At 39.3% G+C, this 63,908-nt stretch overlaps 1 protein-coding gene across 8 annotated transcripts; it reads left to right on the top strand.

Moving 5' to 3' along the window:
* Positions 1-3,611: 3,611 nt before the first annotated feature.
* ppip5k2 (diphosphoinositol pentakisphosphate kinase 2) lies at positions 3,612-61,050 on the top strand. 8 transcript variants are annotated; one of them, XM_056265534.1, is made up of 33 exons: positions 3,612-3,744; positions 7,975-8,035; positions 11,409-11,655; positions 13,606-13,801; positions 15,298-15,388; positions 29,504-29,589; positions 30,807-30,961; positions 32,694-32,795; positions 33,507-33,668; positions 34,202-34,323; positions 34,610-34,711; positions 35,670-35,756; positions 35,896-35,971; positions 36,063-36,172; positions 36,702-36,787; positions 37,530-37,655; positions 37,754-37,875; positions 38,410-38,592; positions 38,963-39,104; positions 39,591-39,814; positions 39,898-40,025; positions 40,659-40,773; positions 40,894-41,001; positions 41,777-41,893; positions 42,113-42,283; positions 45,377-45,550; positions 48,428-48,497; positions 51,657-51,776; positions 55,835-55,897; positions 56,657-56,677; positions 57,895-58,038; positions 58,126-58,239; positions 60,759-61,050. In XM_056265534.1, exons 3-33 carry the CDS (start codon positions 11,491-11,493, stop codon positions 61,013-61,015), a joined length of 3,939 nt encoding a protein of 1,312 aa, XP_056121509.1. In that variant the 5' UTR covers positions 3,612-3,744; positions 7,975-8,035; positions 11,409-11,490; the 3' UTR covers positions 61,016-61,050. The 8 variants fall into 8 exon arrangements, with proteins under 8 accessions (XP_056121509.1, XP_056121510.1, XP_056121505.1 ...); XM_056265535.1 differs by lacking the exons at positions 56,657-56,677; positions 60,759-61,050 and having other exon boundaries at positions 58,126-58,319; XM_056265530.1 differs by lacking the exons at positions 51,657-51,776; positions 56,657-56,677; positions 60,759-61,050 and adding an exon at positions 45,209-45,250 and having other exon boundaries at positions 58,126-58,319.
* Positions 61,051-63,908: the final 2,858 nt, after the last annotated feature.

Below are 63,908 nucleotides of genomic sequence, written 5' to 3'. Positions count from 1 at the left end.
ATTTTAAAATAGTAATTGATTATATGTTGTTTATGGTCACCTCTGGATGGTTAGTGGTACACAGGTTTTTTGATTGGTCTCCCCCCCCAACAGTCCTTAAATATGTGGATTGGGAGCAATTAACATCTCAATTCACCCTAATGATTACCCTATTCAAGTGATTACAAAAGCGTTAACACCTATATAACAGATTGTTAGACAAGGTTTAGAATAGTGCTGTTAAACACTGAAGACACATTCCTCCTGTTAGTTACATCAATGGCCTTCCCTCTAAACACTAATTACCATAGGAGAGTGATGATGTGTGTTTTTCCAACAAGAGATCATGAAAATCTGACATTAATATAATGCATAACATTGGTGGTAAAGAGAAAGACACATGATGAGTAAAGTTCATCTCAACTAGCTTTTCCACAAGCTGACTATAGCTGAGATAAATATTTGGATGACACAAATATAAAACACCATAATGGTAACACATATGAAACTAAAATAATGCAATAAACATTAGTTTATCAACATAAGATGTAAGATAAAATCATAATGTACAACACATAACCAAAAGAAGAAGAAAAACTAAGAAGCATAAAATTAAAAACCATCAAATGTGAAGTGTCAAGTCACCTTTATAGCGTGTCACACTGGGAATGTCATTTTATGGCTTTTCACTATAAATTATACGATTTTTTTGTTGTTTTTACTTCCAAAAATGGTGCATTTAACAGTATATCAGTAAAAACATAAGGTGAAACTTTATGCTGTGGATCCTGGAGAATATTTTACACTCTTTTCCGAAAGGCTGGCATTAATTGTATGTTTAGAGAGATTAATGATTGTGAAGACATATCACAACTTGTTGTTTCAGTGGAGAGATTTTTGAGCTCTTGATGTAATTTTGTCATGTATGGTTTAGATAGTGTTACACACAATGCGGTGTTGACCTGATTGTGCAGTGCTCAGGTGAAGAACAGGTGTACAGAGGCCAGCACGTAATGCTGCTCACTCACTGCAACCCTTATAAACCCACCTGAACATGTGCTCATTCACTCACCGTGACTCAAGAATCTGTTCCTCTTTACTGCTACACACTCGGTACACACTAATCACCTGATTATTCAGCAGGTGGTGTTGCCGTTCTTGCTGAACACCATGCACCTGCTGAATAATCCAGTCTGTCTGTTCACCAGCAGCATACATGGGTTTTGCACACTGGGACCAGTTTAGGATGCTGGTTTGCAAGTGCTGTTTTGGAGTGTGGTTGTGGACTTGTGGTGATTCTTTTTTATTAGAAGGAAATTCAGCCAAGAGCTGCATATGTAAATATTATGTGTACTTACCATTTTTCTTTTGGTTTTCCATTTACCTTGTTTCTTTTTTTTGTTGTTAATGTGTGGACTTTTGGGACTGTTACGGACACTGTAAATAAACATTCTTGCACTGAGGTGCTATTGTGGCCGTCATTACTGTCTCCAGTACTTCACCAGCACGCCTCATCGTCAGATACAGTCCCATATACAAAGAGTAAAGTAACACTGAAGCAGTGTTGCAGTTAATGAAATCAATTCGTGATATTTGACCATTAGTGACGACCACTGCGCCTTAGATTATATCTCTTCATATTTTACCAGAGTATTCTTAAACAACTCTAAAAACTATTAGACTCTAAACTATCATTTATTAGAAACCTTGGCTTTAAAAGTTGGTTGAAAATAACCATTTGTCAGAGTCCTTGATTAGCGTTCCCTTAACTGGACACTTGGCCCTTGACTTTTCTTAAATTAATTCAGCAGTTATAGAAAGTGCACAATTTTGTCTACAATTTATGTTCCTGACTGTAATGACACACTTGTTACTGTGTGCATTTTTTTGAGTCTGACTTTTATTATCAAGTTGTTTATAGGAGTGAAAGAGCCGTTGTAATAATTCCTGTTATTGTACAAACTGCTAATGGATATGCCCTCCCCCCCTTTGTTTTCATATCTCCAAATGTTTTTGTTTTGCAAAGCACACACACTTTTGATATGTGTACAGATCCACATTTTGATGAATGTGGATGTAAAATGTATCACGGTACATTATTCACCATGATCTGTGAAGATAAGAAAATGTTTTGAACCACAGTTATTTTGTCTCTTGAATTAAGGAGAAGAGGATCTGGATGCATCTTTTTTCTTATTAATAAGAATCAAAAAGATAATAGTCCAAAGGAGAAAACAAACAAAACAGCTTTACATCCAAACGTAAAGACAATACTCAACAATGAACTTAAGTAACTGAGGGCATTAAATACAAAAAAATAAACAAGGAACTAAACAACACACAGACGATAATCATTTAAACAAGCTAGTAATTATGGGAACAAAGGAAACCGGGACTAAACAGCAAATAGGAACATACAAACTGAAAGAACTAAAACCCACATAGAACGTGACATAAATAAACTATGATTCACATTTTACCCATTTGAATGTTTTTTTTTCTTTTGCTATTCAAAACTTCAAATCACATCGATTAAGAAAAAAAAACTTAACAATAACATAATCAGAACCGTCAGTTGTATTTTCAACAGAAGGGGCAAAAGAAATGACAAATTGATCATGTTATATGGTTTAAAATCATTTATTGTTCCTTTAAGTGCTAAATTTAGAACTACACAAGCCAAAACCATGCTTGTCCCACAACACTGCTTACTGACCACTGGCCTACAGTCAAGCAAGCAGGACAGTGCTGGTCAACCACCCATCAGAACAAACAGTGCTTATGAAACAGCTTCACTGTATTTGTTTAGCTTGAAAACAGCACTTTTCATGGTCCACCAGACCAGCACTATCAGGAAGTACTGGCAGTACTTTTCCATTGCCTTGCTTTAGTATATAAACCTGTTGAATTTGAAGGTAAGGTAATTTATTTATAAAGCACAATTAAAAACAACGAGTAGTTGACCAATGTGCAGTACAATTTTTGAAAACATGCCAAGGGCAAATGTACAGAACATTTATACAAATTTGAAAGACTATTTCAATAAACTCTGCTAATTTTAACCACCACTTTGTCTCCTGCTCTTCCTCTGCCTGCACCTCTTGGATTTGGATATTAGACAAAACTCAGTGTTGACCGATTTTATGTTGGATATTGATGACAAGAAGTGTGCAACTGCAGTACAAAAGAATACGTGTTTATTACAGACAGTCTGGATGTCCTAACGGCTGAATTCGCTGGGTGTCCCAACTCCAAACCATTAAGTTATCTTTTTGGCTTTCATAAAGCATAAGTCGCACATAAACGATTTCATATCTGTTTGTCGGAATGGGGAAGTAGTAACTCGGGGAGGTAAACTAAAAACAATTCAGGTCAAGCGGTTAATAAACGGCCGTTAGAGTTTGAACGCGGCCGTTGATTGGACAACGTCACCATAGCTCCTCCTCCTTTACCTGACGTCACGACTGACGCCTCCCCTCCTCGACTGGCGTTTTTACTTTTAAAGCTTAAGCTGGAGTACATTCAGACAACATTTACACAGATGATTGTAATACATCGTTAATGGAGAATCTTAGAGGCCCGCAACATGCCAGAATGAGCTAATTCCTGTGTGCCCGTTAGCTGAAGGATGATGATGTTTGCTGCTGGTGCTTTTAGCATGTATGCTAATGTTAGCTCTCCTCATTCAGTGTTTCTATGTGTGTGATAGATAGCTAACATAGCAGCTCACAGCCTCCGATTTCACTTCGATCTCTTTTAGAGCAGGTAAGAATATAACTTCCTTGCTGTTCATCACCTCTAACACCATGCATGTGTTGTGTCTGACACAACATGTCTGCAGGAGGAGTCATTAACTGTTAACGTTAGCTGGTGGAAGAAGTGAGACGTCAAACTGCACATGACTTTTACTGCCATACTAATGCATTATCACACCGTTTGTCATGTTAGGACAGATATATGCTGTCAGTCACATGACACTGGCTTTAAAACTGTTGATTTGACTTTGATCCATCAGATATCTAATTTAACTAAGTTTAATATCTTCTATCTTTTATAATGAATTAACACCGAATCCGTTATGGTGCTTATCTGACTGTAGCGCTGGTGTGTGTGACACTTGTTTGTTTTGTGGTGAATTGAATTGCCCCTGCTGTGTGTGTGAGGTCTGTCCAGTCTGCTGCTGAGTTGTGTGTGTCATGTGGTGTTGTGTATGTTGTGTGTGTCATGTGGTGTTGTGTGTGTTGTCAGACAGGTGGTGTCAGTGACAGATGTCCCAGGATTATGGCAGTTCTCTCTGTTTATGTCTCGGATCACTGCAGGGTTTTCAGCATTTCTTTTGGTTAGTTTAGTTTATTTACTTTTATAGCACAATAATAATACTGTCGCTGACCATTGTGCTGTACAAAAATTGTAAAACACAACACCAATCAAATCAAAGACTTTCTAAAACAAGTTGAGAAAGACTCATATTATAAGCCTTCTCTAAAAGGATAGTTGACAAATAATGTGGACGTTATTAATGAATGATTTAAAAAATATATATTATTATTATTCAACATCATGGCTATTAGGGGTGTAACGGTTCAATCAAATTGTTCACTGTTTGGTTTTTATCACAATTTTAGGGTCAGTTCGGTAAGTGCAATGTTCAGGGAAAAACGACTTCTAAGAACAAGTAATCAAACTACAAGCAACAGCACAAATAAACACAATAGTGCAAAGATTCAAATAAAATAAACAGTGCTTCAGGTAGCTCTAACATTAGTTTTCAAGTACAGAGATTGAATAAAGTAATCAAGTGTAAAATAACATTGCATATTTGACTGTTTAAATTAAAGATTAATCCTTATTAAAGTTACAAACGCTATTCAGTCAAGAGCAGTGAGTGATTTCCTTATCTTTTGTTGTTTGATTAACATTAAAACACCGCAGGGATATTAGGCTGCTGTCTATTTAAGGCATAATGCACTGATACTGTGTGTGAGTACTGTGTGTGACTCATCTGAGTACACACACACATTTCCACAGCGCATGCAATTTCTCATTTACACACACACATTTCACACACACACATTTCTCACGTCTTCTTGTGCTCAAATGTGTAAACTGGCAAGGCTAAAATGAGTTGAACACATGCAGATAGCAACGTGTGGTACCAAGGAACACAGAATGGCTGTGACACTTTAATTCGAGCAGATTTTCACAATGCACATCGCTAAACTTTAACATACATGTATGTGTTTTCAGTTCATCTGCGCTTTTTTGCAGCCCGAGGTGCGCATGGTTGCCATGTTGGGAAGATTATGTAAAACACTGGACAGAAAACTTATATTTTTAAGAGAAAAGCTCTGTTTGGGGGATTTAATTTAACATTTGGAAACCCTAAACAGGAAAGATAGAGGAGGCTTGTTACCAATGCTCTTCCATGCGTTATATTTTAGATATTAGTTAAATAAGACATAAGTTTTTCTTTTATGTAAATGTAAACATGCATCTTTTATTGATTTTATTATTGTATTTCATTTCATTATGAATGTATGTATGATCTTGTCTGTGAATTTCTCTTCTGTAAAGCACTTTGTAAACACTGTTTTTAAAAGTGCTGTATAAATAAAGCTTTACTTGCTTACTAATGCAATAAATGACTAATTTTACAAACCACTTTCAGGACAAATAACCAGCGGGCCAATATCGCGACAATTAGTTTTCAATTAACCAGGAGAAGCTGAAATCGTTATCTTAATGAAATCTTAACAAAGTCATTATTTTTAATAGCTATTAAAATGCAATGAATCATGCAGCCCTAGAGGATCTGGGCTCAGGATGGCCTGAACTAAACACCCATGATCTATAGCAGAAGAATTAACACTTCTAGGCAAAGTGTCTTTGTGTAGGGAAATGTGTCATTTACTCACCCTCGTCATAATACCGCTCCAAACCTGTGTGCTTTCCTCTCTTCTGTGGACCACAACAGAAGATATTTTGAAGAATGTTGAAAACCACAGTTTTAGACCTGGTTGACAAGCATAAAGCTCTCGTATGTCAATCATAAACATAATTACTGTAAAATACTGTTCATGTTTACGCTTATATTACTGTAACAGCGAATCTCAAACGCACAACTACAGTAGAACGAGGACTTGTAAAAATGGCACTTTCTTTCCCCCATTAAAAAGAAATCTGTGTGAGCACTACTGCTTATGTAGACTTAAACCCTTCCTATTATCATTTATGACTCTAAAAGTGGAACTTTGAATGACATTGATCATTACATTTCATCTTAAACTCAAAGTATAATGTGCAATGTTATACATGTACACACATGTATTTACAGTATATACTTATATATGTACATGTAGCTTGAAATACTGGCATAACCTGATCAGTGAGTTAAATATTCTTCAAAATATTCCTTAAACATTGACACTTTTGCCCACACAATTTATACTGCTTTCTATTTGTTTCTAATCCGTTCTTATTTACATCTACCGGAAGCAGTCGAATTTTTGCCACAGTTAAACATTTACATCTCTCATTTAGTATTATTTTCCTTTATAAAATAAGTGTGATCAATTTAAGATAAGAAATTTAAAATAAGAAAACACTCTGTAAGAGTAGAATTGTGAAAGTTTTTACTGTTTTCAGCGCACCTGAAAGATTTAGTTTAGCTCAAGTTCATTCGTATAACGCTTCTCACAATACATATTGTTCCAAAACAGCTTTACAGAAAATGCTCGTTTCCAAGTTTCCTGTTATTAGTCAGAAATGAGTGTGTCAAAGTAATGCACAGCGAATAAAACATGTTTTATGTGCTCAGTTAACATCATGTATTCAGGTAAGCTGACGCAGTGAAAGTGTTCATCAGCAGTTACAAAATGTGCTTGTAATGATTACAATATAAGGATAATATTACAATATTAGGAAAGTGTGTGACAGTTTTGCGTGTTGATCGAAAGTTGTGTGTCGTGAAATCTTTGAATCCCGAAAGCAGACTGGGTCTGGCGTCTGGTTTGTGCTTGTGTTGTGCCGCCCTGATCCAGCTTTTCCTTCAGACAGGGGCGTAGAATTTAGTAGGGACGCTAGGGACGTGTCCCTACCAATATCCAGTGACACTGATATATCCCTAGCAATAATTTCGATCAAAACTTAAAATATATTTATATATTGATGTCCCCGTCCCCACCAATGTCAAAATCAAACCTACGCCACTGCCTTCAGATGAATGTGAAAGGGCCGTTCAATCGTCTTTGCTTTTCGTCTGTCGTGAAACATCCTTTAAACTGACTTCACCTTGATTATTAGTTGTGGGATTTGTTGGGGTGCAGTGAAGAAGGTCAAATATGTGTCTTGTATAAGTGCATGATATGCGTCAGCATAAAACATTCTGCTCATAATCATCAGCGTGTCTCTTTAGAGAAGTGTCAGCACTGTTGAAAATATGAGCAGATTGTGTGAAATAATCCAGTTTTGTCTGCAGCGGTTTTACCTGGTTTCACAAACCTTGTGTATTTAAACCCAGATGTTGAAAGAAGCCCCTAAAAGCTGAAGTATATTTAGCTTTCACACATAAGTCAGTAACGTACAGTATGTGTAGAGTACATCAACAGCAGGGAACGAGAGCACTGTGGGAGTGAGTCTTTCAACGGTGTGTGTAATCTACAAGCTCAGTTCACACACATGAAAAATTGAGAAAATTCTCTGATGATTCGCTCACACAGGCCTCCTCCTGGATGTGTATGACTCTTTCTTCTGCAGATCAGCAAACGTTTTAGAAAATAGTATCACATAGGCAGAGTAAAAGTAAACCAGATTACTTCCAAGCATCAAAGTTTTGGTCGCCATTCACTTACTGAAATCACTTAAAAAAAATCTTTGTTTGTATTCTGTATAAGAAATAACACCATACACAGAAGGGGGAGAGTTAATTTTCTTTTTTCTTTTAATAACTTTTAATTAGTTGAGAAACAATTAACTAAAATTGTATTTCTTTTGCAGGATAATAGACACTAACTGTGAGCCTGTGGTCGTCTGGGGATTGTTCTGACACATCTGAGAGGTGAGGCAATGCTTTCTGGGTCGATCACATTCAAAACCAGACTCAGGAAGAGCTTTATTGCACACACAGGGGATTTACCTCGGTACTGAAGCTTCCAGTACACACACACACACACACACACACACAATAATCCTCTCCGCAGTCCTGACCGTCCGGTGTAGTCTCCAGGTGTGTGAAGCGGACAGGTATAGATGAACACAGCACAGCCTCAGCTGAGGAGAGCTGTGGCAGGGTGACGAGTGTGTCTCACTCAGGTCCTGTGGCAGGGTGACGGGGTGTCTCACTCGGGTCCTGTGGCAGGGTGACGGGGTGTCTCACTCGGGTCCTGTGGCAGGGTGACGGGGTGTCTCACTCAGGTCCTGTGGCAGGGTGACGGGGTGTCTCACTCGGGTCCTGTGGCAGGGTGACGGGGTGTCTCACTCGGGTCCTGTGGCAGGGTGACGGGGTGTCTCACTCGGGTCCTGTGGCAGGGTGACGGGGTGTCTCACTCAGGTCCTGTGGCAGGGTGACGGGGTGTCTCACTCAGGTCCTGGAGGTGCTGGAGCGCAGGAACCTGAATGGCTCACGATGGTGAGTGGGCTGTTCCTCCTGAAGTCCACCATCAGCTCCTGGAGATGAACAATAATATTCAAATAATACTTTAAAAGTGCAATTAATTCATACTACAACTTAAAATGAAACGTGTCTGTGATAAACACGGCTGCATGGCTGTGTCAAGGTCAATAAAAAAGACAATAGTGATACTTTTTTTTAGATAATTTGACTTTTATGACAAGGTAATGGTATTTTAGGTTGTAGAGTGTCACATGGTCTGACTCCCTAAACATGTAAGAATATTTTTGAATTAATTCTAATATTTGTGAAAACGCTTTTTACCTTAAAAAATATACCGGTATGTTGGAAAAAAAAATTTGGTTTGTGGAAATGAATAATGTGTGTACACTTATATAATTTTCTAAAATTAGATTTTGTTTGTACACATTTTAAACTATATAAAACATATATTTTCTACATGGTGGATACTAGACACTAAATTTTTCATTGACGCTTGTATTTTAATAACCAAATAGAGTACATAGCCAAAAGTATGAGCAATGTTAAAATTAAACTTTTCCATCCCAAACATAAATTTCATTTAAAAATATATTCATACAGAAATAAGTTATTTTGAATTGTAAGCATTTCACAATATTTAACTGTATTTTTAATCAATTAAATGCAGCCATGCTGAGCACAAGAGGCTTCTTGGACACATACATACTGCAACTAAATTTGGTTGTCAATTTAAAGGTGCTATATGTATTTTTTAGTGGCCTCTATCGGTGATGTTTCAGATTGCAACCAATTTTTACAAGAGCGCTCGTGCTCGAACACAAGAGCGATCACTCATGGTACCGGCCACACTGAGACTTTCAACACACCGGAGAAAGCATCACACAACATGCTGGAAACTCATGTAAACTCCCACTGCAACGTTACAATAATAGGCTACTTTTATCAGCTTGACGTTGAACTAATGCTCCATGCTCGTACCATGATAACGTTACATTGACTGCATTTAGCCGACATGTGGTGTTAGCATAAGGCGTTTCACTAACTATTCGTGTATCTTTCACAATCAGCAATGTCAACACAGGTGAATGTATAATATGATAACGAAAACGGTGAACTAGACTGAACAATGTCAGTGTAACAGTAAGACAGTAGGAAGTAACATTACTGTACTGAACGTGTCGGAAATGTGTATTATAAACAATATGATAGTAGTATGATTATGAGTGTACATAAAATAAAAGTGACATCCTAAAGCACCTACTTTTTGTTATCCTGGAACAGTCTTTTGTATTCATTTCATGTCTCATGTTTGTTGTAGTTTACCTTGCCATTTCATTACAGTTTACCATTATTTATTTCAGCATATCTGAAAACTTGTAATTTATCACAATAAAAATAGCGGAGGTCTCTCCATAATTCAAACGCTCTGCCGATGTTGATCCGTGTTTTCGTCCTAAGTCGATCCGATTCACGTTTGGCCTGACGAGCTTCAGCAGATACATTTCTGTTTAGTTTTGTATATTTATGTGGAGTTTGTGTTGGAGTGTGTGTTGTGCTGGAGGCAGGTCGTGTTTGGTGTTATCAGACTCATGTCGTCAGCTGCTGTGCCGTCTACAATAGACTGTATATAAGGAGAGAGGCTCGGGAGCGCGCGTGCACGTCACATCCGATGGCTTTTGCAGAAAATCCGACCCGGAGACTTCACATAGAAATAGGAATACTGGCCTTCAGAGGTAATAGCAAAACCCGACAAGTGGATCATTGTAATGTGTGATTACAACCCCTTTACACACAGGCAATAAAAAAGGATATATTTTAGAAGAAAAGTTACATATAGCACCTTTAAGCGTTTTTTCCTTAAAAAAAGGAACCCTTGCCTCATTTAGTATGCGCGGCTCTATGAATATGCAAATGAGCCCCGCCTCCACTCACTCACTCAGCTCAGAGATCCACTGGTTGACGATCACACGTTGATCTGATTGGTTACAAGGTAGTGTGTGACGTCAGAAACACCAGCGATTTCACACCGTGTTTTTGAGACTGTCTTTGGTTCACTGCAGTTTTAAGCAGAAAATACTCAGCAATGCTGTCGACTTATGAATTTACACATGGTTTGTCTTAAAGCATATTAATAACACCACATAGACATATAGACAACATTAAAAGCTGGGTTTTCACCACAGGGGGACTTTAATCCTTTTCTGTTCAGTAATTTACTGGAGTGACAACCGCATTCTACAACATAATTATGTCCCGAAAAAAAAAGTCCTATGTAGTGACGAACCCAACTGAACAACTAGCTGTTAATGACGTGCTCCGAGAGACATGACCGACGAGAGATACATCTGATGCACGCCAAAATACGTAGTTTAACGTGCATCAGACAGAGATGTATCTCTTGTCTGTGTGTGCGGGTACGAGTCTGACTCGTGTTGCCAGATCTTGTAAGAAATCAGCAAACAAGTCCATAAAACCCCCCAGAAATAAATGGAAATGCTTTATGCTGAAAATAAAGCTGAAATATCACAACCCGCACCTGCTCACTTTAATAACTCCATAAACTCGAGCGCTGTATGAGCCAAGCTCGAAAACACTTATAATAAGTGAACATGGCAACACTGCAAGAGCCGCTGTCAAAGAAACAAACAGCTTTAAGCATAAACAAAACACTTTACTTACAATTGCTGAACACAAAGAGTCTCAGTCACTGTAATATTACTTTAGTCAGAATAGCGAACCCACTCCCCCATGTCAATGCGGTTGTCCCTCCTGAACCGTCCTTTGAGAAGCACTAAACTGCTGTGTGTGCTGTGTTCAGATGAGTGTGTGTGAGGAGCAGGACGAGGCCTGTGCGCCGGGATCTCGGTGTTGACCTCCGCTGAGAGCCGTCTGTGGGGGACATGTCCGTGCACGAGGACCTGGACCACCCGCGCTTCTTCGTGGGAGCTGAGGATGGAGAGGGGGACGAGCTGCTGGACCCGGGCAGAGTGCTCGGCTACGACTGCCTGTACGAGAACGTGGAGGAGGAGGATGAGGAGCGAGACGATGATGAAGAATATGATTCGGTATGTGAGAGGCTGACTTGCTGACAGGTCTTCAGATTCTGGCCCGTCTTCCTGCTGGTCAACCGCAGCTGGCACTGTTCATAGGAGACCAGGACAATCTTACGGTAGGCTAGACCGCCCCGTTTCACAACGCTCGGCCCGACACTCGTAGACCTCGAAGGATGCAGACTCTGAATCGGGACTCAGCTGTCGGTTCTTCAGTCAGCGGTGCATAAACTTTGGAGGAAGTACATGTGCAAAAAAATAAATAACTAAAAATGGGTCAATGGGTTCATTAATTCTGAGTAACGAAAAATCCTTCGGGTTTACAAACACTTTGAGACCTCAGATTTGATAGTTAAACGTGTGTATGGTAATTCATTTCAATAATTGGTCAATAGTTGAACATGAATTACAAATGCTTGTATTGCGTGCACAGGGATGCTGTGGGTCCTTCTGTCTTCTCAGGTTTGACACCAGTATTTTGCATAAATGCAAAAGAGATTATTTGGCTAAATGCAAAATGTTCTTTTATAAGCAGTAAGTGTGGTTGGGAGCGAGTGTACTGTAAGGCTCGAAGCTTACACTGCTGTTTTAAAGCAGCGGAAAGCAGATGAAGGATGTTGTGCAATATCAGTTATTTATCTGACAGTGTCATTAATCTGACTCCTTTAAACGTGTTATTCTTTAACCTCTCATTCTTTAAAGGGAAAAGTCTTTCTTAGAACTGATAGGAAAACCTAGGATTTAAACTGACCATTTAGATAAAAATAGTTCCAGTTCCTGTAGTAAAGGCCACCTGACAGGAACCCAAAGACCATAAACCTGAAGGCACATCTAGAGGAGGATTAAGCAACAGTTCGTACATTGAACATCAGGATATACTTTAATATCTCTGTGAAACTCATCATAATTCTTTTTAAATTTCAATTTTATTTAAGTTTATAAGGCGTCAGATGAAAGCAAACGTTAGCTACATGTTAGAACACACAAGTAGATAAATAACCTGTAGTGGGATACACATCATGTGTCCTGTGGAAATGGTACAGATGTGCATTACTGTGCAAGCGACCCAGACAGGAGCACCCTGTGCCTGTCCCGTCCCAGCAGTCTCTCCTCAAGCAGCTTGTTTATGAGTCCTGGGCACCGATGGGCCTGAGTAGAGCTGTACGAGTCTGGGTCAATTGAGAATCACGTGTTTAATTGTTGTTGAAAAAAAAAATGATTCGCCCACGATTCTGAACATACATCTAAACAAGATAACGTAATTTACCAGAGGTTCTGACAAAATGTAGATTGCTGCAGTCTATTTAAAAGAGATCTAATTAAATTGAATAAATAATTTAAAATGAAAATCAGCTGATTCAATGACTCACTCATAAATGCTTCACTCGTTTCATTACTGGATGAATCAGCGTTTTTGAAAGAATCTCTTGAATGAATGATTCAATGACTCATTTTTAACGGTCTCGCGTCGTCACCTACTGGTGTGACGATGTTATTGATACAATCTTTATTTGCAGCTTCAAGTTACTTTCAAAAGGTGATTTCTATTCTATTCTATTTCGATCGCTACCATAGACATCAGTGTTTATATCCGAACTATAAACTTCTACTCCAGTACTTCTGTGTTAATATGAATATTTGTAACGCAAAAATAATGATACCGTCCTGCAAAGTACTAATTTGAAAACAATACGTCATAATTTAATTACTTTGAGTTGTGTTTCATTAAGCCAGAATGTTCAGCTATTAATATTGTTTTGGGTCATATTTGTGATGTGATAATGTGTTACGAAGTGAGGGAATTTGTTTCAGTGTTTGTATTGAACACGTTAATTTCAAAAGGGTAAAGAACAACATGTTCTAGAATAAGATCGCTTTAATGTTTCTTGCATGAGGTTTAGTAGGTATGCTGAAACTGATCTTCTATGTTACGCATAATTTGAGATGCATGTGTTTAATCTGCAGCCCCCAGAGAGACAGATCGTGGTGGGTATCTGTGCCATGTCCAAGAAGTCAAAGTCCAAGCCCATGAAGGAGATCCTGGAGAGACTGTGTCTGTTCAAGTACATCACTGTGGTCACGCTCGAGGAGGACGTCATTCTGAACGAGCCGGTGGAGAACTGGCCCCTCTGCGATTGCCTCATCTCTTTCCACTCCAAAGGTTCGTGCCATCATCATGTATGCTTTTGCTTAGTACTGTATTCCCCATTAAATAATTCACTTCTGACCACGACGAAAACAACCGTCACATTTTATTATTGCGTTCAGAAATGATGTAAATTACTGGTTAATAAAACAAAACAAACACTATAAACATATATTTTATTTCCCCTCACTCTACAACAAATCCTTTAAATGTAACACTATTCAGTACAGGAATGCAAATCGTAAGTGTAAAGTATTAAAAAAACATATATTATAATAGTGGCATTCATTTCAAACAAATTTTTTATTTAAATGTCAAGCCGAAACACATTTATTTAAAGCTAAATTGAAACTACCAGAGTGTGGGAAATTTGCTTTACCTCGGATTTGACAAACTGCTTTGCGCATGTTTTGCGTGCCTGATGGTAATTTATACAAGCATATGGGTAGCAATATTCAATTTGAAATAAAAAATGCAAAATAACAATGCAATATGTAAAATGGCAATGCATTTCTGTATTTAAATTGACATTTACCATACATCGGTGCAATGTTTGGTGCAAAATGAAAATGAAATTATATAATTTACATTTGCCATTTAATACACTAGTTTTAATAATTTACATTTGCCATTTAATGCACTAGTTTTAATAATTTACATTTGCCATTTAATGCACTAGTTTTAATATGTAATTTTTTTTATTTTATTTTTTTAAATGTCAGAATGCATTTTCAATGTGCACATTTAATTTTGCTACATTCATCGCGGGACATTTAATGAAAATGCAATTGCAAGTGTCTTGACTGAGTGTAAATGCAATAAAGAAAAATAACATTTAAAGGATCATTTTGCATGTTAAACATGTTAAACATATCTATCTAATCATTTATGTAATACATTGTAATTTTAATTTTGCAACTTATAAAGCATTTAAATATGTATTCAATTTACATATTAAAACTAGTGTATTAAATGGCAAATGTAAATTATATCATTTAATGTTTATTTTCATTTTGCACCAAACGTTGCACAAATGTAATGGTAAATGTAAATGTAAATATAGAAATGCATTGTCATTTTGCATATTTCATTTCAAATTGAATATTGCTACCCATATGCTTCCGTAGTAATTGCGTTATATAAGGCACATTGTAATAAAAGTCGGATAATAAAAAACAACTTATATTCCAGAAAATATGGTATCTAATTACTTTAAGTACAACATATGTAATGGATTACATTTTAAATTCCTTTAAATTCTTTTAAATTTGACTGGTGTGCACATACCCGGTATTTGCAAAATCAAAGTTTTAAGTTTATGTAGAATATCAATCATGCTCATTTATATCATGGTCTCTCGACGGTGTGTGTTACAGCCATTAAATGCACAGGTAGTTCGCTCAGTTACTGAACTGAGAGCTGGAACATGTGTAGATATGTTCATTCCTCTTGATATGTTGGCTTCACACATCAGAAGAGTTTTGTTCACTGTTTATCGTCTGCTTTTGAAGGATTCCCTCTGGATAAAGCTGTGGCTTATGAGAAGCTGAGGAATCCGTTCGTCATCAACGATCTGGATCTTCAGTACTTTATTCAGGACAGGTGTGCTTCACGACCGCCATCAGAACATCTGTAATGGTGATGTATAGTGAACCGTGCTCAGGGGGAAACATCATGCGGTTGCTTATATTCCTGACACGATCATAATGGGCAATTCCACTGAAATAATAATAATGGGGAAAAGGATTTGAATGTTTATTTGAGTAATGATGTGCTCCAATACAAAAAGATATTGCCAGCCTTTATGGTTTTAAAACTGGAAAAACTTTCACTTTCACTTGAACTTTCTGATAGGAGCTGAGAGAGGTATTTATAATGACACCATTTAGTCTCATCGTGACACTGTTTAGTCTTGTGTGAAGTCTTTCAGCAAATAGCTAATGTTATTAACTGCTGAATATTAGCTTTTTAGCCGGGTCAGCGTGGCAAGCGTCAGCATGCATGCCAGAATTCAGCCACAAACATGCAGTGCATTCATCTGATTTTGTTTTAGAAATGTCTTGCATCTCATAAGTCATCTCCACGACAAATTGCTCCTGATTTGAATGTGTTTAATACACAAGATCACTGCAGGCCCGTGCCTACGGCAGTATAGCAGCTTTTCTGATGTGTTGAACTACGGCACTCTTGGTGGTAAAACTATTGTTTAAAGGGACAGTTCACCCAAAAATGAAAATTCAGTCGTTTACCTCATGTCCTCGGTCGTTTACCTCATGTTCTCATGTCCTCACGTCCTCGGTCGTTTACCTCATGTTCTCATGTCCTCACGTCCTCGGTCGTTTACCTCACGTCCTCATGTCCTCACGTCCTCACGTCCTCGGTCGTTTACCTCACGTCCTCAGTCGTTTACCTCACGTCCTCACGTCCTCGGTCGTTTACCTCATGTCCTCACGTCCTCGGTCGTTTACCTCACGTCCTCACGTCCTCGGTCGTTTACCTCACGTCCTCATGTCCTCACGTCCTCGGTCGTTTACCTCATGTCCTCATGTCCTCACGTCCTCATGTCCTCACGTCCTCGGTCGTTTACCTCACGTCCTCACGTCCTCGGTCGTTTACCTCATGTCCTCACGTCCTCATGTCCTCACGTCCTCGGTCGTTTACCTCATGTCCTCACGTCCTCATGTCCTCACGTCCTCACGTCCTCGGTCGTTTACCTCATGTCCTCACGTCCTCGGTCGTTTACCTCACGTCCTCACGTCCTCGGTCGTTTACCTCATGTCCTCACGTCCTCATGTCCTCGGTCGTTTACCTCATGTCCTCACGTCCTCGGTCGTTTACCTCATGTCCTCACGTCCTCACGTCCTCACGTCCTCGGTCGTTTACCTCATGTCCTCACGTCCTCGGTCGTTTACCTCATGTCCTCATTATGGCGCTCGAAATGTTCCATTCGGCGACGAGACTGACAAGCACGACAGATAACACACGTGTATACGTGCGTGTACGTCTCCATTTGTTTTATATGGAGACGTACACGCAAATATCACGTCACGTAGACACGTCAATAACGTGTAGCTGTTGATCTATGCAGACGTCACGGCGGCGTCACGTTAGAAGTTAACGTGTGGATTACGTCTGCACGTCTGCCCGTCTGCAACGATCTAAGTTTACAAACGTGACTACGTGCGTCTGCCATACGTCTGGAGATATCTATTTTTCCTGATAGATCTTTTTCCTCATAGATTTACTGTTATGAGAAAAATACCAAGTAAAACACACATTTGTAAATATTTATTTTAATGTTTCTGTAATGAGCAGTCTTTAGCTTTAAAAAAAAGAATCATTAGAAAACCAGAATGCCTGTAAATAAACAATATGTTAATGACATTTCATAAAATAAAATAAATAGTTCCAAACAGCACCACAGCAGAACAATTGCAATTGTCTAAAAGGAGTAGTTGTGTGGATTTTAAATATATAGCCTCTTTGTGTTTTTGAAAGAATAGGTTGAACATTAACCAGTAATGTCAATAGAACAGTGCTTGCCGCCATCTACTGGCGGTTTTATATATTTATATTTAGTAGTTTCATATTTGTTTGGCCGAGCTCCTTTCATTTCGGCATTTACAACTCGGTTTAAATGAGCTTGCTAGAAGTTAGAACGATTTTTTATAACATAGAAATTCAGAATATATTTCCATCCACTGCCACTCTACTATATACATTTTTTTGTATTATTATTAAATAGCCTATTGCCTATTCCCATGCATGCTCGTGCATAATTGATACAAAACGAAATTCACTTTAAAGAAAGTCTTTCTACAAAACAAAACTTAATGAAGTGGTCAAAATCATGTCTGACCCACTTCATGTCTCCCGTCATATTTCGGATCCTATGATGTTGCTCTTACTCATGCTGTTCACTGTTCATAATCAACATAAATGAAATAAAATAACAAAACCCAATTATAATATTTAAACAAATGTGAAACTGGCAAAGTGCGGATATTGAGCGGACAGTCACGGTGAAAAGTAGCTAACTTGAAACTTGTTTTTAAATGGGAAGCGCGTCTTGGTTCACCCTCCGCCTGTCAGAAAATTAATATGCTTTATTACACAAAACGAAACGTTGAAACATTATTATATTTATAAATGACTATATGCTACAGATTGGGGCTGCACGATATTGAAGAAAAATGCGAAATATTATCTTTAAAATAGGCTATATTTAAAATTAGGCTATATAGCCTAACCCATATAGGCCTACGTGTTTCACAATCTTTTTGTGACAAGAAAACATCGCTATAACTTCTATAAAGTGAACATCGGAGTGTTTTATAATAAGAAGCACTATTTTAACATCAATGTAAACCACGGGGTTTGTTCAGGTTATCCTACATTAGGGATATTTAACAACAGAAACTGAATCAAATGTAAAAAAAAACAAAAAAAACATTAGTTTTCACTGTAGGCCTATTAATTAAATATAGGCCTATACTGATTATTATTAAAGCTACAAAAAAGTTATTCAGCCAAGAGCAGTGAGTGATTTTCTCTTGTCTTTTGCTCATATTGCAAGCCGTTGCGATATGCATATTGCGAAATAGTACATTTGCGATATTTCGATATATTGTGCAGCCCTTCTACATATGTAGGCTTCATATTTAATTGCTATTTGGTTTGTATTGTTTTTATCATTGTGTTGTTGGAGGAATTGAAACGTTTTTGTTACTCATTTTTATGAAGTAGGCATTATGTAGCATGCTATGCAAAAGGATTGTGGTCTAGTTTGTATGATGGACTATCTAGCTACTTCATTAGGCCTAATAATACAGGATCTTATTGTTTTGGTGAGAAGTCTGTTTCTCAGATCATAATAAAAAAATGCTTGCCCCCCTATATGAAAACGAAATGAGTAGCTATACAACATAGTCCTACCACCGATAGAAAACCAGAACCCTTAAGACGGATCGCCATTCAGATCTACAATCTACTACGTCTTTCCATCTACTTCATAAGATGGGCTGAACTTTGAAGAAAAGGCTGGGGCTGATTATAATATTATACAAAACGCCGCTTTTTACGCTGTTTTTGTCAGACAGAAGCGCCGCAGATTACGGCGCACTATGGATGGCCTGCGCCGCAGAAACGGCGTCATTGGCTGGATAAAAAAAAATGCTGAATGGAGATAGCTCCAGACGGGCAGACGTTAAGACGTGCAGACGTTCTCCACACGCACGTTATCACGTCTTTAAGCTTGGTTAGGAATCAAATGACACAAAGCGAGCGCCATACTCACGTCCTCACGTCCAGGGGCGTGTCTAGAGCATTTTCAGTGGGGGGGCCATGCTGGGGCACTGCCTCCAAACGGGGTGGCCGCCAGTGACCAAAAAAAAAAAAAGCTAAATTATACAGTATATTATGTAAATCCTATTGATTTTATAATTTTTTTAACTTGAATAAAGTTACTTGTAAGCAAATGTAATAAAGCACATTTTTGATTAATTTAGTTTTTTGTCATCCCTATATATATCTATTAAGTTAAATTTGAGAGCCAGTGTTTACTATTTTTAGTTTTTTCATAAAACTAACAAGTTTATAAAATAAAAGCAATTTTAATAATGAGCAATTTTAAAAACCCAGAAGCAGAAATGTCAACTATTTTCTTTTAATTAGTTTGGCCATTACAATATACAGTAGTTTTATTCACAGTCTCTTTCAAATAATAATAAATAAATAAAAATCCCCCCACTGTAATAATTCAAATGGTGTGGCCAAAACATCTTAGTGTTTCATTCAACATTTCTTTCAGATTAATTTACAAAAAAGCTGAGTAACACAGAGTTAAAGTTTTAGCACTGTAACAGTTCAAATGAAAACACAGTTTAAAAATAAAATATGGAACCATTACATTGTGCTCTGCTAATATATTAAAGAACAGCCTTTAGTTTAGAAACAATAAAAACAGTAGCAGAAAGAGAGGAAAACAGTCGAAAAAGAAAGGCAGACCTCAACTAAAACAGCTGGATTCTTCTGTTTTGGTGGTGACTGGCAAACCGTCTAACAAAATCATCTAAGTCAAGACATTTGGTCCTCCTCACCTCAATGCTTAAGACTCCAAGATTACTGAGTCTGTCATCAGTCATGGTAGTGCGTAAATGTGTTTTTATGAGCTTAAGTGCAGAGAAGCTGCGCTCACAACTTGCACTGATGACTGGTAAGGCCACAGCTATGCAGCACAAACGAAAAAGCTGATAAAACACTTCTTTGAATGGCTCAAGGAAGATGGTAAACTCTAGGAGACTAGACAATTCAATTCCAGTCTGGAATTTCCTTTCTAACACCCTCCTCACTTGATGCAGTTCATGTTTTATGTCATCACATTCATAAATCCTAGCGAAGCTAAAAATGCAGTAAACAAAAGTACCTCAGCAACTGTTTTAATGTAGGTACGATTTTGTTCAACTACTTCTTGGTGTTTCTTATCGAGGGCATTTAACATTGAAGTGTCTGTCAAGATTCTTTTTTTGTGTTCATTCCATGCTATCATGGCATTAACATGATTTTCAGATTTTTTATGTCCCCTGTAACCTCCATCTTTATACATTGCCTTCTTCCAGTTAGAATAGCCCAGTGATGATGTGAATGAAGTCTCTTGAATACCAGGGAGAGAAAAGTGTCGACACGGAAAACAATATGCAGAGTCTCGGCTTTCAGAACACTCCAGCCATTGGTGTTGTGTGTACCACATTTTGTTGAAAGCTCTTTTCCGGTCGCCCATCATGGTTCGAGGGAACACCTTCAAGTGCGGCTGTGTTGGTCCTGCTGCCCGAGACTGTGAAATGTCTGCAAATAAAGAGAATGGTCTTCTTATAGCGATGACTAGCCTACCAGGGGTCTGCAATCAATTTAAACAATGAGTAATAATTAAAATAATTATAAGTGCAGAAGGTGTAGTTTGTCAATTAAATCAACCTAGAATACATACAATTGATTCTGCAAATTAAGTTTGAATGAAAGTTAGTTACATAACCATAGACCCTCCAGTAATATGAAGGCAATCGGTCATTTTTAAGGTTTTAGGAATTTAACTAAAATACACAAGCTCATCATTAACACCCATTTAGACAATACCTTCTAGAAATATGTCAGTAAAAAAAAAACCTGGAGCATACCATGTGGTCCTGGCAGAATGCGATCTGTGGAGATGTTGGCATGTAGTGCCTGAGGTCTGTCACCATCACCCCCTGACCTATGCTGACACAAAGTTTCTTCGTGGTCTTCAAATTCAGACAGGTCACTTACAGCTGAATTATCTGCAGATACAGTAAAATAATAATCAACAGAGTAGACGTCAAACATCATTTAACATCACTTGCTGAACATGTGCAAAAGAACTTTCAGGTCTCAACTACAACTATACATACCTTTGCATTCTGTTGGGGATGAAGGTGCTTGTTTATCCCCACCAAACGTTGATCCTGAGAAATGATGAAATGTCACAAGTAAATATTGCATCAATGAGAAAACAAAACAAGCTCTGTGACTACTATAGCAGAATAAATACGCTCATGGTATTTTTAGGGCAAATTCATGTACATGCAATGATTACTAGCGTTTTAGTTTGCTTCATACAATTGAAATGTAATATTTATCAAATATCCCTACAATTCCCTCAACACTTCACATACTTGAAACCTGAAGTAGCAGGAAGCACAGAGAAAAATGAAGGCCACTGCTGTCGGCTGGGTCCACTGGCATCACTGTCTGTCTGGCCTGTTGATTCCTTGCTGGCTGATTCTGTTCCAGTGACAATTTTTTCTTGCTGCCTGACATTTTCTTCTTGGCCAGTAACATTTTCAGTTGCTTCTGCCTCTACACTTGTTTTGTTTTTGTTTTCTTTGAAAGAAACTCTCTATATCTTTACTTCTTTTCATGGCTTGCTTGGCACTGTTCTCTTCCCTGCCTTCAAAAAAGAAACACTTGTGTGTGTCTGTTATTCTCAATCTCAACAAAAATTGTTCAAATTGTAAATGAAATGCACAGAATGCATCCATGTAATTTCACGTGTAAATGACTGAGTTAGGACTGACAATTTAACTGACTATCTTCTAACTGACTTACTCTCATCATGCATTAACAAGTAACGTAACGTTACGTGTCACCAGACAATTATTATCATTATCATTTATTGTTTTTTGGAACATTCTGTGCATATTGTCATTTGGTGCAATCTTGCTATGTGGTCACTGTCACAAAATAAACTGATACAAAATATGCAAATCACCATGACAGTGTTTATTGTTTGATAGTGCCCAGCTTTTTTTTTACTTTTATTGTGTTTTATTAAACTTTGACTGAACATTGGATTGAAATCAACCACGACCAACGCGAGCAGAGCCTGACGGCCGGGGTAAAAACATTGATCTGAGAAAACCATACAAACATATTAAACCATACATAAAAGTTACCTACCAGCTCTTTGTTTGGTGTCTTGACTTCCCACACTTGATAATATAACAGTCCAAGTCCGCGACGACGACCGTTGTTTCTCTGGCGCTGCACTTCTTTGAATCACAACTTCAGTAGAGTCTATAAACTGATTGGCCGTAAAATGAACCAATCACAAGACATCTTATAGGGGGGGCACCTGGGGTGGCCAATCGAATTTCAGGGGGGGGCCGGTGCCCCCCTGGCCACCACGTAGACCCGCCCCTGCTCACGTCCTCACGTCCTCGGTCGTTTACCTCACGTCCTCATTATGGCGCTCGCTTTGTGTCATTTGATTCCTAACCAAGCTTAAAGACGTGATAACGTGCGTGTGGATAACGTCTGCACGTCTTAACGTCTGCACGTCTTAACGTCTTAACGTCTGCCCGTCTGGAGCTATCTCCATTCAGCATTTTTTTTTATCCAGCCAATGACGCCGTTTCTGCGGCGCAGGCCATCCATAGTGCGCCGTAATCTGCGGCGCTTCTGTCTGACAAAGACGGCGTAAAAAGCGGCGTTTTGTATAATATTATAATCAGCCCCAGCCTTTTCCTCAAAGTTCAGCCCATCTTATGAAGTAGATGGAAAGACGTAGTAGATTGTAGATCTGAATGGCGATCCGTCTTAAGGGTATTGGTTTTCTATCGTTGTTAGGACTATACTCATTTCGTTTTCATATGGGGGGCAAGCATTTTTTTTATTATGATCTGAGAAACAGACTTCTCACCAAAACAATAAGATCCCGTATTATTACTGAAGTAGTTAGACAGTCCATCAGACAAACTAGACCACAATCCTTTTGCATAGCCTGCTACATATTGCCTACTTCATAAAAATGAGTAACAAAAACGTTTCAATTCCTCCAACAACACAATGATAAAAACAATACATACCAAATAGCAATAAAATATGAAGCCTCATATGTAGAAGGGCTGCACAATATATCGAAATTATCGAAATATCGCAAATGTATTTCGCAATATGCATATCGCAACGGCTTGCAATAACTGGTCATGAGCAAAAGACAAGAGAAAACCACTCACTGCTCTTGGCTGAATAACTTTTGTAACTTTAATAATAATCAGTATAGGCCTATATTTAATTAATAGGCCTACAGTGAAAACTAATGTTTTTTTTTTTTTTTTTTTTTTTTTTTTTTTTTACATTTGATTCAGTTTCTGTTGTTAAATATCCCTAATGTAGGATAACCTGAACAAACCCCGTGGTTTACATTGATGTTAAAATAGTGCTTCTTATTATAAAACACTCTGATGTTCGCTTTAGAAGTTGTTGCGATGTTTTCTTGTCACAAAAAGATTGTGAAACACGTAGGCCTATATGGGTTAGGCTATATAATTTTAAATATAGCCTATTTTAAAGATAATATTTCCCATTTTTCTTCAATATCGTGCAGCCCCAATCTGTAGCATATAGTCATTGATAAATATAATAATGTTTCAACGTTTCGTTTTGTGTAATAAAGCATATAGCCTATTAATTTTCTGACAGGCGGAGGGTGAACCAAGACGCGCTTCCCATTTAAAAACAAGTTTCAAGTTACTTTTCACCGTGACTGTCCGCTCAATATCCGCTCTTTGCCAGTTTCACATTTGTTTAAATATTATAATAGGCTTTTGTTATTTTATTTCATTTATGTTGATTATGAACAGTGAACAGCATGAGAGCAACATCATAGGATCCGAAATATGACGGGAGACATGAAGTGGGTCAGACATGATTTTGACCACTTCATTAAGTTTTGTTTTGTAGAAAGACTTTCTTTAAAGTGAATTTCGTTTTGTATCAATTATGCACGAGCATGCATGGGAATAGGCAATAGGCTATTTAATAATAATACAAAAAAATATATATAGTAGAGTGGCAGTGGATGGAATTATATTCTGAATTTCTACGTTATAAAAAATCGTTCTAACTTCTAGCAAGCTCATTTAAACCGAGTTGTAAATGCCGAAATGAAAGGAGCTCGGCCAAACAAATATGAAACTACTAAATATAAATATATAAAACCGCCAGTAGATGGCGGCAAGCACTGTTCTATTGACATTACTGGTTAAAGTCCCACTCCGATCATATTTTGAGCTATTTGTAAACATTCCCAGTGGTCTTTAAATGATGATTATGCCATTTTTAGCCAAACTCACAAAACCTGTGCCGTTTTCTGGGACTTTGCTTCAGCAGAGCGGCAGTAGCTCATTAGCAATTCGCCCCTGCGTTGTGGGCGGAGCCGTTGGCACGGAGATGACCCTCCCCCTCCCCGTTGCTGAGAGCTCTGTCTCTCCCGCTAGCTTACACCCCCAACCTGTCATTACCGGTGCAACAAAAATTGAGAGCAATATTGGAGCTATCCAGCCGTACAGTGCGTTTTCGTTTTAAAACGCATAACTTTTGCAACGATTATGCGCTCCTGCCGTCCACATTACTGACCCTCGGCCTCGAAAACGGAGACTGACCCCTTCAGTCGAGTCCGATGCAAGACACGCAAGTGACGCAATCCATAGCAATGAGTCATGGCAACGACAGCTCAAACCGACAGAAACATACAAGTAAACGTGAATTTTGTCACATTGTCATGTTAATGCGGGCAGCATTAACATGACAGTGCAGACGGGCAGACGTGCAGACGTGCAGGCGTGCAGACGTTAAGACGTAATCCACACGTTAACTTCTAACTCCACACGTTAACTTCTAACGTGACGCCGCCGTGACGTCTGCATAGATCAACAGCTACACGTTATTGACGTGTCTACGTGACGTGATATTTGCGTACGTCTCCATATAAAACAAATGGAGACGTACACGCACGTATACACGTGTGTTATCTGTCGTGCTTGTCAGTCTCGTCGCCGAATGGAACATTTCGAGCGCCATACTCATGTCCTCACGTCCTCACGTCCTCGGTCGTTTACCTCATGTCCTCATGTCCTCATGTCCTCACGTCCTCACGTCCTCACGTCCTCACGTCCTCACGTCCTCATGTCCTCATGTCCTCACGTCCTCGGTCGTTTACCTCATGTCCTCATGTCCTCACGTCCTCACGTCCTCACGTCCTCATGTCCTCACGTCCTCATGTCCTCACGTCCTCATGTCCTCGGTCGTTTACCTCATGTCCTCATGTCCTCACGTCCTCACGTCCTCACGTCCTCACGTCCTCACGTCCTCATGTCCTCACGTCCTCACGTCCTCACGTCCTCATGTCCTCATGTCCTCACGTCCTCACGTCCTTGGTCGTTTACCTCATGTCCTCATGTCCTCACGTCCTCACGTCCTCATGTCCTCACGTCCTCACGTCCTCGGTCGTTTACCTCATGTCCTCATGTCCTCACGTCCTCACGTCCTCACGTCCTCATGTCCTCACGTCCTCACGTCCTCACGTCCTCATGTCCTCACGTCCTCACGTCCTCACGTCCTCACGTCCTCACGTCCTCATGTCCTCATGTCCTCGGTCGTTTACCTCATGTCCTCATGTCCTCACGTCCTCACCTCCTCACGTCCTCACGTCCTCACGTCCTCGGTCGTTTACCTCATGTCCTCATGTCCTCACGTCCTCACGTCCTCACGTCCTCATGTCCTCACGTCCTCGGTCGTTTACCTCATGTCCTCACGTCCTCACGTCCTCACGTCCTCATGTCCTCATGTCCTCATGTCCTCACGTCCTCACGTCCTCACGTCCTCGGTCGTTTACCTCATGTCCTCACGTCCTCACGTCCTCATGTCCTCACGTCCTCGGTCGTTTACCTCATGTCCTCACGTCCTCACGTCCTCACGTCCTCACGTCCTCATGTCCTCATGTCCTCACGTCCTCACGTCCTCACGTCCTCACGTCCTCGGTCGTTTACCTCATGTCCTCACGTCCTCACGTCCTCATGTCCTCACGTCCTCACGTCCTCACGTCCTCGGTCGTTTACCTCATGTCCTCACGTCCTCACGTCCTCATGTCCTCACGTCCTCACGTCCTCACGTCCTCGGTCGTTTACCTCACGTCCTCATGTCCTCACGTCCTCGGTCGTTTACCTCATGTCCTCATGTCCTCACGTCCTCACCTCCTCACGTCCTCACGTCCTCACGTCCTCACGTCCTCACGTCCTCATGTCCTCACGTCCTCATGTCCTCACGTCCTCGGTCGTTTACCTCATGTCCTCATGTCCTCACGTCCTCACGTCCTCACGTCCTCACGTCCTCACGTCCTCACGTCCTCGGTCGTTTACCTCACGTCCTCATGTCCTCATGTCCTCGGTCGTTTACCTCATGTCCTCATGTCCTCACGTCCTCACCTCCTCACGTCCTCACGTCCTCACGTCCTCATGTCCTCACGTCCTCGGTCGTTTACCTCATGTCCTCATGTCCTCACGTCCTCACGTCCTCACGTCCTCATGTCCTCACGTCCTCGGTCGTTTACCTCATGTCCTCACGTCCTCACGTCCTCATGTCCTCATGTCCTCATGTCCTCACGTCCTCACGTCCTCACGTCCTCGGTCGTTTACCTCATGTCCTCACGTCCTCACGTCCTCATGTCCTCACGTCCTCGGTCGTTTACCTCATGTCCTCACGTCCTCACGTCCTCACGTCCTCATGTCCTCATGTCCTCATGTCCTCACGTCCTCACGTCCTCACGTCCTCATGTCCTCATGTCCTCACGTCCTCACGTCCTCACGTCCTCACGTCCTCACGTCCTCGGTCGTTTACCTCATGTCCTCACGTCCTCACGTCCTCACGTCCTCATGTCCTCACGTCCTCACGTCCTCACGTCCTCGGTCGTTTACCTCATGTCCTCACGTCCTCACGTCCTCATGTCCTCACGTCCTCACGTCCTCACGTCCTCACGTCCTCGGTCGTTTACCTCACGTCCTCACGTCCTCACGTCCTCATGTCCTCGGTCGTTTACCTCATGTCCTCATGTCCTCACGTCCTCACGTCCTCACGTCCTCACGTCCTCACGTCCTCATGTCCTCACGTCCTCACGTCCTCACGTCCTCATGTCCTCATGTCCTCACGTCCTCACGTCCTTGGTCGTTTACCTCATGTCCTCATGTCCTCACGTCCTCACGTCCTCATGTCCTCACGTCCTCACGTCCTCGGTCGTTTACCTCATGTCCTCATGTCCTCACGTCCTCACGTCCTCACGTCCTCATGTCCTCACGTCCTCACGTCCTCACGTCCTCATGTCCTCACGTCCTCACGTCCTCACGTCCTCACGTCCTCACGTCCTCATGTCCTCATGTCCTCGGTCGTTTACCTCATGTCCTCATGTCCTCACGTCCTCACCTCCTCACGTCCTCACGTCCTCACGTCCTCGGTCGTTTACCTCATGTCCTCATGTCCTCACGTCCTCACGTCCTCACGTCCTCATGTCCTCACGTCCTCGGTCGTTTACCTCATGTCCTCACGTCCTCACGTCCTCACGTCCTCATGTCCTCATGTCCTCATGTCCTCACGTCCTCACGTCCTCACGTCCTCGGTCGTTTACCTCATGTCCTCACGTCCTCACGTCCTCATGTCCTCACGTCCTCGGTCGTTTACCTCATGTCCTCACGTCCTCACGTCCTCACGTCCTCACGTCCTCATGTCCTCATGTCCTCACGTCCTCACGTCCTCACGTCCTCACGTCCTCGGTCGTTTACCTCATGTCCTCACGTCCTCACGTCCTCATGTCCTCACGTCCTCACGTCCTCACGTCCTCGGTCGTTTACCTCATGTCCTCACGTCCTCACGTCCTCATGTCCTCACGTCCTCACGTCCTCACGTCCTCGGTCGTTTACCTCACGTCCTCATGTCCTCACGTCCTCGGTCGTTTACCTCATGTCCTCATGTCCTCACGTCCTCACCTCCTCACGTCCTCACGTCCTCACGTCCTCACGTCCTCACGTCCTCATGTCCTCACGTCCTCATGTCCTCACGTCCTCGGTCGTTTACCTCATGTCCTCATGTCCTCACGTCCTCACGTCCTCACGTCCTCACGTCCTCACGTCCTCACGTCCTCGGTCGTTTACCTCACGTCCTCATGTCCTCATGTCCTCGGTCGTTTACCTCATGTCCTCATGTCCTCACGTCCTCACCTCCTCACGTCCTCACGTCCTCACGTCCTCATGTCCTCACGTCCTCGGTCGTTTACCTCATGTCCTCATGTCCTCACGTCCTCACGTCCTCACGTCCTCATGTCCTCACGTCCTCGGTCGTTTACCTCATGTCCTCACGTCCTCACGTCCTCATGTCCTCATGTCCTCATGTCCTCACGTCCTCACGTCCTCACGTCCTCGGTCGTTTACCTCATGTCCTCACGTCCTCACGTCCTCATGTCCTCACGTCCTCGGTCGTTTACCTCATGTCCTCACGTCCTCACGTCCTCACGTCCTCATGTCCTCATGTCCTCATGTCCTCACGTCCTCACGTCCTCACGTCCTCATGTCCTCATGTCCTCACGTCCTCACGTCCTCACGTCCTCACGTCCTCACGTCCTCGGTCGTTTACCTCATGTCCTCACGTCCTCACGTCCTCACGTCCTCATGTCCTCACGTCCTCACGTCCTCACGTCCTCGGTCGTTTACCTCATGTCCTCACGTCCTCACGTCCTCATGTCCTCACGTCCTCACGTCCTCACGTCCTCACGTCCTCGGTCGTTTACCTCACGTCCTCACGTCCTCACGTCCTCGGTCGTTTACCTCACGTCCTCATGTCCTCACGTCCTCACGTCCTCATGTCCTCATGTCCTCACGTCCTCACGTCCTCACGTCCTCATGTCCTCACGTCCTCACGTCCTCACGTCCTCGGTCGTTTACCTCACGTCCTCATGTCCTCACGTCCTCACGTCCTCATGTCCTCACGTCCTCACGTCCTCACGTCCTCACGTCCTCATGTCATTCCAAACCCATAAGACTTGTTTAAACCCAAATGAAGATATTTATTTTTCTGTCCTGCCATTGAAGGTCTATTCAACCAAAACCGTTACGCACCATAAAGTTCATACAGACATTATAAAACTAATTCATATGAATGTAGGCTTTTCTATAAACATTGATTAACGCACATATGGTAAATTGAATCCCAACCATGTTGAAAAAATCAATGCTTTATTTGTGTTTCGAAGATGAAAGCCTTATGGGTTTAGAATGACATGAGATGATGATGACAAATGATGACACAATTTTCCTTTTTGGGTGAACTATCCTTTTAAATGGCAAAATAAAAATGCATATGTTATGTGTTCATGTTTAGGAGAGAGGTGTATCGGATCCTGAAGGCCGAGGGGATACAGCTGCCTCGCTTTGCAGTCCTGAACAGAGATCCTGCCAGACCAGAAGGTTTGTTAACTCCCTCAAATCTCACACTGACCTAGTTCATTCAGACTAGTTCACTACACCCAGTAAGCCCCAGTGGACAGATAATGTGTTCAGATGTGGTGTGTCCTCGTGAGTTTGTAGTGTGTAACTGTCATTCCTCTTATTCACTGATACTTACTACAGCCTGCAATATTAGCAGTAATATTACAATATTAATTAAACTGTTATGGGGAAATATTACTTTCCAAACTTTGTTTCTTCAGTTTTATTGGGAGGAAGATTTAACTACCGGTACATGATGTTTTTGTTTGTTAAATAATGAAAAGTTACATGCTTAAACGAAGAGAAATTAGGAATGAGGTTAAAAATAACTGAATGAATTTGAAACTTGTTTACGAAAACATTAATAAAACTGCTGGTGAACATGTCATCATCTCTATATTTCTGTCTGGAAAGTTATCTGGTGTTCATAGCTCATTAGTTAGCTAGAAAACATATTCTCGAGAAGAGAAGACTGCTAAGTACACAGCATTTCTTTTTTTTACTTAACCTGTTAGTGATGTCTTATATATTATTATATACTTAATATAGTATTATGTATGTATATAATATATACTTGATATATATTTCAACTATTGCAGCCAGAAACATATTTGTATAATTTAAAGACATCAGGTTGTTTGACTCAAAACGAAGACGAAGGCCACATTTCTTTTTCTAGTAATGAATTATTGTGAGTGGCTTTCATTGTTTTGCAGTACTTATTCACAGCCTCTGTTAACTCTTCAATGTAGACATGTGGGTTCATGAAAACCTGCCACACCTGTTAGATACCGTTCAAATGGTTGCAGGTTGTAGTTTACAGAATTAGTTGAAAAATCGACTTCATGTCAAATTCTGATCTAATCAAATTAAGACCATGTTAATACATTTTTTACCTGTCTTTTTTAAAGCAATGTTTAGTTAAATGGACTGAAATGTCCCTTGAGCTTAATGTGTACTCTTGTACTGTGAATGTGAGGTGGTAACAGCAACATACAAATATAAAGTCATGTGAGAGAGGAGGTAGTGCTGTGATTGGCTGATCGGCCTGTCAATCTGCTAGTGAGATCATAACCATGTGCAAAATATGTTCTGCCTCAATTTCCTGTTTCAAAAAGACCTGCATCAATACAGAACAAAAAGTAGCATTGATCAAACCATTTCACCAGTCCTCACAAGATGTGCTGTTTCTCTAGAATGTAATCTGGTGGAGGGAGAGGACCATGTGGAGGTGAACGGGGAGATTTTCCACAAGCCGTTCGTGGAGAAGCCAGTTAGTGCGGAGGACCACAATGTGTACATCTACTACCCCACATCTGCAGGAGGAGGCAGCCAGCGGCTCTTCCGCAAGGTGTGTGTGTGTGAGACCTAAACACCCCAAACACACCACAGTACAACATTACATTCTTTGCAAAAGTATTCTAAAACCAGCTGAAGAAAACTATGTACTTAAAGGTTTTTTTGGGGAGGGTTAGACAGTGTTTCCCAAAGGATTTTAAGAGACTATGGGGGGCTGACCTCATGGGTATGCCTCCCCTCTAAGAACATTTTAAAATGAAAAAAATGTATCTGGTGCTCTTTGATAATGCAAATTAAGAGCTTCAACCCATTTTCAGTGTCCAAAGTATTTGCATTGACTTGCATCTGGACTTTAAAGTGGACTTAGACCTCCTTTTAGTTGTGATATAGGCTAAATCCAATCCAAATCCAATTTTTGAGCAAATCCGATTGAAATAGCAAGTGTGAATGGCAATAAATCACATGTAATTTGATAGAAATCCGTTTCGAACTTCATATGTGGTTTCTCACGCCACGTAAAACATAAACGTGAGGCGTTATCATACTTTCTCACGCCACGTAAAACATAAACGTGAGGCGTTATCATACTTTCTCACGCCACGTAAAACACAAACGTGAGGCGTTATCATAGGAAACTGCTGAAAGTCACTGCAGAAACAAGGTTGTGTTGCTGGGAAGTGTTAAACAGCAGAAAATGACAATATAACGGAGACGTGTTTTGAGACCGGCGGAGACGACAGCACAGAATAAAGCCGCTCATACCAGCCTCGTCCGGTTCTGCCGACGCACGAGTCCAGCTAAATAAGACATCATCTCTATTGCAAACCCAATAACCAAAACTGGTGCGGCTGTTGTTGTTTTTGGCGTATTCCTACCACAGATCAATGCCACAGAAACCAATGCAGATATTCCCGAAAACAAGAGCGCTGCATGGACACACAACTGGGATCTGGACAGTTACACAGTGTGGACATCAATAAATTTAGATCGGATTACAATAATCGGATACACAAATAATCGTATTTGGACAGTGTGAATGTAGCCAGGGTGTGTTGACACCGGCAGGTTTGGTTCGGTTAACACAAACTCTGTTAATGCGGTTCATTTGAATAAGTGTGAGTGACCGCTGCCGTCCGAACCCTGGTGCCCATCGCACACGTGGACTGAGACCACCTTTCCTGGTGACTCGGTTCGCTTGTTTGGTGCAGTGCGACTGAAATATGAACACAACACGCAAAGACATTGTGGTGGAAATTCACCAATAAATTAAAGTCAGGCCAATATTTCTCTTACTTAACATCTAAACGAAGCAAAAACAGGACATGATGTCACATGGTGCAGGCGTCAGAACCGCGTCGTACAGGCCCATACAACGAGCGCATTTTTAGCCCAACACACAGCATGGTGTCATAGAAGCCCTTTTTTTTGGTATCTTTAGGTTCGATGTTAAAAATTACAGTGAAAGCTAAGCGATCCAGGACTAAATGTATCTTTTTCTTTTTTGGTCCGAACCAAAAGAACCAAGAGAGCCGAACTACACCTCCAGTTTACATTCACACTGCTGTTTTAGCAAGACAAGAATTAGAATATAATAATAATATTATCCTCAAGACAGTAATATAATACAGTAATTGTATAACTGCACTGTAAAATCAAGTTTATTTTTCACTAAAAATCTATAAATCATTTGACTTAAATCAACCCTTTTGGGGTCTCATCTGAACTCGTCCTAATGTCTTGCGGAGTGCTTGGACACACTTCTGATCCCTGTACATCTCTTTCAGATTGGCAGCAGAAGCAGCGTGTATTCTCCCGAGAGTAACGTCAGAAAGACTGGATCCTACATCTATGAGGAGTTCATGCCTACAGATGGAACGGATGTGAAGGTATCTCCGTCTGGCTCATCTCCAACAGAGCACAGAAGCTCAAGCACAACTCTGACTAACACACATGCTTCTCATGGTAGCGATGGCCATTTTGATTAATCAGAGTAAAATGGTTTGATTTCTTGAGAAGAAAGGTTTGTTTTCTTCACAAAACATGATAAACTCTTGAGTTGTGTTTGCCTGGAGCTTACAATACCAGTCAAAAGCTTGGAATAATGTTTTCTTCTGCTCACCAAGCCTGCATTTAATTGATCAAAAATACAGTAAAAACAGTAATATTGTGAAATATTATTACAATTTGAAATAACTATTTTCTATGTGAAAATATTGTAAACTGTAATTTAGTCCTGAATGTTCAGCATCATTACTCCAGTCTTCAGTGTCACATGAATGTGTCACTCTAATATGATGATTTGATGATCAAGAAGCATTTGTGATAATTATGAATGTTGAAATCATTTAAAAATGGCTCGTGACTGACGTTTATTCATCTGATTCTTCAATAAAGATCAGTCATTCAGATCCAGTAGGTGGTGGCGCTACATGAAAATAAAATAAAATAAAATAAATATACTTTAATAAACAAAAGTATATTTAATATAGTTTAGTAAATGAAAGGTAAGTCATGAAAATGATCTTGGACTTAAAAGCAGTGCTGACAGACACTGATCCATTGATGAATGAACCGTTTCCTCTGTGTGTCGGCATCAGGTGTACACTGTGGGGCCCGACTACGCCCACGCAGAGGCCCGCAAATCCCCTGCTCTGGATGGCAAGGTGGAACGAGACAGCGAGGGGAAAGAGGTCCGGTATCCAGTCATCCTCAACGCCAGAGAGAAACTCATCGCATGGAAAGTCTGCTTGGCTTTCAAGGTAAATCCTCTAAAATGCGTAATGAGTCGCGATGCCACTTATTTTAGCCATCAGAGTCTAATATCTGAAAGCTGGTCATGACTGACTACATTTACAAATTCAGCTCCTCGTGTGCATCATCAGGAAATTAGTTTCTTGTCATTTTCTGTCCTCTGTATAATATTCCTATTACTAAAAGCTACAAAAAGTCGTTTTTTATGTGTATATATGATAAATATGTAAGAGATAATGTGCAGTGGCAGGTCTTGTATCACTCTGAAGGGGTTTATTTAGCTGTACTGTACAGTATGTGCATTAGCTCATAGCTACATACACATACTCAATCGGTCATAGCTTTTAGCTTTTAGCTTTTAGCTTTTCTCAATCAAAGAAATGTGTTCCTGTGTGAAATGTGTCTTATACACGTGCATAATACAAGTCTGAATATGTGAAAATTTGTTGAGTGTGCCACAAACTTACACAGGACATGTAAATGCTAATGAATGGATTGTCTCGATATGCCTGTGTAAGCTGAAGTGTGTTCTGGTTGGTAGCAAACGGTGTGTGGCTTCGACCTGCTCCGAGCCAATGGCCAGTCTTACGTCTGTGACGTCAACGGCTTCAGCTTCGTCAAGAACTCCATGAAGTACTACGACGACTGTGCTAAAATCCTGGGGTCAGTACATCAGACAAACCCATCCCAGATCTCTTCTCGTTTCTAATATACTTTAATGCAAGGGGATTAGATGCACAGATACAAACTTTTATTTTCTTCATTGTCTGATCTAAAAAAGTTTTTGTTTTATATATTTTTTAATATTTTATTATAATCAGATGATTACACTATGGTAATTTATGGCAATGAATGCTTGTATATGCCATTCATGAATTGTCAACACATGTATTTAGACTGGTGTATTTGTTTAAACTCAATTGATTACGATTTTCCTTTTGCACAACAGGAATATCATCATGAGAGAATTGGCCCCACAGTTTCAGATCCCGTGGTCTATACCTTTAGAAGCAGAGGACATTCCCATAGTTCCCACAACCTCTGGAACGATGTATGTCCTGTCAAGCAGAAATGAACATCACACTCCTGATGATTACATCAGCAATGCTCTCAGTATCTCAGCTGGTGCAGTCTGTTGCTTTAAAGTTATTTAAGGAATGGTTCTGCCAAAAATGAACTCATCCTCATGGGGTCCCAAACTCACATGACTTCCTTCTGTTTTCCCCAAAACCACCTTCATTAACGGGCGCTTTGTTGAGTTAGTTCAACCGAAAATTTTAATTGTGAACTTGCTCACCCTCATGTCGTTCCAATCCAAACCATAAGACTTTCAAATGAAGGTATTTGTAATGAAATCTGAGAGATTTCTGTCCGTTTATTGACCAAGTCCATTCACCAAAACTTAACGCTTCAAAAAGTTCATAAAGACATTGTAAAAGTAATCCATGCGGATGAAGTGGTTTAATCCAGGTCTTCTCAAGCCTCTGTTTCGCTTATCCAATGTGCAGTTTATGTGCATCGATCAATGTTTATATGTATGGTCATCATATGAAGAATTTGTGTCTTAGACTAAACCGCTCAAATCATACTGATGCGTTTACGTTTTATGATTTTTTTAAAGTTTTGGTGTTCTGGACTTTCAATGGAGGGACAGAAATCTCTCAGATGTCATTCAAAAAATATGTACGATTTCAAAAGTCTTATGTTTTTGGATCAAAATGACGGTGAGCAAATGATTTAAGTGTTAGTGACCCACACATACTGCTATTGAATGGATTTCACCAAACTTGATATTCATTGAATTGTTGATTTTTGTGTTGCGCAGAAGAAAGCCAGTTAAATGGATTTGGAATAACAGTGAGAAAATGGTGCCAGAATTTTAATTTTTCGGGAAAATTGTTCCTTTAACACACATTAATCTATATCAATGCTGATGTATTGATTTCTATCTTTTTTTCTGCATAAGCTCAAAACAAATATCCTTTCAAGTGCTGCTGTGTGACTTTCAGGATGGAGTTGAGGTGTGTGATCGCTGTGATTCGACATGGAGACAGAACTCCCAAACAGAAGATGAAAATGGAAGTTCGCCATCAGAGGTACCAACATTTCAGATCTACTGTCAGCAAGCAATCTTCATCATGCGCTGTCACTCACTCCAACAGGATATGAAGTTCAAGTGACGGTATGCTCAGCTAAAGCCTGTCCTTTGTTCATTTCTCATTTTGTGTCTTTCAGATTTTTTGACCTCTTTGAAAAATGTGAAGGTTACAAAAGTGGGAAACTGAAACTGAAAAAGCCAAAGCAACTCCAAGTAAATGCATTTTTGATTTAGCAATGAATAAGGAATAGTATTCACCACTCATATATCAAGATAATAAGTTATATTTGATTGAATTGAACAGGAAGTGTTGGACATTGCCAGACAGCTGTTGGTAGAACTGGGCCAAAAGAACGATTCAGAAATTGAGGAGAGTAAAGCAAAGCTTGAACAGCTGAAAACTGTCCTTGAAATGTAAGTGTTCCTGTAAGTTCATTATTAGGGGCCAAGCAACACGGGTGTCGAGACACGTATTGTGTCTGTTCGTTTTCCACATTTTGGGGTTTATCTTCTCATTCAATGTCATGTCAACATTGGGTTTGAAACATTTGAAGATTTCACTATTTAGATTTTTTATCAAACCCATACTACAGTGTCCATTCAATTTAGCATCGCCTTTAGATCATATTCGGACCCTGCTAGTAAAAGTTTTTGAAATCTGCAGGTCTTTTTGTTATACCAAACCTTTCACATGTAAAGCAAAGCATTATTGATTTGATGGCAAGCACTCCATAAAACTCCAACATATCTTTGACACATTTACAAGATACTGTGTATCAATCTGATGACAGCTTTTGTGTTATTTGAACCTCTTCCTGGGGATGCTACTGTATATCCAGCCTAATTTTATGCCACTTATGACTTGGTCACGCTTGGCCCCGTTATATTTAAATATACAGCTATATTTCAGTCCCGTTTCTAATTTCTCATTCTGTTTGTTCAGGTACGGCCATTTCTCTGGCATTAATCGCAAGGTTCAGTTAACATATCTGCCACACGGTTGCCCTAAAACGTCCAGTGAAGAGGAAGGTAACGATGGTCTTGCTTGTATCTTTTGGCTGGTTTTGATTCATTTTCATGCCGTTTCTTAGACCTTCCTTCTGTTTACATTAGTTTTATGTATGTGTAAGATCACTTACATTTTATTATAGTCCCCCTGTAGTAAAAATCCAGCTTTTAATGTTGTTTATAAGTGTTTTTAATGTGCTTTAAGACAAACCATGTGTAAGTTCATAAGTCGACAGCATTGCTGAGTATTTCCTGCTTAAAACTGCAGTGAACCAAAGACAGTCTCAAAAACACGGTGTGAAATCGCTGGTGTTTCTGACGTCACAAACGACCTTGTAACCAATCAGATCAACGTGTGATCGTCAACCAGTGGATCTCTGAGCTGAGCGAGTGAGTGGAGGCGGGGCTCATTTGCATATTCATAGAACCGCGCATACTAAATGAGGCAAGGGTGTTGAGTTACATTCAAGATATTTTAAGCCAAGAATCTTTTTTTTTTTAAAGGAAAAAACTTTTAAATATGTCATTTTGGTGATCAAAGATGAGTTTTAAGGGATAAAGGGGGACTTTAAAAATTAAATGTCATAAAAGAGACTTATTTTAGGGCAGTCTTGTGTAGGGGAATTCTGAAGCCTGGTCCACATTGCAGAATTTGTCAAAAACCCGCCCACTTAAAGGGTCATGACCCCCCACCCCCCATTCAAGCCAAGGCTGATAGTGCACTTCTGTTCATTTGATATTGAGTGTGTGTGTGTTTGTTGAGATGTGCGGAGGGATGACCCGTCACTGTTGCTGGTCTTGAAGTGGGGTGGTGAGTTGACTCCAGCTGGCAGGGTTCAGGCCGAAGAGCTCGGTCGGGCCTTTAGGTGTATGTACCCTGGAGGACAAGGTACTTTATATACACACACACACACACACACACACTGCTCATTACGGCCCCTGTTACGTCCGCCTCTTGTTGTTTATGGTTTTCCTCCTGCGTCTCAGGCGACTACGCTGGCTTCCCCGGCTGTGGGCTTCTCCGTCTGCACAGCACATACAGGCACGACCTGAAGATATACGCCTCTGATGAGGGACGCGTTCAGATGACTGCCGCAGCGTTCGCAAAAGTAACATTAAAACTTCAGATTTAATCTTATAATGTCAAATTGTTGTTGAAAGCATAAATGGTTTTAAATGCATGCTTTAATGTTTATTTTGGCAGCCGAATTAAAACACATTTATAATAATCGTATTATTATTATTATTATTATTTCTGTAACACTTTACAATAAGGTTCATTAGTTAACATTAGTTAATGTATTAACTAACTTGAACTCATTAACTACACGAGGAATCTATTTGTTACTGTATTTGTTCATCTTTGTTAACGTTAGTTAATACAAATACAGCTGTTCGTTTATGTTACTTCACAGTGCATTAACTAATGTTAACAAGATTTTAATAATTTATTAGTAAATGTTGAAATGAACTTGAACTAATAATGAACTACACTTATACAGCATTTTTTATCTTTGTTAATGTTAAATAATGTAGTTAACTAACAAACCTCATTGTAAAGTGTTACCATTATTCCTTTTAAACGACGGGACGTGTGAGTGTTAATAAGTGTGTGTGTGTGTGTGTGTGTGTGGTGTCCTCAGGGCCTGCTGGCGTTAGAGGGAGAGCTGACGCCCATCCTGGTTCAGATGGTGAAAAGTGCCAATATGAACGGCCTGCTGGACAGTGACAGCGACTCCTTAAGCAGCTGCCAGCAGAAGGTCAAAGCACGACTTCACGAGATCCTGCAGAAGGACAGAGACTTCACGCCAGAAGACTTCGAGAAGGTCAGGTCACAATCATATTTAAGGTCGCTTAAAAGATTTGAGATGGCTGGTACTTTTTCTATTGTTCTGTGAAGAATTGAACTGTGTTGTTGATCTCTGAGGAATTTAGGGACAGGGACAATTTTTGGTTTTAATAAATCTAATTATATACACTGAATATGTTGTTATTGCATACTGTTTTATAATTTACTACAATACACTGAGGTGCAAATAGCCTATAGATGACTATAGATGGCATCTAACAACTATTTACACTCAGTGCAAAGAAAATACTGCTATTTACACCTCGAACAAATGAACACCTCGTGTAAATAGCCTGAGCTTCTCTCTGTTGCTGTGAGTGATGGTGTGTGTTTTATTTGTGGACCAGCTGGCGCCCACCTCCAGCACATCTCTTGTGAAGTCCATGCAGATGATCAAAAACCCTGTGAAGACCTGTGATAAGGTGTACTCCCTCATTCAGAGCCTAACGCTGCAGGTCCGCCAGAGGATGGAAGACCCCAAATCAGCAGGTACACGTTTCAGATGCTGCACTTACAGATATTTAGTGGTGCGTAATTTGTAGACATGATGTATAAACAAACTTCAATGACTGCAGTGTTACTGGGCTAATTCAAATGTTTGTTCAAAGAAATATTAAAAATGCATTTCAGACACATTTAAGTATTAATGTTGTTTATAAGCTTTTTTTAGGGCCCGAGCACCGATGGTGTGAGGACCCTATTGGAATTGCTCAGTTTATTATTATTGATCTGTTTTTTCTCAATGGTTTTTGTAAAATGTTTGAAACCAACATCAATACAAATATGAGATTTAATAGATATTTAGATGTATGTAGATCAATATTGTATTGCTGTCATTAGGTATGATGTTAAACGCGATTTTATTTATTTAGTTTTTTAATACGATAACCCTTACGTGTTGTTTCTACAGCTAACATCAGTGTTGTGGATCGAGAGGGTGTGTGGTTGAGTGTGGTTGTGTATTTTTTTAACCAGATATCCAGTTGTACCACAGTGAGACTCTTGAGCTGATGCTGCGTCGGTGGTCTAAACTCGAGAAGGACTTCAAGATGAAGAATGGCCGATACAACATCAGCAAGATACCTGATATCTACGACTGCATCAAATATGACGTGCAGCACAACAGCTCCTTAAAGCTTGACCACACCATGGAAATATACCGGTTATCCAAAGCACTGGCTGACATTGTCATCCCTCAGGTAAAAGGCACTTTCGATTATTTTCACAGTTTGATTATTTTCTTGAACATTTTTTGATAATTGTCTTTGTTTGCTCTTGTCAGGAATATGGTATTTCTCAACCTGAGAAACTGGACATAGCCAAAGGTTACTGTACACCTCTTATTCGCAAGATCCGCTCTGACCTACAGAGGACCCAGGACGATGACACTGTTAATAAACTGCACCCAGTGTAAGACATGGTCTGAGAATATAACACTCATAAAAGACAACTAGCCAATACACAGTTCAAGAACTAAAGGGTTTATGATATGAGGAATACAATTCTCTTATGACATTCATTGTGCATGTAAAAACTTAAAGGGATAGTTCACCCAAACATAACAATTCTGTCATTTAATCACCCTCATGTCTTTCCAAACCCATAAAAGTTGAGTTAATTTTTGCAACACAAAGATTTGTTTTAAATATTCTCTCATCATTTTTGTCCATCTGTTGAACAACAGAAAAACTAACTTTTTATATAAACTGTGATCAACACACATAGAGTACATACAGCACGTCATGCAGAGTTTTCAAAACGGTATTAGCCAGTCATGGCCATTAGCGTTGAAATATTGAAAAAGAAACGGCACAAAAGCCTAGCATCATTCCTATGGTCAAAGACATTGTGCAAAATGGTCAGATAATACCAAATTTCTATTTTTGGTGCATAAAACTTACATTATAAGTTGACCCCAAAGAGAGATAGATAAATGAATAAAAACCTGTGTGTCATGACCCGTTTAATGTATTAATATCTGACTGTTAATCGTTCACTTTTGGGGTGAATTGTAAGTGTAGTTGATTTATCTTTTCTGCTCAGATATTCCCGGGGAGTCATGTCTCCAGAACGCCATGTGCGGACCAGACTTTACTTCACCAGTGAGAGTCACGTACACTCACTGCTGTCTATCCTGCGTTACGGAGCGCTCTGTGATGTGTGTCTTCAGTTATATCAGCTTTCAGATAAATATGTGATGTGAATGTAACAAGTACATGGTAATATTCTGGCTGTTTTTGGCAATACCATGCAAAATGTATTTCTGCTGTATCCTCAGGAGGCCAAAGATGACCAATGGAGGAGAGCCATGGATTACCTTAAAATCGTCAGTGAGCTGAACTACATGACACAGATAGTCATCATGCTCTATGAAGACCCAAACAAGGTACGAGGATGTCACATGCAATACTTTTAAATGGAAGAAATCTGAAGTAAAATACTGACACAGCTTTTGTTTTTTTTTGTGTTTTGATACCCAAGAAATGTATAGAATGATTTTTGTCATAATTTTGCACGTGCAAGATCATATTTTGAGCACACAAAACTTATGGTACGCAAGACTTTTGGCCAAATTTACAGCTTAAACCCTTTTTTGGTGTTAAAAAAGACTACTTTTGGGATTTACTAAAGACACGCGGTGTAAAATTAGTGCTGAAAAGGACTGGACAGGGTTATTTCTGTGGCTGACCTTATTACATGTGCATTTGTAGGAGTTTCCCTTTCAGATCCAACATATATGTGAGGAGAGTATTTAAATGAATCATGCTAGGTGATTTACTAAGGTTTGCGCTAGTCAGTTTACTGGTATTTGCTCCATTGTTTAACACCCCAAAAAAGCTCGTCTTAAACCAGACGCTAGTTTGCGCTGCTCTTGGTAGATTGTGTTGATCATTATGGAAATGATCCGGATGCGTCTGGATTCTTTAATTTGCAAGTCATCACTAGATCATGAGCAGAACTTCAGGAATTCTGTGTTTTTATGGGATTGAGCTCTCACGCAAATTTGCCCTATTTAGTAAATCTGGCCCTTAAAATGTTATGATATATATATATGTTTCTAACATTCTAACATAACAGTATATAACATAACATGTTTCTAACATAATATATATATGTATGATGTACGAGGAGGCCGTGTTATTTGGGGTTTGTATGTGTAGGATCCTTCGTCAGAGGACCGTTTCCATGTGGAGCTTCATTTCAGTCCAGGAGCTAAAGGCTGCGAAGAAGATAAAAACCTGCCATCTGGGTTTGGATATAGACCAGCATCCAGAGAGGTTAGCTGAGACTGAGGACTATTGTCTTGAATTTTAGAAATCTTTTTTTTTTCTTCTTCTATTCTGCGTAATTCCTCTTGCTGAGGTTGGAAAAAAATTGGTGATAAAAGAAACATACCATCTCAATTGAGAGCTGCTATTGATGTACTGTTAAATGTCTTTATTTGCAGTGTTTCTCAGTCTCTGTCCTTCAAGTTTAAATGTTTGATGTCTCTGTAGAATGAGGGCTCCAAGAAGAAATCCCATAATGACAGTGACGAGGAGGCCGGTGGTGCCAAGCGGGACGAGCCGGATCGAGCCCTGATGATGTTCCGCCCCATGGTGTCGGATCCCATTTACATCCACCGCAAGTCCCCTCTTCCCCGCTCCAAAAAGATCGGCTCTGTGGAAGTAAGTTATTATATGTTATCATTATAAAGGGTCTCTAAAAACCTTTCTTCTAGTAATCGAATCAAGTCATTTCCAATGTATCACTATTCCTCCATGCATATGTATATTGTACACAGAAGCTTAGCTTTGACAGAGACAATTATTAATGCACGAGTTAAGGCTTATCTACACAGAGCTCGAACCTTTACTGCAAATTTAAGTGAAACAATCCATCCGAATGTAGTGCGACAAAGCACTTTGTTGTTTTTCTTTATAATTAGCATATATAGAATATATATATATAAATACAGACAGAGTCTTGTCAAGGCCACGATTCATTCATAATTATGCATCATCAATGTACTATAGCGCTGTAAAATGTCACATCCTGATGTTAAGATAATGTAGATTATAAACCCAGAAGAAAATGAACCATTTAAAGTTAACAGATGCTTACATTGTCTTCTATAATGTGCAACACAAAAATCTCTGTTAAAGCAACACTAAAGAACATTTCTTACCTTAAAATAATGTTTCCAAAATCGTTTCAGTGGTTCATCAAGTCGTAACAGGGTGAAAGGCACTTCTGCCTCCGCTTTGCGGTCCTATATCTGCTATAACCACGCTATGCAAGATTGCCAGATCGGGTCGCGTTTCTGTAGTTCTAATGAGACATAAGAAAACTACAAATTTGACTTGCTTTACGTCAAGCGTTACAATAGTCATTATTTTGTTTTTCTTTGTTTCTGATGTCGCAATACATCATACTTTCATGAAATCATGCAACACACTCTAGCTTGTCTGTGGACATCGTTCACTCCAGAGCCGGCGCTGGATAAACAGCGAGCGTGTGTGCGACAGTAGGATGCGCTAGGCTAAAGTATTTACCACAGCGGTAATGGACAATTCCACTTCCAACCTGTAGGGCGACCGCAGAGGAAAAAAAGCTCTTTAGTGCTGCTTTAACATCTCAGAAAAAGTTGTTTAGAATTGAATCACCCTTTAATCAACGTTCGAAATGAATACACTGCCTTCACTGCCACACTCTTCACTCAAACACCCAGAAAAATTCAGGAGTTCATGTACACTAATGTACTTAACTTTTGTTAACAAATGAGAAATGACTGATTGTAAACATAAATGTTTATGCTTGTATTCAGATTCAAACATTTCAAAACATACGCTTTTAAGATCGCAAGAAACAAATTCAGTGTTTCCAAACTTTTGTCTGGTAGTGTATGTACTGTGCATAATGAATTTTATTTATCTTACTTTTTTCCCCATTGCGGTGACATTCACATCATGCATTAATGTGGAAAAAGTGTGTGTGATTTTCATCAATTTCAACTGCATCTCTCTTCACGTCAATGCGCCTTTACCTGTCCCTAATGTAATGACTGTGCCAAAGTCTCCTTTTCATCCTCAGTTTCTTTCCATTGAATTTGGTTTTTAGGAAACGGGTTGTATTTTGTTTTCATCAGTTCGGTTTGTCATTTTAAAGCATATAAGCTGGCTCAAAATGGGAGTGAAAGACTTGGATATGTTGTTGTTCTAGGCATGTTAAAGGTACACTATCTAACTTTGTTTTGTTCAAAATGAGTTAATGCATCATCAAACCTTCTTCCAAAACATGTTTTAGTCTTACCCTGATTCACTATGGTAGGCCTTTTATAATATTTCTATTTTAGACCTGACAGGATGGTTTTCGTAGGGTATTGCGCCTGTGTGTGTCTCGTCATATCCGTAATCAGAGTAAAGGTGCTCCGGCTGCTCATATTCATATTCATCCGCACAGTCACAGGCATGCAGTTTTGTTTTTTAACCGGTAGAGGGCCAAAAGTTACAGTAGTGTACCTTTAAGTATTGCATTATAGTCTAATATATCATGATATTTGTTATATCACTAAGTTAGCCAGTGAGCTGCACTATGCAAATCAAAAGAATGGTGGTGGTTTTCTTTTTTTTAGACCCATTATTTTTGCCTAAATGAAATTTCACCTGTATGTTTCTAAAACTAAAGTTTTCCTTCTAATGTCCATCTCTTGCCACATTAATACACTAAATAACAAAATAATTACAGCCCTTGCTTCTGTATAAAATATGATTTATTGCTATCATTATATCATGGTCTGTCTGAATACTCATGATTGTCTGGAAGGTGTTCAAACCGGTTTATGCACAGGTAGTTCCAGTCAGTTTAATCACCGTTCTATAAAGGTCACACACACACACACACACCCATGTCATGCATTAAAATCATTTGATGCCTACCTAGCCATGGATGATCCTTTACGAAACGAGATCTAAAAAACAAATTGATGCATCCCAAAAATGGAAAAGTTATGTATTTGATCAACAAAAAAAGGGTATTAAATACGGAAATCACATAATTTATCACATAAGTTTAGAAAAGCACTTCAAATAGACAGGTGTGTATCATTTTAGCCTAAAACCATATTGACTTTTTAGTCCTTATTTAAGATTCGAGTCGTTTCCATGAAAAAAAAAATTAGACCAAAAGACACGACATGTAGTTGAATCGCACATTCCCTTGTCTATACAGAAAATCAACTTTTAAAGGGCTATGTTGCATCTCTCAACCTCATGTCATTGCAAACCCTATAAATTGTTTCTGTGGAACACGAAAGATTATATTTAGAAATATTTGTCCAAAAAAGGAAATTAAATCAATAAAAGAAAGTCCACCTAAAAGTGAAAATAGCCTCTCTCACCCTCGTGTCGCTCTCATACTGTTGCTTGTTGGATTTATTGTACAATGTGATGCAAATGATCCCATCATGCCATACTAATGTATATAAAAAATATAACACCATGGGTGCCAAAGCATGTCCATGAATCTTTCATATCTCAATTCCAAGCTTTTCTCACCCACAAAATGTATGTTATTTTGAAAATCCACGGTCTCTTTTTTGTTTTCTTTTTTAGTCCCCAATGCAGACAGACTTTTTCAAGACGCCTGCTGGCAAAGTATGAGCGCACATGTAGCTGTCCGTCTTCTCTTGAGTAAAGCCTTCCTGTGGTGAATGTTGGACTAGCCGGACTGTTGTTAACGTTGCATGACTGTGCTGTTTCTGCCCCCTGTCTCACTTCCAGGAAGAGAGCCCCCTGAGTGTGTCTAGCCCTGACTCTATAGGTACCTGGATTCATTACACCTGTGGTGTTGGTACTGGGCGTCGAAGACGCAGATCAGGGGACCAAATAACTTCCTCCCCAGTCTCCCCCAAATCACTGGCTTTCACATCCAGTATTTTTGGCTCATGGCAACAGGTTTTTACCAATTTAATTCATTCTTCACACCAACCACTAACGCACTGTTCATTCACACACAAGATGGTGGCGGCGGTAAGCAAGGACACCTAATGAGCAGATGAATTAAAAGAGAGCACTATTACCTCATTCGTCATGTGTTTGGTTGATGTTTATTGCACTGGTTTGTGTTCTGGAATATCAGCTTCTAACTTTTCAATTTGTAGCAAGTATCTAAGTCTTGACAGTTTTAGTCTTCATCTTTGTCTTAAAGGGATAGTTCACCCAAAAATGAAAATCCTGTCTTGATTTACTCGCCCTCGAGTTGTTCCAACCCTGTGTGAGTTTCTCTCTTCTGCTGAACACAAAAGAAGATATTTTGAAGAATGTTGACGGTAGCCATTGACTTTCAAAGTATTTGTTTTCCTACTGTGGAAGTCAATGGGGTCCGTCAACTGTTTGATTACCAACATTCTTCAAAATATCTTCTTTTGTGTTCAGCAGAAGAGAGAAACTCACACAGGGTTGGAACAACTTGAGGGCGAGTAAATCAAGACAGGATTTTCATTTTTGGGTGAACTATCTCTTTAACAATGTTCGCATCTTAATGAATTTTTTCTTCAAGTTCCACATAAACATGTATTTGTTCTAATCGTATGAAAACTAACTTGTTTAATATGTCTCCATTGACCGTAACTGGTACTAAATTCTGTGATTCTTGATTTAGACGGCAAATCCATTCGTGTTAAGACACCGATAACCCAGCCTTTGTTTTTCACAGTGTTGGTTTAAAGTCAACATGAAATCAAAATTGGCTAAAAGTTTGATTTTCTTCAAATATTCCTGATCTCATTGGTTATGATTCATCTGTGCATGTTATTCCGAAAAAAATCACACATGCCACGCAGCCAAATAGTTTAGTCATTGTTTTTTGGTATTTTTATAGGTAGATCACAGGGGATTCTTGCCAATAGTTCATTGTTAATAAATAGTTCATGTAGTTTAATGTTAGTGTAAGTAAAGGTTACAGCAAAAATAGCAAAAGAAGATTAAATATTGCCATTTTTCTTTGTCGAGACGCTCTCAGAGACAAACTTTTTTAGGTACTTTTCCAGAGGTTCAGTAGTCCTGTGCAAACCCTCATTCAGATTAAAAGAGCCATGTTTAATATCCAGTCAATCCCTGATGCGCACACTCAAGTCTTTTCCCTGCATAATTGTAAGGACATAAAATGCCATTTCAGGTTGACTTTAAATTCGGTTTTAAATGTTTTTTGTTTGTTTTTGATACAAAATTTGTCAATTAGTTATGTATACTATTGTTTTATTTATTTATTTAGTGTGTGTGTGTGTGTGTGAGACTTGGATACTGATTGAATCAAACCAGAATATCATACTATGTAAAAAAAAAAAAAAAAAAAAAAAAAGATTCATAGACACTTTTGGCCTTTTGCTGCTGCTTCAGACCATAAACTAAAAATCTCATTCCAACCCTTCAGTGATTAATTTCTCTCTCTGCACCAGTCTACTCTCTCTATCCATGTTTAGCCTGTAGTCGATCTCTGTTCATTCATCTGCTGTGCTGTTAGCTGTCCTTTGCACCCGCTCCACATCAGTGTCCAGCAAGCGTGGACCCTGGGCTGCTGCGGGACATGTGTCTCTGACGTCACACATGTGTGTGTGTGTGTGTGGGGGGGGGGTTACGCCTGTCGCTCACCTCTTCCACCACAGACTTTGCCTCCGCTTCGGCACCTTTTAATATTCATCGGTCACTGTTCTCACCCAGATCCACATTTCTCATTTCTTGTTCTTACAGTTCAGTGGGAAGCTTTATCAACATAATCAATGATATTTGTTTATGGTGGTTAACATCACAATTTGTATTATGTTTTACAAAAATAATTATAACCCACGTGTTATAATTATGCTTGTGTCTTTGTTTTAAAATATATTATTGCTTCGTTTTTTCAGTTTTCCTGTCGTTTTTACGCAACATTATAACAAAGTGGGAACCTCGGTCAAGTTCTTAAACACACAGTAAATGTTTTGAGGATATTGGCACAGATTAACCCAAGTCTTCAACTAAACACAGTGACCCGAAAAAACAATCTGGACACTTTAGTCACACTTGAAAATGTCTGAATGATGTTATGTTAAATGAGAGAATATCAAAGCAATTTGCAATCCATTGAAATTTTGTCAATGTGATTTTTAGTCGAAAAAAAAAGTCTTTATCTCTCTTTTTGTGGCATGTTTGGCTTAAGTGTGTTTTATTGTAACCAAAATCTTTCAGGTAAATTAAATGGGTTTGCTGTATGATATAAATACACAGATTGTATGTGTGTTTTTGGGGCCATTGGAAACCCTTTCAGTTGAGGACTGGCTTGATCTAGGCCTCATGTAACGAGAACCGCTGTTTAGTGTCCAATAACCTCTTCCTATTCCCCGGATAACACTCTTCACCCCAAAGTAGATTTCATAGATTTGAAGTTTCCTTTGGTTTTGCATGAAACTGAAATGAACATTTTGTACAGAGAGAAATAAGTGGGCTGTGACCGGCTTGTTCCCTGCTCTGTTGGGTTTTACGTGGATGCAAAAGCATATTTGTTTGAAACTGTGGTTTGTTCAGTTATACTCTATAAACCGTTGCCATGTCCGTCCTCACACCCTTCTGCACTCCTGATCTCATTTCCCGTTTCTGATATGGAATGGAGTCTGTGTGGCAAGGCTTAACGCATGATCCATTTATTTTTCTTTTGTTTGTTGTATAGACCCGTGAACTCACATATTTACAGTGCTGCTTATTAATGTCTGTCTACCTGTACGTGGCCTTCATGAAGAAGGGATGACGGTTGGCTGTTTGTTGAGCAGTTATTGTCGTCTGCTTGTGCTCTTCCAGGTTCTGTCGGAGAACAACAGCCACAGACCGGCCAGACTTCACCCCGAGCACAAGCTCACCCCTGGAATCGGTAAGATCACACTCAACACACTCCTAATCTTGTTATAAAGTCAACAGACATATCTTGTAATATCCTGAATGTTGTTGGATGTTCATTATGGAGGAACTCTGACACACTGTCCTGGTTTTCTATGACCAAATAATATTTTGCCGTTCCATTTCTAATCTCTGTTGTGTGTGTTGTTGATGTGGCTGCTCTCTCTTGATTCTTTAAACTTAACGACCGATTAATTTGGGTCTGAATTGGAAGTGAGTGTGTAATACTGTCAGTGAGCTTTACTCTGAAACACACTGTGTTCTAAGATTGTTGCCACACAGCTGACTAATACAGTGCTGACTCTCATATATGCTTGTAATGTCCTTTGTGTGTTTGTAGGCCGTATACACACAAACCCCCATGCTTTATATGGAAGCATATACTTTAGCCTTACTGGGTGATTACACATCTTCAGTAAGGGTATGCAGATGTGTAGGTGACATTGAGTGGTTTTGGATGTCCTGCGGTGTGACATCACTCTTAGAAGAAAGGTTCCATATAGAACACTAGGGTTCTTGAATTTGATAGAACGCGTTATGCAACAACAACAAAAAAGGATTCTATATAGACGGTTTCATCGAACGCACGCGCGTTGCCGGGGTTACGCGCTGGCCCGAAGTTAACTTCCGGTCTGTGTTTGTTAACCGGTAATATCATAATATCATTCTCTGGTAATATGGCGCCGACTACAAACGCAGTGAAAATTAAGGTGATGAGTAGACTGAAGTTGGGCTCAGGTTGTTGTGTTGTGGGATGCAACCTGAGGCTCTGGGACAAATACCTTATCAAAAAAAAAAAAATGTCGGTTTCCTAAAAACGAAGGGAGACGGCGAGCGTGGATCACCGCTGTGCGATGAGAGGCTTGGCAGCCAGGCAAGAATTCAAGGATCTGTAGCACTCACTTCGTTACAGGTAACAAACTCATGATAAGCAACAGATAATTATGGAAGCTTGTTTCCGCCACTGAAGAAATAATAATAATAATTGCGACTTTTTATCTCACAATTGCGAGATAAGAAGTCAGAATTGTGAGAAATAAAGTTGCAATTCTGAGAAATAAAGTCGCAATTGCGAGGAAAAAAAGACAGAATTAACTTTTTATCTCACAATTCTGACTTTTTTCTCACAAAAAGTCTATGATGAACTCAGTTGTTATTGACTCTACCGGAAGTTAAGTTTGGGCCACAAAAGCGCGCATGCGCAGTAACGTTTGTTTATGTTGTTGCCGTTGAAACCGTCTATAAGGAGAAAATCTTAAATGATTGCATAATACTTTCATGTTTAACAGTTATTTTAAATTGTTCTTGTGGTGTGATGTGTTTATGAGTTGTTCAATTAATAAAATGTAATTAAATTGAAAAATGAATTAAAACAAGTTTCTGACAGAACCCTTTTAGGTTCTAGATACTGTAGAGCCTTTTCTTCGATGAGTGATTTTTTTTTTTTTAAGAGTGGCCGGTTGCAACTGCTTAGACTAGTCGGTAACACTTTACTTGAAGGGGTGTGCATAAGACTGACATGACACCTTCATAATCATGACATGACACATGATACTTTGTTATGACACCTTGACATAAACCAATACATCATAACATGTCAGTGTCTTTGTCATGACAACTTGACATTACTAAGACAACACAACCTGTCATAAACATGACATAGCAGATTAATTATCAAACTTAATAAACCACTTAGCTTTATGGGTTAACATTACATTAAACTGTCAGGTGGTTGGTTTTGACATTGGCTTTCATAAGGCCATTATAACATTTTAATGACAAATTCAATGTGTACCACTGTAGTCGAGGTCAAGAAAAATATTCATGACAGTTATAATGCCCTTATGACAGCCAATGTCAAAACCAACCACCTGACAGTTTAATGTAATGTTAACCCATAAAGCTAAGTGGTTTATTAAGTTTGATAATTAATCTGCTATGTCATGTTTATGACAATTTATGTTGTCTTGGTAATGGCAAGTTGTCATGACAAAGACACTGACAGGTTATGATGTATTGGTTTATGTCAAGTTGTCATAACAAAGACATCTCAAACAATGTCATATTTGCATTAAAAATGTCATAATTGAGCGAATGACACTTAATGACAGTTGTCATAAACATGCATAAAACCTCCTTCATATTCTTGACATATGTCATGTCATGAATATGAAGGTGTCATGTCAGTCTTATGCACACCCCTTCAAGTAAAGTGTTACCGTTTTCAATAGACAGCCTTACATACAATAATACAACTGGCCCCAGTATTGGATATTTAAATTTTTCTTTCTTTATTTTTTAGAAATTAGTAAACATGCAGCTTTTTGAGCCCTTAATAGAGATGAATAGAATTTTGTATTATTTAAAGTAAATTATTTTGTCATACTGCAGGACAGTTTAAAACTATAGTGAAAGACACAAGGTTACAGGACCTACGATTTAATGTTGGCTTGGGGGAAAGCTGCACATGGACAAGCTTGTGTTCTTCGAGTCAGCCCTCAAAATTAAGTGTAAATTCCACTGATCTTTCGAACAACTAAGAGCTTGTGTGATTTAGTTTGGTTCTTTGCGATGTGACATCAATGGCATCGTGATTTGTGAAGTGACATAACAAAGTGGCACAGATTTATACAACATTATAAAACTATAAAGCTTGCCACCTGAAGAGTTTTTCTGTCTGCTGTAAAACTGTGTGCACCCAAACAAAAGCCAAATGCATTCTGGTCATTCACAGCAAATTGTTACATTAATACAGATTTGCCATAATGCAAAAAAAAAAAAACTATGAATAGTAGTTGTAGTAAAGATGGTGTAAGTCTATTACACATTTCACTTAGTCTTTTTATTTGATTTAGTAATTGCTTGATATGTCACTTCACGTGACCCTAAAGCTAATGTCTTATTGGTCGGACGAGTGTTTTTATGTTCTCCCTAAAGCGAGGTCCTCTGAGGATCGTTTTACCTAACTTGGTTACAATGACAAAAGACATTACTGTCATTATGGGAAGCTTTCAGTGAGGCTGCACTACTCATTCTGTGGCAAGAATCTGTAATAAATGCTGCATGCTGCATGCACTGCGAGGCGTCTCAGGGAACACCCGATTGCTGTATGTATCTTCTCTAACTCCATCAGGGTCTCATTGTGCTGGCTTGTTTAGCACCATGGTGCTGGGCGGCTCCTCCAGCGCTCCTAACCTACAAGATTACGCTCACGCACACCGTAAAAAGCTGACCTCCTCTGGCTTCTTAGATGGTATGTGCAAACACGCACACACACCTTCTAATGGTGCATCCCCGTCCCTACTTTTAAGGAATCCTGGAGTCTTATCTGTGTGTTCAGTGGGAAACTACCGGATTTTGTGTTGTTCTCATTGGGATAAGTCGTGCTTTTGTGGTACAGATGCCCGTCTGCCCAGATTAGATGCATTTATGATGAGAAACCTACATTATAACAAACTCAGGATCTTTTCGGGAGTCTTGCAAAAAGTATGCTATGAACTGTACATAGCGTATGTTTCATTAGAAATCAGGTAAAAGTTATCGATAAAAAAAACAAAAACAGTTTCTTTTGTAAATCCTATGTGTAGCCTGTCTCGTCCTGTGTAACGTGAAGCTGTATGTTGAATTCATCTCCGCTGTTAGCAAATAGTGTTATTTATTTACTCATTTACCTTAATGTAGCTCGTACTACTGTAGCACACTGTAAACGCATCTGTTTTTCTGCAGTCAGTCCATGCGACTTCATGCACGTTCATCAGGAAAGTCGCCTGTTTTCTTAGCTTTCCCTTCAGTAGCTACACCACAGATAACGCAGGTTGTGTAGCAGTATATTGGATCAGTGCATAAGCTCTTAAAGGGACAGCAGCCTAATAAACCTGCTGCTGTCTGCCATGTTCATCAAAGAACAAAAGACAGAGAAAACTTAAAGAATAACTTTAATTGTAAGCATTTTATTTAATATCTTTCTTTATTCTATTGCATTTATTTGTGCTGTTGTTTGCTATTTGTTCTTATTTTATTACTGACTTGTTTTTTTAATGCAAATAAAATTTTGCATTGAAGAAAAGTAGATTTTTGTTTGTATATGCGGTCAATTATACTTCTTTGAAAGAAAATCGATATCTGTAAACAATTGGTTTCAGCAGGTCACAAAACTTGGTATTGGCCAAGAAAATTGCATTCGTTGCATTTTTTATTAAAATATCAATGAAAATACTAAAAATACATTTCTACCTAAATGTATGCACTTGGCATTAACTTGGGGAAAAAACTATTTAGAAAAAGACAAAAATGTCCTTAACGACGCACAAGGGTTACGTTTACCAAAAACCTTAATATTAAATAACTATAAGGTCTAAGGTTTAAATACACTGTAGCTAAAACTGAACTGAATGAAGTAAAACCATTCAAATGAAAAAGATTAAATGAACTTTTTTGCTAAAAGTTTTGCATTTATAGTTCACCCAAAAATCTAAATTCATCATTTATTCCCCTCATAAACCCATTCTGAAGACTTTTATTCATCTTTAAAACACAAACAAATATATTTTAATGAGACCTGATAGATTTCTGTCCCTCCATTATAAGTCCATGAAGGCAAAACGTTTAAAAAAGTTCATAAAGCATGGTAAAAGTAATCCATATGAAAAGAGCGGCTCTTCTGGAAGTCTTCTGAAGAGACAGGATCGCTTTCTTGATGAACAGATTTAATTAGGCTTTTATTCACATATAAACATTGATCAACGCACATACATAGAGCTTATCAAACATGGTAAATGGAGGCACAAATATTAATCTTGTGCAAAAACACATTTTATAACACTTAACTTCATCTCGCTGTAACTGAAATCTGAGTTCTGCTTCATATAATCAGATATTGATTTCACTCGCACAGTCGCACTGAACTTTCAATCCTATTTTGGTGACAATTACTTAAATTTCACTGTTAGGTTTTACACTGCAGAGTTTATCAACAGAGCTTTATGAGTTTCGTCATTAGAATCAGTTCTGTTAACTAAAATGAACATTTTCTTTTTTATATCATTAAAGGGGTCATGACATGGATTTGTAAAAAATATTCCTTTGAGGTTCACTTATAATTTTAAAGTTTGATCTCACACACACACACACACACACGCACACACACACACACGCACACACACACACACACACACACACACACACAAATATATATGTGGAAAAATTATGTTCAACCCTCATTCTGTCTGAAATAACACTTTTTTTAAAGGCGTGGCTCCTTTAAGGCTTGTAAGTAAAAAGCCATTGTTGTGTTTTGCTAATGCTTCATAATTTTTCAGTTTTAATGCTGAACACACACTGTATGCTGTATCAGTGTAGACAGCATCAGGCATTATAATGGCTTCTGTTTGCTTTTGACGTGACGCTCGTATTCAGTGTGGGCAAATGTCAGCCGCTAAGCGACTGAATGCCAGTGGGCGGGGCTTGTGGTGCGATGATGTAAAACTATTGGTCGATGTCTTGCTCTGGAGGCAGTCGTATGCAAATGTGTTTGACCGTGTGACGTCACAGATCACCCAATATCCAAAGGAGTCGTATTTTGAGCTTGATTTAAATAAATGCTTTATTTATGATGTGGAGGGCGATTTTAGCTCTGAAACTTGCAGGATGTTTTAACGGTACAAAGATTTCTTATGTCGGAAGATCTTTGAAATTTGATTTCTCATGTCATGACCCCTTTAAAGTACACTATGGAACTCTGTGTTTTTGGTATTTCCCCTTATCCTGCACACACACCTGCATCATAGTAGCCAAACCTTGTTTCTTTGTATACAGACATGACTAAAACAAAACCTTGGGCAAATCTCGGAAGCTAGAAATTTCCCAGCAAACCCCACGGCTCTGAATTAAAATAACAATTGCAGACTTACCAGAGCGAGTTGGAGTAAGGCAATAACGTGCTTTTCAACACAGATTTATATAGTGTTAACTTCTAAAGAAATATTGAGCAAACAAATCCTGTATACCTTTTAGTTAGTTAACCTTTTTTGGTAAAATGATTGATCCCTCATATAGGATTATGGAATCTGTTGATGGTTCTGTTAACCCATCCGGCCTACTTGTAGTGTGAGTAACATTATAACTGTTCAACACAGGTTTTAAGACCATCTATCATGCAACAAGTGACTTCTGACGTTTATTATTTGAGGAGAAATATAACTCAACATATGTTTTGATGTCCTACTATGTTGTTGTTCATATTTGGTTCCCACAAATGATTTTGTTTCATTTTTATTTAAGATTCCACGGCTAATTTGTGTTGTGAAGCGAGAGCGCTGTAGATCATGCAGTTGCAGTGCTAAAGAAAGTGTCGCGTCATCATGAGTTAACCCTGGAATGCATGAGCCGAGAGACGGCCTTATCTGCCAGTGCAAGGAAAACGTTCAAGAATTGGATTAGGCACCAGTTTAAATGTTTCAGCAATGTTCAGTTGTCCTATATACCATAACCAAATTCAGTTCAATATAATTACTTGACAAATGTGTATTTATGTGAGATTTTAATTTACTAGCAACGTTTCCCAATTATTTGGCTGATCCTTGCAGACATGCAAGTAGAGTTGTTTTTCTGAAACTAACTAACTAAGGCGAAGAACAGGTAAACGTGTGTAAATGTGAATAAGTGCAGTGGATGTGTTGTAGTCTTGTGTCCATTAACTGTAAGAAGGTTTGTGGATGGCCAGTAAACGGCTGTGCTGAGCCCTGAGAGCTTTGGGCCAATGAGAAGTCCTGATGCTGGGGTCGTCCTCCTCGAATGCCACTGGCTGTGTTTGTGTGCTCGTCCAAGATCCAATCGCAGAGGAATACTGACCAACCAATGTACAGTGAGTCATAATGCCATAAGAAAAGCCTACGGGTCATTTTGAGACCCTTTACAAAGGCTTGGGGTTATTTTAAGTTATTTTATTTGAACAAAATATTCCCAAAAGTGGCGCGTCTCTTGGAACAGCATTGAAAGTCTCTGATATCTGACACAGTCTGTCTTCCGACTAGCTGGTCATCTGAGTGTGCCGTGCGGTGGAGATTCACGACGGCCCCCTGTATGCATTCTAGGGTTAATAGTGTGTGTTTGCTTGAACGGAAAGGAAACGAAGGTTTCATTTTGAACGTTTTGTTGTTGTTTAATCCCCATCCCTATGGCTGTCCAGACACTAAACACAAGCGCTTCTCTCCTGCGTCTCTCCTGCATGACTCCTGCCTTCTCCAGCCTCTCTTTAACCCTCTCTCTCTGTTAGCTCTTATAATTTCAGGTACCTGTTTTTCTCTTTCTCAGAAGCTACGCGTGGCTCTGCTGTTAAAAGATTTTCTATCTCATTTGCGCGACACCCAACCAATGGTATGTTTGCTTTTGTTAATTCCCAGTCACGTTTTCCCCTCACATTCAGTTTTTGATTTATTATTAGTTCTCCTGGATGTAGAGTTCCTCCTTCAACCGCAGGATAGGGCTCAGGGAATCAGACATGATAAAGGAGTACAGATACTCATTCAACACATCATGTATATCTGTGATCAACAGTCTAGTCTCCTCTGGACGCTGATCTCATTACATGGATTTAAAAAAAAAAAATCGCTGTCATTTTGTTCCATCATTTACATGAAGTACAATAAAGTTAATAAATGGAATTTGGAATATTTTGCCGTTACCTATTTTGAATTATTTGCTTGTTTGTTTGTGGTTGAATGAACTAGTTCTTAGAAACTGATGAAATACGTTGAAAAGTATGATTTGCTGCTCTTTGGCCTAAATGAAGAATATTTATTTAATATAACACTTTATTTTAACCTGTTTAAATGTCTCTGCATATTTTAGCTTGACTAACGTTTACATGTTTTCTGTGTTTTTTCCAATTCCAAATTCTATAGCATAAATGCAACTTTATCATCCAGCAGACATACTTTTAAAAAAGATATATTTTTTTTAAAATGATTGGCTAAAATGTAAAGCATGATTTAAAGGATATTGTGCATAATGCTGCATTGCAGTGTTTTATGAGTTGCTAACATCCAAGATGATGCTTTTGGAAGATTGCCCATTTTTAGCATATCATTTTTATTGTTTGTTTTTTCTTTTAATCTGCTTTTCTAAATGGGTCAGTGTTTTCCAGTATGTTCAGTGGTAAGTGTTAATCATACTTAATATACACATTCTATTCTGTCTAATTAGTGTTTGTTGTCTGGCTCTAGTTCCCGATCTCGTGTAGTCAGACTCAGATCGAGTCTATAGAGCTTAGTTTTTGACCCTTAGCGAAGTTCAGTCTCACTTAGATCTGTCCTGTAACTCAGAATTATATTGTATTTTTTATCTTTCTTTATGTATCCACAAGAAAATGAGCTTTTGGTTTATTCATTGCATTCGCAGAAGGAAAAGTATAACACATATCGCATTTGCTCCTTTGTATTTTTTTAAATGATCTCATCTTGCATTTAGTCCTATTCTAGGTAAATCGCCAAACCTAATCATTTGAACAATGCCTAATTATAGTTTCCTTATACTGTTATGTGATTGGCTCCTTCACTCATTCACTTCTTAAGATGACTTTTTTTTTTAATTGTTAAAAGGTATTGAAACTTTTTTGTTTTTAAAAGCAGTAAATCAATCTGTGTTAAGTGTGGACAGCACATGTACTCTACATCTAATCAGTTCCATCGTTACATTCTAATAAATTAAGTCCCATTTGAAGCCAATGTAAAAAGCCAATGAAGGCACACTATAGTCGCACATTCTATATGAATATATAAATGTTATGTTGCTTAAACAGTCTAATGAACTATATTACTTGACATTTTGATAAATGTTAATATTTATGGACCATGTGTCTTCTAGAACTGGATAAAAGCACTAAACCACGAGAGGCTGTGTGTTACAGTGGTTTTACCGTGGTATAATAGCTGTAATGCATGGCCTCTTGTTGCTTAGTGCTTTTATTAAAAGACACCTGAAGTTTATATTCAGGCATCTTGTGGCAAATTGCATGATTTGAATAAATCAAATCATAATCATGTTGTTCCACTAGTTTCATTTGAGAAAAAGCAATATTTGTACAAGGTAGGTCGATTGTCATTTCCGCTTCCTAAAACCATCTTGGCCGAGTGATGTTTTTGGTAGATTGAAGGTATTGTGAGCTGTTCTTTGTGTGACCCATCTGCCTCCATCTTGCCCACCTCAAACTCACGTTTGACGGTGTTGTTGCTTGTCATTTTAATTTATTTTTTGAGGAAATGGAACGCCATATCTCTGCCATCTCTCCAAGATCTTTAGTTATAGTTCATGCTATGTGATGTTTTCTAGCCGTGTTTTTTTTTCAGATTCTGATGTTGTATATTTCATTGAAGGTTTTGAGTTGTATTCCATGGTTCCTTCAATCTGTCCCTTGGAGACGCTCCATAATTCCCTGTCTCTCAAACAAGTGGACGACTTCCTCGCCTCCATCGCCATATCCAATGAGCCAGTCCTGGAAATGTCTCCGTCCTCGCCAGGTACGCTCAGAACAACACGCTGACTGCCGCTGTGTCATGGTTGCTGTACGTTAGTTTGAACCTGTGTTTATTTGTTCTAACCCTCAGCTCTGCCCACAAAGAAGGCTCCTTTGAACACTTACACTCCAGCTAAAGTTTTGCCCTGTCCATTCACACAATCCCTTGGCAAGAAGACGTGCTCACCGGACAGGAGTGCATCAGGCATGTTGCATTTACTGTATAGAAGCATTCATAAAAAACAACTACACAAAACTAGTAGAACTTAGCTTTGTATTTACAAGTGCTTCATATATAGTGAGGGCTCCAGACGAACACTAGAGAGCGGTGACACTGAGATGGAGGCAGCAGAACCTCATGGGCTGGGCGATATGGCCCAAACAAAATATCACGATATTTTTTTTTTATATCAGTCAATATCGATAATTATCACGATAAATGTCAAATCTTTATTTCTTTCAAGTTTAACGGCAGATTTTTGCTCCTAGGTGAAAGATGTATAAACCAGAGCGTTGTGGTTTTAAAAATCTGAGGTAGAACATTCAAACATTTGTCATTTTTCCTTAACAAAATAAATATTTGAAAAGAAAAATATTTCTTCAGCAGTTTGCAGTGCAGGCTGCAATATTCAAATTACATGTTTTGTCTCGAAATGCATATTTGACTGAGTTGACAGTAAATCTACATCCTAACTCAAGCTAATGCTACTATGTTAAATTTATGTTCATTAACAAAAACAGTAACATCTGTTTGTTTTTTTATTTTTATTTAAGGACCACATTTTTATTTGGTAAAATGTAATATTCTGACTGTTTGAGTTTTATTAAAATTAACAATTGGTCATCCAGTATCATGCATTTAGATCATGATAACCACAGAAGCCAGGTACAGCCTATAACTTAGCACCTCACTATCATGGCAAAATGTAACTTTATGGTTTCTATGGTATTTGTATGAAAAACATTAGCCTACAAACAGTTAAATACATCATTAAATAGTGTAATTATATTCAATTAGTCATTTAATACATTGTCTACATTAATAATATTATACAATTCAATATGTATATCCCACATTTCATGGTGCAGTTAATATTACTAGGCTAACGTTACAGTAAATCTATGGTAGGCTAAATGGATTCAGTTTCAATTCAGATTCTGTATCGTTGCGTACAGTGTTTCTCCTGTTTGTCAGCGGTGTTTCATCTGCCTTTAAACTGGACATTTGTGTTCTTCGCTGAACTTCGTGAGCTTTCACTGGATCTCGTGACCGAGGCCGATCAGAGTAAACGCGTCTGCTCTAGTGAGCTCGCGCTGCCAATTGGACTTTGAGCGGAGCGGATAAACGGTCCGTGTGGCGCGCGGTTAAAATGAGTTTCGTTCCGCTTTTGGCGCATACACATTATCGAACATTTATCGACCTCGTGATATCGTTTTATCGAGAAAAATTATATCGCGATAATTATCGTTATCGTTTTATCGCCCAGCCCTGGAGGGGTTAAAACTACTATTGCTTTGCATTAATAAGTGCAGTTACTAATAATATTGCATGTTTGTTTACTGGAAATTTGACAGTAAAGCACTGAACGGAATTGAAATGCAGATAAAATCAACTTTTATTAACAACAGTAACGTGTAAAAATTTCATTTTTATTGGGAAAGGTTTTTATATTCTTAATATTCTTATTAAATGTACCATTGTTCATCTATAGTATCATACTGAACTGACTGACAGCTTCAGTGGTTATAAAAGAAGTGCTCTTTACTTGTTTTCTGTGTAATTCAGTCACAAATGGAAGAAAAGGGTTTTTTTTTCATGAGAATTTGTGACTTCCTACATTCTTCCATATATTATTAGGGAGTGGAAATGGCTGATAAGTCAAATAAGTGCTCCTCTGCCACCATCTACTGGTTATAGTGGTAGTTTCATGTCTTTAAAAAAAAAGTGTTAGTTTACTTTTAATCAACTTTTAATTTTGCAAATCATCACATTAAAAATAACACTAAAAATGGATAATATTTAGAGCTTTGAAGTGCTGGAAAAAGTGTAAAGCGCTTGAAAGTCCTTAAAGAATGCTTGAATTTCACTCTTAAAGGGTTGTACGAACCCTGAGATGAATAAAAAACACTCGACTATTTCTGCCACAATACCATGTTTACAGTTACTACATTAAATCCATGTTAAATGTTGGTGATTTGTGGATTGAAAAGCCTTCTTTAACTTGTTCATTCATGGCACAGTGTTTCTCCTGGTTTCCCCGTTTGATCTGATATCTGTGGTTTTTAATGCTTCCTACTAGATCTCGCAGTGATGTCATTAATACTGCAGCGAATCCAAACGCTTTCTCACCGGATCTCCAGCGCTGTGTAGTAACGGTGTCGTGTGATGCGAGTAAACCTGATCTGAGCTCTCTATCACTTGGACAGCGTGGTGTGGCACTCTTACTAAATGTAGTCACCAGCAGGAACAAAGTCTGGTTGCAGTCTGGAGCCCTGACAGTTAATTCAATGCATAGTGTTTTGAAAGTGGATAAATTGGTACAAAAATCCTCTGAAATATAGTGAATTAATCTGAAATAGAAAAAAAAAATCTTATGCTGTAATCTTAAACAAATAGAAAGTTCATGGAGAAGTCACCAAATTCACTGTTGAAAAAGTGTAATCAACTCTATTGTGCCCCTTTCCTTCTGTTTTTCACCTCTGTATGTATTTATTTTCCTTCAGATCAGGATGACTTTCCCGCCAGAAAACCCAGAGCAATTTCAGCAGATGTTCCAGAGCCCGGTGCAAGTAGTGGCGAAACCCCACAGCCAAGCTCAGAGACCAGGCAGCCCACCCCGGCTCCAGACATCTCCATCACTGACCCCTCCTTTAAGACCCAACCACTGTCCGGTGGCTCATCCAGTGGCACACCAGCACATGAAGTCCCTGCTCTCGAGAATAAGAGTGCTACCAAAACCATGCCAGGCTTTTACACATGACATCAATCTGCAAACCTCCACCTGGGAAATGTACAGTACACAGCTAAAGCAGAGGACCACATGCCGTGGACCTAGCCGACCAAACAGGATCTCTGTTCAGACAGATTAGAGCAATTCTTAGAGCATGTTACAAGCCTGACTTTGTTAACTCTTAGTGACAAGAATTTGTCATATTTAGCAGTACCTTTATTTGTATTTAAAGGAACATCTTACTGAATGTTTGTTACCAAAACAGTCCGCTAAAAGATATCACATTGTTGTAATTACAATCATATCGTAGGCTTATTTAGCTCTTCCATTCACCTCGAATGGTTCGGAAGAATGTGTTACATTTATCTTGTATATTTGAATGTCGAAATGTAAAAGCTTGCATAGAATAATTGTCATAGTATGACATGTTACTGCAGCTGGTTTTAAATTCTTTTGGAATATTTAATGAATACAGCACATTCTGGGGCCTCATCAAACAAGGTCCTCAGTGATATTTCATGTTTAGAAACATATTTTTAATGCATATATTTCATTACAATCAGAATGTGCAATTATTTCCCTCCACTGTAATGGAAATCTGCCTTATGTTAATTACTTTTACATCAAATTGAAATAAAACTAAATGTTGTGAATACTGGGAACAAACTTTGGCTGATGGCATTTTTAAGTTCATCATGAAATCAAAACTAAATTGTACATTTCGATCCTAGCAATGGTAGCCACCATCTAAATAACATAATTTGTGTTCTGTAGAGTTTAGCACCAAGCTTCTCCAACACGCCTATAATTTCCTAGTAATCCTGAAGATTATCTGTTTCAAGTAGAGTTGAAGCCATATACAACTTATTTTTACTTATGTGACATATTTTAGTTAGGACTTCACAAACCGGTTTCTGGAGCCCCCGACACTACACATTTTAGGCCAGATTTACTAAACGGCAAATTGGCGTGAGACCACAGTCCCATAAAGGTTGGGGCTCATCTGCGTCATTGTGTGTATATGAAATTGGTTTTGAGTTCAGAACTGCTTCCACCTCTGTCAAGTAGTCGTCTCTTCCAAGGCTTTTCCTAGGACTTTTTTCAGGCAATTCTTTGCTGATCTAACTAGTCTCTCCCAAAGGCCTCCACCAAGCAGTGCGCTCCACAATACATTTCCAAGTAATAACCCTTGAAGAGAAGAAATCCGGAAGGTTTTAAAGGATCTCCACAGATTGGATGTTATTTTGCACAGACGTTGTTTTTTCCCCCGTATTTGTCATTCGGTGGCTCTAAATTGTCAAAACACCTCTCAAAGTGCTTGTTACGGATGCGAAAAACGCATAAAATCGAACCAGATCCGAATTTTTTTATGATGGACGAAAGTTTCGGAGGCAGTGTGTAAACATGATTGACACAACGTGAGGTCGTATTTAGTTTTGAATGTGCGAGAATTTCAGACTCCGTGTGCAAGGCCTTTAACAGCACATGTAAAGAGTGCAATATATGCCTTTTTGATGCACCTTTTGATTGGACATACAATGGGCCGGCAAAATCTACCCCAGTGACTTTAAAGGGTGGTGCTTCGGTTGCTCTGTCCCTTGGCAGAGGTGCAGTAGTTGGCTGAGCTGGTTTTGTTGTCAATCTTTTACAAACATGACAGTGCCCTACATTTTGCTTCAAAAGCTGCCGGCCATGCACAATCCAATATTTCTCTTTCACCTGAACCAGTGTATCCCTTACACCTGAATGCATCATTCTATCATGATAACTCTGAACTAGTAATTCTTTGTATCTCGGACTGTTGTAATCATCCACAAACACTAATCAGTCCATTTTCATCTTAGAATGGTTTCAAATCCTTGATTTGGGAGTCTTTGTCAACCATTGGACCTATTTTGAGCAAATGTATTTTACTCTGTTCCTGAGTTTCCTTTGCCCAATACATTTCAGCTGCAAGTAGTTCTTCCACTGCGAGTTTGCCTTGGATTGTATATCTGGATCGGGCATTGGTTATGAACCTCTTTATCCATGCAGTTATTCGCAACACAGTCTTCAATCTGCTATATTTCGCTAAATCCGAAAGAGGTTCTGTTGGTGCAACACCACCAAACTGCACAGAGACCTCAGTTCAGCGTTCATTTCAGCAACACAGTTTTCCTGCGGCTCTTCCGAGCGAGCTGGAACTGAAGAAGCCAAACCAGCAGAGTTTACTCTGTATCAGATCATCTGCCTCTTACCATTGCAATGTGACCACGATTCAGGGTTTGTGAGACTTTAAATGTCAACTTTAAATGGTTTGCATTTCTGTGCAGAACTCTGTATCCAGCGTAAGACAATTACTGAATCTGTCCACTTGCGAATTTGATTTTTCTACATTTTCAAGGGATTAACCAGATTATGTCCTGTTCTAGCTCGGATTAGAGCTCCCATTACCTCTATATGTGGTCAACTAAGCTTCTTCACAGGAGCAACTCTTGCCTTTGACGCTACAAAACTGAAACAAGGCGCACAGCCAAGAGAGCGCACGGCTCGAGCTCGCTCGAAACCACACGCTCACACAAAGACAAGGCAATACAGGAGCGCCGTCACAAAACCAAGAATAAACTAGACCGAAGTGACAAAACCCTGACAGTTACAGTACCGTGCCTCTTTCTGTCTAGTATTTCCCAGTGCCAGGAGTTTAGAGATGGTAGCAATATGACAAGCAGTCTGATGTTAACAATGACAGTGTGGAAGATTGTAACAAACCCGTCTCCATACCGCGTGATGACTCCGATCTTCAACCAGATGAACTGGATAAATATTCAGAATGTTCCGATCCAATCTGACCTCTGACCTGTAATGTTGCCTGGATCATCATCATACACTGTTCGTTGTCCAGAGAAGAACTGAGCCTAGCAAGGTTTTCTTCTCCGTTCTGCCA

This window comes from Rhinichthys klamathensis, unplaced genomic scaffold, assembly GCF_029890125.1.
Source record: "Rhinichthys klamathensis goyatoka isolate OS25496 unplaced genomic scaffold, OSU_Roscu_1.1 h1tg000236l_1, whole genome shotgun sequence".
In the NCBI taxonomy this organism is placed as follows: domain Eukaryota; kingdom Metazoa; phylum Chordata; class Actinopteri; order Cypriniformes; family Leuciscidae; genus Rhinichthys; species Rhinichthys klamathensis.
The sequence above is the reverse complement of the archived record's forward strand: the minus strand, read 5'-3'. Positions and strand labels throughout refer to the sequence as shown.

Coding starts and splice junctions, on each gene's coding strand:
- ppip5k2 (XM_056265534.1), top strand. CDS start 11,491: ATGTCCGTGCACGAGGACCTGGACCACCCGCGCTTCTTCGTGGGAGCT. Junction 41,894..42,112: donor ATAGACCAGCATCCAGAGAG/GTTAGCTGAGAC, acceptor ATGTCTCTGTAG/AATGAGGGCTCCAAGAAGAA. Junction 58,039..58,125: donor AATGTCTCCGTCCTCGCCAG/GTACGCTCAGAA, acceptor TCTAACCCTCAG/CTCTGCCCACAAAGAAGGCT.